We start from the raw sequence: 53,871 nt of genomic DNA, 5'->3' as shown, positions 1-53,871 counted from the left end.
AAATACAAGAAAATATTTTACACAAAAAGTCAGTGATGAAGAAATAGAGAAACAAAGATTAAAGGGAAAAAAAAAAAAGCAAAATGGCAGATGGAAATTCCATCTTGTCAGTAATTACATTAAAAGCAAATAGCAACTCAAAGAGGGTCCTCTCAGCAGGGACACTTGCATTTTAGCAGAGATCCAGTGTGAGTTGAATGAGATTTTAATGCCCCAATTGACGTGTACACACACAGACGGCAAACATACATATACATACATACGGAGAGGCACCTCCATAAGCACATTCTCGCGTATGCGTTACAGAGTAATAGGCGCACAGCGAACCTATTCATTAGTGCTGAAATCAGACCGTTCAGAGAAGTGTTTCTCAAGTGACTCCAGCTGCAAAATGCCTTCTTCAAATCAAACAACCGATAGGACTTTAATGGGCATAAAGTAATCAGGGAAGTAGCATGACTTGGTGGGTGTGGGGACCAGCAGCTGGGCTCACTTCACCTCCCCTTTGCAAGTAGACATCATGACTCGCCCCGTGCACCACCCATATGCAGTGCGTGCCGTGGCATCTCTGCTTGGCTTTCAGAAGAGCATCGGAAGGTGGCTCTTCTGAAAGAGATGCATTTGAGAAGGTGCAAATGTGAAGGTGCATTTGAGAAGTCAACACCCCTGGGGATAATCCACAGGCTGTGGAGACTGGTATCAGCCTGGAGGTCTTTTGGTCTTTTGGAAGAATAGTTCTGGGGTGTATTCCATACAGTTCTTCAGAGACTCCCTGGTGGGACTAAGCCCCAGCTACCCATAGTAATCAACTCTTTAACATACACTGTATGACAAGTTTTTCCTTCCTTCTGTTACCCTTAATGCTCCCTCATTTCCGCTTCCTTGGATCGCCTCCCAAGTCATCTATTTGCACCATTATTTTCTTAAGGTTTGCTTCCAGGGAAACTCAACCAAGACACTCCAGATCTCTGCTCCTAACACATCTGCCAAGACACCTGATAGGCTTCTCCGTGGAATGTGTGTGACAACCCCTGCCCTGAGCTCTCTTCACTCAAGCTCAAGCTCTCAATAGCCTTAGCCTTTTTGTTTCACATCCAAAAAGCCATCTGGACTCAGTATGGCCCAAAGGAAAAGCTCAATATGGTTGAGTTCATACAATATTTAGAATTCCTCAGGTAATGTTCTAACAAGACAAATGGGTGCTGGGAACTGGATGCTGGTGAGGGCAGGGGCATAGAGGAGGATCCCAGGCTTCCAGGGGGGTTCAGGGGTGGGAACTGATGCCATCAAGCAGATTGGAGACATGTGTTTTGGAACCTGAGGCTATCCTGGTATAGTTTCCAGTAGATGTCGATTATTGGTTTCTGGAACTCAGAAGATAAGAGATTGGAAGGACATCAAACTGTAAGTGACATTCAAAGTCATGGGCATGGATGAGATCACCCAAGGTCAATTTTTAGAGCAGAAAAAGAGTTTAAGAATCACTATTTTAAAACTCACACATGGTGGCTTCTGAAGACTGGGATTTCAGTGGTAATTGATCTAAGGAACTTTTAACTTCAGACACATCCAGTTTGTTGTTTTATGTATATGTATCTGTGTAGATGAAAGTGAGAGAAGGACAATCATGGGGTCCTGGAGACCCCCCACCACATTGTACCTGCTGGGCACTTCTGATATCCTCTCAGCACCTATTGGAGGGGGGCCACTCCCCCAGCACGTGGCCCAGCTCAATGGGAAGTTTTGTTCCAGACCCACCCAGCACCAGGGACATCACATGCCATGTGGTTTGTTTAAGGGCAGCAAGATGCTTATTTGCTTTATGTAGTCACCACCTACAGTTGCCATATCTGTTTGGGCTGTTCCTGAGCTCAGGTCTCCAATATTGGCATGAGCTCGCTCTCCTACTGAAGCGTGCCGCCTGCAAAACTCAGGCTGAGACACCAGTTCCGCCAGGAACTCCGAAAGGCTGAGCAGAGACCTCATGTGTGGTTCCAGTGGGGAGAAAGGGCCAGGCACAGTAATGGAGGAGACCAGGGCAGAGTGAGAATGGCGCAGAGACAAGTCCCAGTGAGGTCCTTGGCCAAAATTCCCCCTTTCTGAGCCTCAGTTTCCCTATCAACAATTAGAAATATTTTTTTGTTGTTGTTGTTTTTGTTTTGTTTTGTTTTTTGTTTTTTTGCGATACTGGAGATCGAACTCAGGGCCTTGTGCTTGCAAGGCAAGCACTCTACCAGCTGAGCTATCTCCCCAGCCCAACAATTAGAAATAATTGTACATACTTTTCAGCCTCTTTGAGCAAAAAAATTTCTTTCCAACTTTTTTATTGTGATAAAATACATGCAGCATAAAATTTACCGTTTTAACCATTTTTAAATGCACAGTTCGGTGGTATTAAATACTTTCCTATTATTGTGCACCCATCACCACCATCCGTCTCCAGACTCTTTTCATCTTGCAAAATTGAAACGCTATGTTCATTCAACAATAGCTCCCCATCACCCCTCCCCCAGTCCCTGGTGACCCCCATTCTACTTTCTGTCTCTCTGAATTTGACTTCTCAAGGTACCTCATATAAATGAAATCAATCTGTAGCTGCTTTCTTTGTGGTTACCATGGAGATTACATTTAACATCCCAAAGCTACAACACTCCAATTTAAATTTGTGCCACCTTAACTTCAATGACATACAAAAACTATGCCCCATTACAGTTCTAGCTCTGCCTTTTCAGTTGTTGATGTCACAAAATTGCATCTTTATGCATTGTGTTCGAAACAAAAGCTAATAGTGCTTTTCAATGCATTAGTCTCTTAAAATATATAGAAAACCAAATATGTGGTTACAAACTACAGTTATGCTAACTTTGTCTAAAAGTTGTTTTTTATTTAAATCATGTAGAAAATTTAAAAATCTACAGACCATTGTTATCATAACACTAGCTTTTTTATAACTGTCTATGTATTTACCTTTACAGAGGTCTGCATTTTTTATTTTTTATTTTTTTTGGTACCGGTGTTTGAACTTAGGGACTCAACTGCTGAGACACCTCCCCAGCCCTATTTTGTATTTTATTTAGAGAAGGTCTCACTGAGTTGCTTAGTGCCTCACTGTTGGTGAGGCCAGCTTTGAACTCACCATCCTCCTGCTTCGGCCTCCTGAGCCCCTGGGATTACAGGTGTGCTCCACCACCCCCCGCTGAGATCTGTATTTCTTAATAGAGCTTTGAATTACTACCTAGTATGATTTCATTTCATCTAAGGTAGGTTCTAGTGACAATGAACCTCCTTGGTTTCATTTATCTGGAAACGCGCTAATTTCTTGCTTACTTTTGAAAGAGAGTTTTGCTGGATAGAGGATTCTTGGTTTACAGTTTTCTTTTCCTTTTAGCACTTAGAATATGTCAACCTGCTGCCCTCTAGCCTCCAAAGTTTTTGATGAGAAATATGCTGGCAATGTTATAAAGAACCCCTATAGAAGCCGAGTTGTGGTCTCTTGCTGTTTTCAAGATTCTGTCTTTGACTTCTGACAGTTTGATGATAATGTATCATGATATAGATCTCTTTGAACTCCTACCTGAAGTTCATTAAGTTTCTTGGATGCGATACTTAAGTCTTTCATCAATTTGAGAAGTTTTCAACTATTAGTCTTGTGAATGTTCCCTTTCCCCTTTTCTCTTTCTTCTCTTTCTGAGACTCCCATGATGCGTATGTTGGTCAGTTAGATGGTGTCTCACAGGTCTCTTAGGCTGCATTCACTTTCATCTATCTTTTTTTTCTATTTCTTATATTTGGTAATCTCCATTGTCTTAAAGCTTGCTAATTCTTTCTTTTGTGTGTTCACATCTGCCTTTTAATCCCTCTTTAAAAATGTTTTTATTTCAGTTCTTATACTTCTCCAGAGTTTCTTGTTGGCATCTCCTTGTTTTTCATCTCTTTGATGTTTCCTTTTGTTCATATATTTTCTAGACTTTCTCCACATTTACCCTTAGTTCTTAAACATCTTAAAGACAGATATTCTATAGTATTTGCCTAAAAGGTCATTAGGACTTTGATTCAGAGATAGCTTCTATTTGCTACTGAACAAACTATTTGCCACAGTATGAATGCCCCTCAGAATTCACATGTTGAAATTCAGTCCCCACTGCAGGAGTATCAAGATGATTAAGTCACAAGAGCCTTGTCCTCATGGATGAGGTTAGGGCACTTCTAAAGGAGCTTGAGACTGAAGAAGCACTGTCTTGCCCTTCCATCCCTTCTTCCAGGTGGAGGCACGACCATTCGTCCCCTCTAGAGGATGCAGCAACAAGGTGCCATCTTGGAAATAGAAAACAGAACTCACCAGACACCAGTCCTACTGATACCTTGTTCCTGGACTCCCCAGCCTTCAAAACCATGAGAAATAAATTTCTGTTATCTCAGATACTTAGTTACAGTGGCAGAATGGACTAAGACACTCTCGATACAGGCAACACTTAGAAGGATCTCATAGAAAGTCTGCTCCATAGAAAACAAAAAGCCCATCTCAAAAGATTACCTCCTAAATATTACTATTTATATAACATTCTTGAAATGCCAAAAGTTATAGAAATGGAGAACAGTTTAGTGGTTACCAGTGGCTAGAAATGGGGGAAGGAAATTGTTATGGCTGTAAAAGAACAACACAAAAAGTCTTCTAGTGAGGGAATTGTTTTGTGTCTTGACTGGGGTGGTGGAGTCGCAAAACTACATATGATACAATTTGCATGGAATTAAATATGCACATACACACATTAATGAGTTAAAACTGGGGAAATTTGATTAAGTTTGATGGGCTGTGCCAATGTTAAGATCCTTGTTTTGATATTGTACTGTACAGTTTTTTATAAGACATTACCATTGGGGGGCTGGGGTTGTGGCTCCGTAGTAGAGCACTTGCCTGGCATGTGTGATGCCCTGGGTTCCATCTGCAGTACCACATATAAATAAATAAAATAAATAAAGGTCCATCCACAATTTTAAAAAAAATTTTTTTTAAAGTGTTTTACCATCGGAGAAAACTGAATAAAAGTTACCTGGAATTTCTCTGTGTTAATGACTTAACAACTGAATGTAAATGTGTAATAGTCTTAAAATTAAAAGTTTACTTTTAAATAGACACCTCAGGCTCTGCACTCGGGCTGTCTTACCCTGAGCTAATTTCCTCTGCCATGCCCTTCCACCGTAATATTCTGCCTCACCCTGGCCCCAGAGCTATGGAGTCAGTTGACTATGGACTGAAACTCTGAACCCATGAGTAAAATAAATTTTTCCTCCTCTAAATTGTTCCAATTATTTTGGTCACAGTGATGGAAAAGTTAACTAAAGTAACTCCATGTTTAAGCTTTTGATGAATTACCACACTGTTTTCCAAAACGGCTGTACCATTTTACGTTTCTACCAGCAGTGTATATAAAAGGGTTGGCATCTGCAGATTCAACCAGCCATGAATCAAAAACATTTGAAAAAAATTGTTTGTGTTGAACGTATAAGAAATAAAAATAAATAAAAAGACACCTCAGACAACCTGTTCATGTGCTGTTTTTACCCATCACAAATAGCTAGCTAGCACTGGTATGTTCCTCATGTCTGGAGGTATGCACTACAGTGACCAGTCCACCAACAAGAGGACTGACCCAGGTAAGAGACCTGTTCAGGATTCAAACAGAGGATCTGAGCTGTTGACCAGAGCCTTCAGTGTCAGCAGACATATCTAGATAGAAAATGGAGCCACAGTCTCTAAATGTTCATGGCCTCTTGGCCCCACAGACTTTTCACCCTGTGGTGAAAGGGTCATGGTGCCTGGCCCAGGTCTAAGGACAAGTTAAATATCTACAAAGTTTACATGAAAAACATCAATCACCCTCTGCCTTTCCCCGGTTGCCCTCTCTGCAGTGCCAACTTCTTACTCTTTGTAGGAAGAATTTTAATACAACCACTATAATGGTTAATTTTATGTGTCAACTTACCTGGGCAACAGGGTGAATCAGATATTTGCTTAAACAAATTACTATGAGTGCTTCTCCACGAGTACTTTTGAAAGTGTTTAACATGTAAATTGGTAGACTGAGCAAAGCAGATTGGCCTTCCTAATGTGGGTAGGCCTCATGCAATCTGCTGAAGGCTTGCATAGGACAAAAAGGCTAACCCTCCTCCAAATAAAAGGGAATTCCTCCTGCCTGACTACCTTTGAGCTGGGACATTGTTTTTTTCCTGCCTTTGGGTTTAAACTGATGCACCAACTCCTCCTGTGTCTGGAGCCTTCCAGCTTTGGGACTGGAACTACACCACTGGCTCTTCTGATAAGAAGGCTTTGAACCTGGAGTGGAACTAAACTTTTGGCTCTCCTAGGTCTCTAGCTTGCTGACTCAGCCTGCAGATCTCAGGACTTTTCTGTCTCCATAAGCACCAAAGTCTATTCCTTTCAATAAATAAATAAGTAAATAACAAGTCGTTTCTGTTTCTCTGGAGAAACTTAACCAACCCAACCACCAGTGATCCTAGCCTTTATAAATTCCCTTGTTCTTTGAGTGTCGTCCCATGATTATGTCATGTGATATGGCCAAAGGAGATTCTTCAGGTCAGATATCATCAGATGAGCTCTTAGAAAGCAAAGGATTTCTTTGCATGATCATAGAAGAAGAAACCAGAGAGTTTCCATTTGGACTGGAAGAAAGAGAACACCCATGCTATAAACTGCCTCCTGGGGCCAATTGTGGATCATTTCTAGGAGCTGAGAACAGTTTCTAGCTGCCAGGTAGCAAGAAAACTAGGACCTCGGTCCTACAACTCCAGGTTCTACCAACAATCTGAGTGATTTGGGAATAGGATCCCACACCTGAGCTGAGAGCAGCCCTGGTCAACATCCAGGTCTGCACTCTATGAGGCCCTCAGCAGGGGATCCCACTAAATTGAGCCTGAACCTCAGAAAATATGAAATAGTAAATGAACAGGGTGTTTTGTTTTCAGAAACAGAGTGTCGTTTCACATATACAAACTTTCTACCAGGTTAGCATGAAAAACATCAGTCACCCCAACTCCAGCTCACTAATCTTCATAATTTCTGGATATTCCCTCTCATGCTGGAGAATACAGACTTATCATATTGAGTAAATGTCTCAAGCTAAACAGGACCAGAACATTTTCAAAAGATAATAGTCACATTCCTCCCTCCAGTGTTAAAACCTTCTTAACAGGAAGTATACTACTCCATTTTTGGGAATGGAATTCAGTTGAAAGGAGTGGAAGAGTCAAAATTAACAAAAAAAAAAAAAGGAGGAAAAAGAGATGAAGAGAAAGAAGAAAAATCAGATTATAACTCTGCCATTAGTCAGGTTAATGGCAGGCTACACTCTAACCCAGAACGATACTGTACAATTAGATCATACAGCTTTTTTTATTGAGGCGAAATTCATGTAACATAAAATTAACCACTTTAAAGTGAACAATTCAATGGCATTTACCACAGCACGGTGTTTTGCAACCATTACCTCTATGTAGTTTTAAAACATTTTCATCACCCCAGATGGAAACCCCAAAGCCCATTAAGCAGTTACTCCCCAGTGCCTGTCTCAGCCCTTGGCAACCATTAGCTTTCATTCTCCACGGTTCTAACTTTTGAGGCTATTTCACATACAAGGAATCACACAGCATATGACTTTTTGTCTGGTTTCTTTAACTTAGCATAATGTTTTCAAGATTTATCCGTGTTGTGACATATGTCAGTATTTCATTCCTCTTATGGCTGAATAATATTCCAATGTCTTACAGCCCACGATTTTCTTATTCACTCATCTGCTGAAGGGCATTTGGGTTGCTTCCACCTCTTAGCTGTTGTAAATAATGTCACTCGTGAACGTGTTTGTGCGTGTGTTTGTGGGAGTCCCTTTTTTAAATTCTCTTGAGTATAAACCTAGAAGTGGACTCTCGGAGTGACATGGTGATTCTGAATCTTAACTTTCGAGAAACCATCATTTTTCTTCATGGGTGATATTTCAGCTGCTAAATTTGTGGGAATGTGTTACACGAAATGACAAGACAAATACACTGTGTTTTGCCTCATTGCTTTTAAATTGACGTACATATCTTGAAATAGAATGCTCTGAAGAATGTAATCGCTGCTTCGTGCTTTATCTGAAATATGATGACAACTATCCAGTGACTTCCCAGGACAGTAAGTGCAGGTGAGCCCTCTCACATTCCCACCACCACCATACCCAAGTCCCGCCTTGTCATCTTCCATCCTCCAGGATGCCTGTGCCTGTGTCCTAATCTCAGTTAAATAACTAATCGGTTCCTTCCTCTGTTGGTGGGGAGGGAACTGGGGATTGAATCCAGGGGCACTTTACCCCTGAGCTGTATCCCCAATCCCCCAGTCTCCTCCCTCCCTCCCTCACTTTAATTAATTAATTTTTAAATTTGAGACAAGGTCTCACTAAGTTGCCAAGGCTGTCCTTGAACTTGTGATCCTCCTGCCTCAGCCTCCCAAGCCTCTGGGATTACAGACATGCACCACTGCACCTGGCCATAGTCCTTACAGCTTTATGACTTTGTAAACACACAGTTGATCCGTGTAGTTAAATTGTGTTTATTTTTCCTTTCCTGAACAACATTTTGGTTTCCCTGGAGTTAATGATTCAAAGTCTAGACTCTATTTGCTTAATTTTCTATATCCTTAATACTATTTCAACACTAAACCCTGGCCAGTTGTTAAAATAGACTATCAAAGTGTCTAGATACACCAGCTGTTCTATCAGATTTAACAGCCTAAAGAAGTTTCTCTCAAAGTCTTCTCATCTACTCTACCCTGAACTGGTTGGTCTTTGGGCTCAATTCCCAGATGATATTCTGGAGTTTTTCTTTAGGATCACCCTGAAATCTGCAGATCTTCTATGCTGGATCTCTATCACATGTGTCTTCTTACCTGGCTCACTCTTCTAATGTTTAAAAATGTCTTTATCTTTACATTTGCCTTATAATTTGACAGGGTATGGAATCCTAAAATGGAAATTATTTTCTGTTCCAAATTTTCTGCATTTTATATTATTGTTGGGAAAACTGAAGTCCCTTGAATTCCCTGTCTTTTGTGTGTGCTTCGTTTTCCTCTGGATGTTTATAGGATCGTCTCTTTGTCTCTAGTAGTTTATAATTTCACAAGACTTGGTGAAATTATAAACTACTATTTTCATCATTACCCCTTGGCATTCAGTGAGTCCTTTTAACTTGGCAAATCTAGTCCCACCTGTAGCTGGGACTAGAGGTGGCATGCACCTGTAGTCCCAGCTACTCTGGAGGCTGAGGTGGGAGGATGGTTTCAGCCCAGGAGTTCAAGGCTGGCCTGAACAACATGGAGAGAGAGACTGGCTCAAAAAAGGAAAAAAGAAAAACCAGAAAAATCCAATCCTTTGGTTCTGAATTTTTTTCTTAAAATATTTTATTGATAGTCTTTCCCCTCTCTGCTATCTCACTCTCTTGCAGCTCATTTTATCTCTGTCTCTCATTCCTTCTATTTCTCCTCCAATTGCTCAAATATTGAACCTCGTGGATTGACCTTCTAATTGTCTTATAGTTCTCATTCCCCCTGGTTTTTCTTTTTAAGCTACTTGATGATTAATAATATTCTCTTAAATAGCTTTCTCTCAGCAAAGGAAACTATCAGCAATGCGAAGAGAGAGCCTACAGAGTGGGAGAAAATCTTTGCCACTCATACTTCAGATAGAGCGCTAATTTCCAGAATATATAAAGAACTCAAAAAACTCTACACCAAGAATACAAATAATCTAATCAACAAATGGGCTAAGGAAATGAACAGACACTTCACAGAAGAAGATGTACAAGCAATCAACAGATAGATGAAAAAATGTTCACCATCTCTAGTAATAAGAGAAATGCAAATCAAAACCACCCTAAGATTCCATCTCACCCCAATTAGAATGGCGATTATCAAGAATACAAGCAACAATAGGTGTTGGAGAGGATGTGGGGAAAAAGGTACACTCATACATTGCTGGTGGGGCTGCAAATTAGTGCAGCCACTCTGGAAAGCAGTGTGGAGATTCCTTAGAAAACTTGGAATGGACCCATCATTTGACCGAGCTATCCCACTCCTCGGTTTATACCCAAAGGACTTAAAATCAGCATACTACAGAGATACAGCCACATCAATGCTCATAGCTGCTCAATTCACAATAGCAGGACTGTGGAACCAACCTGGATGTCCTTTATTTGATGAATGGATAAAGAAACTGTGATATATATATATATATATATACACACACACACACACACACACACACACACACACACACAATGGAATATTACTCAGCTATAAAGAATAATAAAATTATGGCATTTGCAGGCAAATGGATGAAACTGGAGAATATCATGCTAAGTGAGATAAGCTAATCTCAAAGATACCAAAGGACAAATGATCTCGCTGATAAGCAGATGATGACACATAATGGGGGGTCGGAGAGGGGCAAGAATGGAGGAAGGAGGGACTGTATAGAGGGAAAAGAGGGGTGGGGGGGAAGGAAAAAATAACAGAATGAATCAAACACCATTACCCTATGTAAAGGTATGATTACGCAAATGGTATGCTGTTACTCCATGTACAAACAGAAACAATATGTATCCCATTTGACTACTATAAAAATTTAAAAATTTTTTAAAATAAAATAAAAAAATAATATTTTCTTATTAGTATATTGAGATTTTTTTTCCCACTATCATATTTGGAATTTCCAAGCTTTTTTTGGTTTGGATGTTCCTATCATCCCTGTTCTTGTTTTATAATTGCAGTGTCTTCTCACAGCTCTGAAGATATCAAGAAGAGTTTATTTTCCTCAATTGTCTTCTTCTCAAATGAACTGTTTCCTCCTGGTTTTTCATTTCAATATATGTGTTACTTCCTTTCTCTTTCATGTTAGAAGTTTTCTTTAGCTAGCCAGTGATTCTTACCCATTCATATTTAAGAGAAGGGACTACAGAGCTGACGGAAGTTCCCGAGAGAGGCTGGTATCTGAGGGTGTCCTGGTAGGGTGACTGTCTACAGCTATTTGACTGAGGATGCTCTGTGTCAATAGTTTCAAGTTTTTCTTTTTGAGCTGGTCAGACCCTGAGAGGTATTAGTGAGACACTCAGGGACAAAGACTGGGACAATGAAATAAACCGCTGAGTGCCATCAACCCTTCCCCTTTTTGCCCAGCATGTTGCTTCTTTACCCTTGGGCTCTTTTGAACAGACCTATCCTGAGAGCTTGATAAAACCACAGAAGCAGAATGTTTGCACAAGATGAAATTGTTACTGGGGGAAAAAAAACCTAAATAAACCCTCCAGCTTCACTTATTCTTAGTCAACTTCAAAATCACTCTTTTGGAAGGTAACAGCTGGCAATATATTATTAATCTCCCAGGAGCTTTGTTGTAGATAACACCTCTGACATGTGGGTTATGATGATAATGGTTGCCTAGGTTACCCTTCAGGGGCTTTCGGGCTACTTTTGCTGAAGGACAATTGATTCTTCTTCTTTTATACTGAATCTCCCGTTTCCTGGGTCACAGATATGTGGGGCCTGCAGAAGTCTGGCGAGGGACTGGAATGGGATCCCCGTCTTCACACGGTGTCTGTGCCCTTTGCAGGCTTACCTTTGAGTCCAAGTCACTCGGCTCTGCATGCAGACATGTCGACCGCCCCTTGGAGCTGGTCCATTTCCTTCTGCCCAGGCGCGTGCTTTACCAGCAGCTATAGCAGCACAAGCAGCCCGAGTCCTTCAGCCCCAGCACAAGGTCCAGATGGAGCCATGAGGCCGGGATGTTTGCACAGGATGATGGCGCCAGCTACAAGAGTAGACGTTGACCATGACCATCCAGCAGTCCAAGTCCCACTCTAAAAGAAACATCTGTAGGAAGTCAGCGCTGGCCGGTGGAAATGACCAGAGGCTACCCCACCCCAACAATCAATAAAAACCTGTGTCCCCCTTTTGTTAAGGGAGCTGCCTGGTCTCCCTGCCATTCAGTGCTGAGCCCCAGTTTAAGACTTTCCCTGTATTCGCGCTCACTTGACTTCATTTCCTTTCTATCATCACCAAGTCAGAAGCTTCTGTCCCCAGTACCATTAGCTCCCTGCTGCCAGCATCATGCCTGGGGCGTGTGGGCTGAAGACAGAGTGGGGAGGGTCAGAAACTCAGCCTGTAGACGTCCCCCCAATGCCCCATTGTCAGTGTGGCAGCCCAGCCCTCGATGGAGCTTGCTGTGCTTCAGTCAAAGACCCTCTGCTGCCAGGGGTGGTGGCGCATGCCCCTAATCCCAGCAGCTCGGGAGGCTGAGGCAGGAGGATCGTGAGTTCAAAGTCAGAACTCACAACTTAGTGAGCCACTCAGTGAGACCCTGTCTCTAAATAAAATACAAAAAAGGGCTGGGGATGTGACTCAGCAGTTAAACACTCTGGGATTCAATCTCCAGCACAAAACAAAAAACAACCACAATAACAACAACAACAACAACAACAAAACCCTCTGCTTTACTCTCCCCAATGAGTAAAGCCGCAGACTTTTGTTGGGCTGGGGAAAGTCTCTAAGCTCAGTACAGGGAGGGGAACAGATTTTTCAACCAATTCTTTTTTATTTTATTACCTTAAGTCCCTCCATTGCAGAGCTTTCAAGGGGATTTTGCAGTGAATATTGGGTCGGTTTTCATCATTGTCTGGATTTCTCGACTGTCGGGTTAGGAACGTTTTTTTCAGATCTGCTAAATTATTTGCAGCCTTCCTTCTGCTTTCCAGCTGTCAGAGTTTTGCTGCTGTTACCTTCTCCCTGGGTCCCCCATCCTGGTGCATTTGTGCTTTTTGCATAGAAACTCTTTATTTTTAAGTATTTTAGTATTTCTGGAGTTCAATGTGATATTTTGATACATGCATACAATGTGTAATGATCGAATCAGGGTAATGAACATATCCACCTCAAACATTTATCATTTCTTTGTCTTGGGACCATTCAAGGTGCTCTCTTTTAGCTCTTTCGAAAAAGACAACAAATGTCAACTACAGTCACCCTACTGTGCTACAGAGTACCAGAACTCTGGTGTTATTTTGGCAAGGTTCCAGGAAATTTCTGCAGGTGTCCACTCCAATATCTTATCTGAAAGTCCCCTTTACTGCTCTGTCCTGCAAAGCCCTCAGTGAAGTATTTTTGTGTTTTGATGGGCAACCTTCCTGCCTGGTTTTCTGGAGTGTCTGAGCTGCACTTGATCCAGTTTGCGCCAGCCTGGGTGCAGTCAGAGCTGGAAGACTCTTACTCCTAATTATTTTGTCTTTTTCTTCCTTTTTCATTTCCCTTGAGACTTCTTTGGGGGCAGGAAAGATTGGGGATTAGATTGTAAGATTATATCTTTTTTCCAACTGATTCCATTTGAGATGTAATAAAAAAGCACTTAGGATTCACAGGAAGAATATCGTTCTCCTGACAGAATTAAATTACTTTTATTCTGTTTCCTAGGAAACCTTTGCTGGAAATGTCCTCTGCCAGCTCTGAGCTAGCACAGCTCTCTGCTCATGCATCTCTCAGGAAGCACCAATTTCTACCCTGTGTTGTCATAGCCATTATGTGTGTTTGTTTTTCTTTCCTATGATATTGAGCCCCTTCAAGGCGCGGGACTGTCTTTTTCATTTCTGCTCCCCCTTCCCCTCCCCCTCCACTATCCTCTTGCAAGCAGCAGGTGTTAGTAAACATTGTATAAATGAATGAGTGAATAAATAAATAGAGAAATGCTGGGCAATGTAATGCCCAGGGTCAGGAGTGCATCTGACCCCCCGGTCTTCCACCATGTCGGCACCCGTGTATGCTTGGCGGTTAACAGGATAAAGTGCAGAATCTTGAACAAAGTAATAATTGAACCAGCAAAGCCAGAGCATGACAACCTTCTTGTTTCTGCTCTGCCTGTCCGCGCCGGCGATAGCACTAGCCATGTACTAAAGAGATGAAGGAACTGTACAAGAATCGGAGTGTGCCCTGGTTAAGGATGTAGATTGTGAACTCAGGCTGTCTGGGTTTCAATTCTGACTTCATCGATTAGCAACTTTGTGACCTTGAGGACTGTGTGTATCCTTTCTGAATTTGCCCTTATGGCAAGTAGGAACCACACTAGTGCCTAAATAATACACAAAAAAGACAATTAGAATCGCCCCTGGAAAGTAGGAAGTACACAATAAATAGCAATAAGATTTCTCCAAAAGGTAAAATATATGTGGCTTTTACTTTTTTAAATCACTGATCTAATCTCAATGAGCCCTGGGCCTGCTAAGTCTCAGGAAAAATACATTTTCAACTTGAATCGATGGCACCTTAGACCGTTCCTGTCCAAGAGGTCTTACAGAGATGATTCAGTCCCTATTGCATGATTGCCCAATCCCTTGGATGTCTTCTGGTCTTGTTCTTCTCCAGAATTGCATCTGGGGGACTTGGAATGGGGCTTCTATGATGGGGCCTGGGACCCACATGTTCTCTGATTACTGAGAGACTTATCAGGTCTGGCCCTTAACTGATGACCGTGGATGTGCCCCTGAGCCCATCTGGCCTTCGGGCATGGTGCTGGTGCTCAGGTCTGGAGGCTGCGGTCCTATGGTCCTGAGGTCCTTCCCATGTGCCTCCAGCTGAGCGATTCTTACTCCCTAAGGCTTCTGTCCCAAATCCTGCTTGTCAACAGGCTCTTTCAACATCTCCAGTTCCCCTCGCTCAGGCATGCAGAAACTTCTGGATCCCTGCCTTCGATGCCCAGGAAGCTTGTGTCAGGATACCTGGATGAGCATATTAAAAGGATAGGAGGACCCACAGAACCTTCAGGAGCACTCAGCCTCCAGGAATGCCATGCAGAACCTCAGAGGCCTGAAGAGGAAGCAGCAGCTGCTCCTGATGCTCCTGCCCCTGCTCTGCCAGTGCCTCTTCTGGGACAGGGACTCACTCTGGCACTTCCTGGGAAGCCACACCCCCCGCCCCCCATGGACATTCGTCCCTGCCATCACCTCGGTCAGCAAACACTGATGTGCAAAGAGCGGGTATCATCAGACTGCACCCTTCTGAGCTGGGGTCCTGCCTACTTGGATCTGATTTTTGACGAATGCAGGTCACAGGGCAGCGTCCTGCCTGAAAGGGAGCATGGGCTTTGAAATTCCTGTGTTCTACCTTTGGATGGCGGGGCTGTTGAGGCTGGAAATTCACAACATGTAGCAAGGGCATTCAAAAGGTGCAGGGCAGCTAGAAACAGGATACCACATAGGGCAAAAGCCCTTTTGAAAAATAGTGTTCTGAAAATTTTCAAACATACAGCAAAGTTAAAAGAATTTAATAGTGAGTACCATACACCTACCACCTAAGAGTCTACCATTAATATGTTACTATATTTGTTCTATCACCCATCCACCCATCCATCTGTCCAACCATCTCATTTTGGCGCTTTTCAAAATAAATTTCAGGCATTGGTACACCTCCGCCCAAATATTTCAATATAACTATCATTAACTAGAGTTTAAATTCAGTTTGCACCTTTTTTCTTGATGTTTAATTCACATGCAATGAAATATACACAACTTACGTGTACCTTTGCTAGATTTTAACAAAAGCCTATGCAACCAACATCCCAATTAAGATTCAGAACAACCATCACACCATTAATTTCCCTCATGTTCTTTTCCAGTTAATTTTTATCCCCACCATAACCCCAGAGATAACCGCTATTCTGGTTTTTCTTCCTACCATAAGTTAGTTGGAAAAGCCCTCTTAATTTTTACTTTCCCCATGAAACTATGTAGCTACTGAAAATTTGGTTGAGAGAGGTGATGTCAGTTGAGAATCTGTTTCTCTTCCTTGGCCTCCCTTCCCACAGATGTGGGCTGTTCATCCATCTGTCCATTTTCCAAACATTATGGGAACTTTTGGGCTTCTTTTCCATGGTGGAAAGGATGACCTTTAAATGGTATAGCCAGAAATCTCTGGACATAGCTTAGTAACCTTGATGGTCAAGTCCATTAGGCCTGACTCCTGATTGTTGATGGAAGTTTACTAGGCACTTCTTTGGCAAAGTGTAGCTTTAAAGACAACATTGTCTTATGAGAGACAAAATAGAAACCAAAAAAGCTTACCCAGGCAATCAGTTCTGGATAACAGTCCACTGCTATTGGTTCCTTCTGCCTACCCCTGAATCACTGAGACTTGAGCTTCCAGCTCAACATGATTGACAGGAAATAAAATTGCAAATATTTCAAAAACATTCTCCCCATCATAGAGTGGATGAGTCCATATGCACCAAGGAAAGGATTTAGAATCAAATGGTATCTAGACATGGACAGGAAAAGGACCACAGCCACTGACATCTCAGTAGGCTTCCCAGCAATTAGCTCTTTACAGGGCATGAGAAGTCTTTCTTAAATGGATTTCTGAATGTGAATGAATGAAAAATGGGTGAATCAGTGAATGAGGAAGGGGATCATGAGGAAGGAGACTCCTGAGCATTCAAAGCCAAAACACAGTAAGCACAGAATGCTTTGTAGCTTTACAGCAGCTTCTAGGTTCCCATAATGTTTGGAAAATGGACAGATGGATGAACAGGCAACACCCAGACACCAGGTGGGTGAAGCCACCTCTAACATCCTGGCATGCCCCATGGCTTCTCTGTCCCATGCTGAGGGGGCAAGAACAAGGAGGGGACAAGGGCATCTGCCTTCTGGCTGGGTGAGCACCTGCCTCCCGGAGCCCAAACTCTGGCTGCCCAGATCACTGACCAAGGTCGTTGCTGTGGGGATGAGGTGAGGTAGAGATGAGTTAGAGCTTCACAGTCTTTTATTAGTTGCCCAGTGACTTCACCCAGGGTGGGAGGAACCCCAGTATCATCTTCATTTTACAGCTGGGTTAACAGAGGCCCAGAAGGAGACAGGGCAGCCTGTCACCCAGCCAGTCCAGGTCTAGCTCTGATGGGTCCTTCTGACTCACTGCCTTGTGAGGATGAATCCCAAGATGACGTCAGTGACTCCCAGGTAGAGGGCACGGAAGATCCTATGTCCAGATGGCAGCTCAGACCTTGGAATGTGCCCATAGGCAGCACCAGGCCCGCAGTCACAGGAGCCGCAGGGCTTAAAATGGGGTTCCCCACCCTAGAGGGATCCGGATGCCCCTGCAGACAGAGCTCAGCTGCCTTAGGTTCTTGGGTATGTGGCCTCATGTTCAGTCTCAGGCCCCCTCCCCTGTGATTTGGTCAGTCTTCAGTTTTCTCTTAAGGGACAGAACTAGAATCCTAGAGGCGAAGAGTGTTCTATGCCAGCAGGTCTCAGACATGACGCTCTTAAAAATTATTGAGAACCCCAAAGAGAACTTGCTCGTGTGGGTTCTATCTATGGATATTTACCAATTTGGAAGTTAATGCTCAGAAGCTTAAAAATATTTATTCATTATCATTTAAAAATAATAAACCCATTGCATCTTAACACAGATAACATACACTTAAGATAAATAACTGAAGTTTCCAAAACCAAAACAAATATTAGAGTGGCATTGTTTCATATGTTTTTTAGATTTTTTTGTTGTTGTTATTCTTGTTGTTGTTTGGAATTTTATTATTGTTGTTGGTATTTGCCCATCTCTTTAAATGGAAGACTTCATAAAGAACAGCTAGATTCTCATAGGGCTTCTGCATTCAATTTTTGCAATACCACATGTCATGTGGCCTCCAGAAAATTCCACTCATGAGAGAATGAGAGTGAAATAGGCAAACAAACAAAGAAAACCTTAATCATGCCATGAAATTCCCTGAAAGTTTTGGGGACCATGACACTCCCTTTGAAGAACACTACTCTAGATTTCTGAATTTTAATGTGCACATGAATCACCCAAGAAACTGTTCAAATGCAGTTTTCTCGTTCAGGAGTTGTGTTTGACAGTTTGCTGTTACTATAACAAATTCCTGAGATAATCAGTTTGTCAAGAGAAAAAGGTTGTTTGGCTTACATTTTGAGGGAGCACATCATGGTAGGAGCATGAGGTAGAGCAAACCACTTACCTCACAACCAAGATGTGAAGACAGGAAGAGGATGGGCCTAAGTCTCAACATTCCCTCCATGGGCACAACCCCAATAACCTGAAGACCTCCCACTAGACTCTACCTCTCCACGTTTCCACCACCTCCTAATACCAAGATGAGCACCAAACCTTTAACACGTGGTTTTTGAGGGACATTTGAGATCTAAACTATAGCAGGGAGTTTGAGGTAGGGCTGAGAGTCTGTGTTTCTCTCCAGCCCCCCGAGGCATACCTGAGCTGCTGGTTCAAGAACAATGAGAGTTAGGGTTAGGGAGGGGGGCAAGTATGGAGGAAGAAAGTACTGTATAGAGGGTAAAGAGGGATGGGAGGGGTGGGGGGAAGGGGAAAAAATAACAGAATGAATCAAACAACATTATTGTATGTGGATTTATGATTACACAAATGGTATGCCTTTGTGCCATGTACAAAGAGAGAGGCAACATGTATCCCATTTGTTTACAATAAAATAAAATAAAAAAAAAAAAATTAAAAAAAAAAAAAAAAAAAAAAGAACAATGCACTGAGTTTCACAGCTATCCGAACACCTTAAGGCAGTGCTAGGTAAAGGTCCTAAGCCCTGGAAATAGCATAGGGCCCTCCCAATCGATATAACTAAAACAACAGTGACATGGAAATTAAATAAACTCAACAAAATTCTGGTTTTCCCAAGATGATTACTCTGTTTCTTCAAAATCATTTTTAAAAATTGGTTTGGTACCAATTGGTTTGGTACCAATTGGTTTGGCAGTTTGCTGATGTCTTAAGCGTGTTGAAGAAGCCCTCACTTGCAGCTTCATCAATGTTTATAACAGCTCAATTCATAACGGCTAAACTATGGAACCAGCCTAGGTGTCCTTCAACAGTTGAACAGATAAAGAAAATACGGTATATATATAAAATGGAATATTACTCAGCCTTAAAGAAGAATGAAATTATGGCATTTGCTGGTAAATGTGTAGAACTGGAGACTATCATGCTATGTGAAACAAGCCAATCCCAAAAAACCAAAGGCTGGATGCTTTCTCTGATATGTGGATACTAACACACAATAAACATGGGGAGACTGAAGTACTGTGGATTAGACAAAAAGGAATGCAGGGATGGGAAGGGAGATGGAAATAGGAAAGAGAGAATTAATGGGACATTACTTTCCTATGTTCCTATATGAATACATGACGAGTGTAATTCCATGTCAAATACAAGTGGTTACAAGAATGGGGAGTTAGACTCCATGTATGTATATTATGTCAAAATACATGCTACTGTCATGAATAGCTAAAAAGAACAAGTTAAAAAGTTTTTTAAATAGAAGCCCTCACTGTGCCAGGGTGGGGGCCACACGGACCTCTGCTGCCTGGTTCCCTGGAAAAGCCCCATTCCATCCTCCACTGTCTGAGGAATGGCCCCTGTCTCTTTCCACTTTCCCCAAAAGGACATGGGGCGTTAGCACGACTTCCGTGCCATCAGATCTAGAGTTTGGCGTGAGGAATGAGGAGGATGGGGGGCGGGAGGCCCTCCCAACAAGGAGACTGAAGTGGGAAGCACAATCGTTGCACAGGGAGGTCCACAGGTGGACAGGCAGACAGAGGGAGCTCCACGCGGGCGAGACCCTGCAGGCCCTGGTGGCCAGGCCAGGCTTCCAGAGGGGAGCGAGCCAGGCGGCAGCTTGGTCAGCATCTTCATGCCGTGGGAGGTTGGTAGGGGCTGGAGATGCTGCTGAGCCTGTGCGAGGAGACAGCATGTTCATACAGGGAAACGAAGGCCTTGGGGACAGTCGGGATGGTGTTGCAACGGGCATGGAGGGCTGCAGCAAGGGTTTTGAACTTGACCTTGCAATGAGGAGCCACAGAGCACTCAGGGCCAGGGGTACTGCAAGAAAAAGGGTGCTTTGAAAACACGTGTATACCTAGAAGGGAGCCCAGTGAACCACGCCACAGTGGTGCTGCTCTTTCAAATGGTCTTTTGGAAAAGATAGTACAGTGAAATGTTCCTAAGAGCTCAGAAACCAAGCTTCGCCCCCATTCCTGGCTTCTATCTACTCCTCTCCTTCTCCTCCTCCTCCTCTTGTCCTTCTCCTCCTCCTCCTCCTCCTCCTTCTCCTCTTCCTCCTCTTCCTTTTCTTCCCCTTCCTCCTCTTTCCCTCCCCTTCTCCTCCTCCTCCTCCTCCTCTTCCCCTTCTCCTCCTCCTCTTCCTCCTCCACCTCCTACTCCTTCTCCTTCTTCTTCTTCTACCTTACTTTTGTCTAACTTAGCAATGCATCTGAAAGACTGGCCCAACATGTATCAATCCATCCGCTCTTTCTGAATGGCTGCATTGTTATTTGATTGCATGGATATATTGTAATTTAACCCATGGATGGAGACATGAATGGCTTCACCTTCGATGTGATCGAGGTTGTAATACTTGCCCTTGCACCTTCGTCTACAGACACAAGTGTGGATCCATCTGCCAGATAAATTCCTATATGTGAAATAGCTACTGTGAAGAATAGATTCACCTTGATCATTTTACCTCTTAGAAATTGTTCCATTTAAAAAATACACCAAAATACAGGCATGAAAATATTATCCATCTCTGTAAGGACAGAAAACAGGGAGGAACTGAAGTTCCCACTGATTCAAGAGGAGTTGGCAAAAGCCTATGAATTCACAGGAGATGACACTGGTCACGACCAGTGCATGTCTCCAGGCTGCATGATATACGATTAAGCAAAAAGGGCAGATCACAAAACAGCTTCCCTGCATAATTCGATTTTCGTAAATGTATTTATATGCTTGAGCCTTTATTCCTTCTCTGTATTCCTTGAGGTTTCTACGTGAGTATGTATTATCTTTATAGACAGAACAATTAAACTGCTTTGAAAGCATTCGATTACTCCACAGGTACAGATTTTAATTTGTGGTGCATGCATACCATGCCAGGTATGGGTCCAGGTGTAGACATCAGGGTAGCTGAGTTGCCTCCAGTCTCTGGCTCCTGTCTGCCATCTCTGGCCTGATCATTTAGAATTAGAGAATGTTTGAACCCTTAAAAACTCGCCCAAGCCTTATTTCACTGATGAGGATACTGAGGCTCAGAGAAGGTAAGTGACATACCAAGGGTCACATAGCCAATTTGGCCCAGAGATAAAAGAGCCTAGGGCTCTACTGCCAGGCAACTCTGCTCTAAATCTGAATATGAATTGTTGTTTAGGGTTGGGGAGGGCAGTGATTTTGAATGCCCTGTCTTCTGGGAGACCCTGTCCCAGCAAACCTAAGATGAAACAAAAGGGCCCTCAACAAGACTATCATTAGTAGGGAGGAGCCTGATCTTGCACAGGCAGAAAAGCAGCTTTGTTAGGGCCCAGGGGTCTGGCCAGCCACTGAGGCAGCAGGCTGCAGGGCATGAGGGAAGGAGCTTCCCAGATGGCAGTAATTATAAGGCAATGTGCGCCTGCAAAGAGCCCATTAAATATGTTTGCTTTGCATCAAGCAAAACTCAACCTCTTTGCCCCTTTCTATAAGAAATCCAACCACATCAAACACTTTGGGGTTTTTATACACTTTCCTGCTTGTTTGGGTGATCCCAGGGAACGGTCACGTCACACAGCGCAGGCACACAGCCGTCTGCTCGCTCCTTCCTGGCTCCTTTATCACAGATGCTACCCCTCCCACCCTCCCTCTTCCCTTTCCTCTTGGCTCAGTGCACACCCTGCCTCTGACAGCCCCAAGCCATCCATCAAAGCGTTTCCCCAACAAAGAGGGACTTCCCAACCAGCTTCCATGAAAATAAAATTCCCTCTATTTAATTATGCAGAGGATTTTACAGGCCTTACAATGCCAGAGTCTCTGAAACCAGAATCTTAGACTTTGAGTTGGAATGCCCCGAAAGAATCACATCCCTCGGGTTTACAGCTGGAGATGCCAAGGTTCTGGGACGGGAGAGGGCTTGCCCAAAGTCAGGGGACACTCGTGGCTGCCAGGTCTCTAAGCTCCATGCTGGAGCCAGGTCTGGAGTCAGGACGGACTGTGAATCAAGAGCTTCTTGTTGATCTCCTGCAAGCGTCTAGGTCGCTCTCACCCCTGGCAGGCGGGTTGAGATAGGGAGGCCCTGAACGACGTCCCAAGGGGAGAAGACCCTGTGAGAAGTCTGGGGAGGGCCTTCTCCCAGGTTCCAGGGTGGATGAACAGGCAGAGGCAAAACAGTGTGACGTCACCATCCTCCCACCTGAACGCCCAGAGGTCCCAAATGGGAATGTTTGCATCTACCAAAGAGGTGTGGGCACGCTCTAAGGAATGGTCCAACTCTGAGCGGTAAGTGACCGCGAGAGTGTGCTGTCCTCCAGGGGAGGGACAGGTGATTCAGGCTCTGTCCTCGATGGTCTTAATCACCCCCAGTTGTCCCAGGAAGGGGACATGCTGTCTTTTCTTACTAAGGCCCTGGGAAGACTTCAGACCCAGCCAGGTCTCAGAGCTAAGGCTCTTAGAGGATGGAGGCTGCAAACCCAGGTGACCCAAGTCCAAAGTCACCCCTCCAGAGCTCAGGGCTTCTCGGTGGAAGCCCAGCCTTCCATGGGTGTGTGGTGGTGAGTGGGGAGGGTGTGGGTGCCGGGCCGTGTCCCTGCAAGAAGATCCTGGGCCTGGGCCCTGTGGATGCCTACAGAAGAAAGCGGAGCCGGGGTTCCGGAATCTTCTCACCTCACAGCCCTGGACTGGGCTCTGGTCCCGGCTCTGCAGCGTATAGCCATGTCCCTTGAGAGGCCTCTCTCTGAGGGTTGTCATGAGGGTAAGAATGGTGACCACGCTGGGCACAGTGGGCACACCTGTCATCCCAGCAGCTCAGGAGGCTGAGGCAGGAGGATCGAGAGTTCAGAGCCAGCCTCAGCAACTTAGAGAGGTCCTAAGTAACTCAGCGAGACCCCGTCTCTAACTAAAATACAAAAAAGGGCTGGGGACGTGGTTCAGTGGTTAAGGGCCCTGGGTTCAAACCCCAGTACCAAAAAAAAAAAAAAAATGACCATAAACTCTAGATCTCTCCATGCCCCCTTCCTTCCCAGTTCTGCTTCTTGTCAGCCTTGTGATCCTTCTGGGACTCGTTCCTTGCACAGTCCAGCTCTCAACTCCATGTTTGAGAGGCTCTTGGCTGGATCCACTCCCACACTGGACACCTTGTGGGTGCAAACCAAGGCAATTACTGGGTGATTATGTGTCTCCTAGGTGTCAAGGCTGGGCTGAGGAGGGCCACGCCCCCTCTTGAATTCCGACTTTCCTGCCTAGGAGTGTCCTGAGATTTTCCTTGTTAATGCAGGTCTGGCTGGCTACTCTGACGCACCATCCTGACCGGCCACACACCACCGTGAGGAGGCAAGGAGTCTGTCTGGCTGTCGCATGGCGGGTGAGTGGGCAGGGCCTGGGGACCTCGGGGCATGAGGGCCTGTGAGGGGAGTTTTCAGGAGAGTCTGTGAGATAAAAAACTTTGATCATTGCTTGTTAAGATTTTAGAGCTGGAAGACCAAAAGCTATGCCCTCGTGCTCATCAGAAGTCAGTCCTGGAGATGGAAAGCAGCAGCCCCAGACCAACCAGCATGTCCATGCAGAGGCTGGACTGGGGCCAGCCTTGCTGCACACGCTTTGATGAACTGGAGGCGGCAGGGGCAGAGGCGAGGGCAGATCTCAAATCCTCTCTCCCCCATGCACATTCTGTGGATCCACAGACAGTTCTGGGCATAGCTGGGGACCGTGGGCTGCATGGTGGGGGAGAAAGAGGCCCCATGGGTAGCATCTTCTCCAAACTCCTATCCCAACCACTTGAGGGCAAGAGCAATTCTATCTGAGGAGAAAAGAGTCGTATGACCTTGAGCAAGGGAAAGACCTTGGGTATGACCTTGGTGCCTCTGTTTTTCTCATCTGTAAAATGGGGATCATAATACAAATTATCTCAGAGGCCTGCTATGTGCTCTCCTCTGTCACACAAGACCTCAAAGTGGGGCCTTGTAAACAATAGCCTCAGAAAATGTGTCCCCACAGCTCACTTACAGAGTGAGTGACAAACTTCCCCTGCCCCCAAACTCATAGATACTGGGGCCTAGCAATGAGCCAGTAAACAGAAAGGGTCCCAAACTCACAGGTCTTTAAGGGATATTCCTAATTTTATGTCTGCTATTTTCAATTGTTCGGCATCATGTGACAATACTGTGAATCAACACTTGTTTATTTGTTGACTTTCGAAGGCCGGGATTTTTGTTTCTTTATCATATTTTAACTTCCTCTTCCATTTCCTCCTGGTAGTTGATAATATTAGTGGGCATCCAGGTCCATCTGGTTCCTGGGGTGGGTGCTTCCCTGAGGACAGCCCAGACCACCTGTCTCCAAACCTGGGTTTGCTTCTCCTATCAGACCTGGAGGACCCTGGCTTTGCTTCTACCAGGACCTGATTTTCAGGATTTCCCTATGTGTCCCCTCTTCCCTACACATTTATAAAGCATTGATCTTAAGCTCGACAGCACCAAGTTTAATTGCTGAGGAAGGAGCAAAGTTGGTGGCAGGGACAGTGCCAGTGTCAGGTCAGTCACTCACGTGGCGGGGACTGGACTCCTCTCTCTAAACCTCCACTTCTCCATCTGTAGAATGTTGGGATCAGATCCATCACGCCTAGCGTATAAATATTTATAGGATTGAATTCGATTCCCCAGGGCTTCTGGGGCCTCCTGGCTTCCTGGGAGGATCTGCTCCTCAAACCAACAGTCACAAATGACGAGGATGCCAGGTCCTGATGGAAAGGCCATCCGCCCTCCAGAGCTCCCCACTCGCTCTGTCCACGGTAGCCGTCGCCCATCGAAGCTGCGGCTCTTCCCTGCCGAGTCTGGAGGTGGTCCCGGAATTCTCCTCGGTGCAATTCCTCCACGGCCCCTGCCAGTCAATCCGTGTCAGCAAATGAATAGGGTCATTTTGACATTATTCAAAATTACAATAATCTTTCAGCTTGGCAATTTTAAGAAGCGAGTAGGATACTCTGTGAGGGATTGGTGCCGGGAGGACACTGGTTGGAGTTGATGGGTTGCTGTAGACTGGTAAGAGAGAGGACAGCAGGACCAGGAAGGAAAAGGAGACTGGGCAGTGGCCCCAAAAAGGCCCCAGGCCACTTTCCAATTAATCATTTAGCTATGGAGCTCAGGCATCCATGATGCATACTAAGGACAGAGTCATAATAGAGCCCATTAAAAACCAATTATACTGAGTCCTGGGTCTGGGAGATGTTGCTGGCTTCAGCAGAGCTTCCTGGGCCCAGACTCACTGGGTACCATGCCCAGGCTGGCACAGAGAATTGGGGAGGGCAGTATCGTTTGGATCTTTGGTGTCACCCAAGGCCATGAGGGAAGGTGGAGAGTGAGTAGACAGAGGCAGTCTTCCACACACCCTTCCCTGCAAGTCACCTCGACCTCAGGCTGATCTCTGTGAGCCAGGGAGCCAGAGAGGAGGGATGAGGCTGGCAGGGACAGGAGTCACGGCCAGGACCAAGCTGGGAGGCACCTTATGATATGGCAGCAGAGAGCGTGAGGACTGACCGATACAGAGTGGGAGAAGTGACGTGCTGACACTTGTGCACTCTGAGAGGTCCCCGCCTCCTCTCAGAGTTCTCAGTTTCTCTGTAGCAACAGGACAGATTGAATAAGATGAGCTGGCACATGTTCTGAGGCTGTCGGGCCAGGTGATGGCTTCAGCAGGAGGCAGGAAGGGGAGAAGGAGAAGAAAACCTATGTGCAGGAACTGGGGATGGGAGACCCAGTGACGGGGAAGATCTACAGGACAGAGGTGACAATATAAAACCCCCGTTTGTTAAACTCAAAGCGTGAACCCAGCACCGTGCTAAGTGCTGGATGGAGAACATCATCCTGATCGGAGCCTACTATCTATTTTGCCAATGGTTTCTCCTTCACCCTTGGAATTTCCTGGTTTAGGCGTTGCATTTTGTCAATACCCTACCTACAATTATTACTTCACTTAATCCTCCTCAAAATCATATGAGGAAGATATTAGGATTGTTTTTTTTTTTAATGTTGTTTGTTGTAGATGGACAGATACCTTATATATTTATTTTTATGTGGTGCTGAGGATCAAAACCAGTGCCTCACATATGCTAGGCAAGCCCTCTGTCACTTAGCTACAGCTACAGCAAAAGGATAATTTTGTGAGTGTGTGTGTGGGGTGCCAGGGATTGAACCCAGGACTTTGTGCATGTGAGGCAAGCACTCTACCAACTGAGCTATATCCCTGGCCCAGGATTGCTGTTTTTAGGGAAGGAAATCTGAACCTCAGAGAGGTCCAGCAATGTACCCACTGCCACACAGGCAGTAAGTAGAAGATGCAGGGTGATATTCTTTGGCAAAACATTGAAATGGCAGCCAAGAGCTCTTAAGATAGATTCAGAGAGGTTCACCCACCTGCCTCAGGTCACACAGCCAACAAGTGGGAAAGCCTGTGCTGGAACTCAATGTGTGCTTCTGAACTCAGGCTCCCACTGACTGTGCAGGGTGGAAAGGAAGGCCAAGAGAAGATGGTAAGAGAAAAAAAAGGGAAAGAGGGCCACAAAACTGGAGGGGCTGCGAACCCTGGGGTGTCTGGTAGTAGAAGAAATGCCCTTGCTATTCCTTCTTTTCCTCTGCCTGATGGGCACAGCCTCAGGCTTGAGCTCTGTGGCCTTGAGCCCAGTCCAGGGAGCTCACCCCTCATGTCCCAAGGGTGAAACCAGACCAGTGGCTCACTGAACCAGCCGAGTGTCAGATCAGATTTTGCCACTCAGCCCCTCCCTGGTGTCTACCAAGGGGCCAAATGACAACCCTAAGTGTCCTTCCGGATCATTTCACAGACAGACTAATTGAGGCCTGGAAAGAGGGAGCAGCTTACCGTGGGTCCCACCCAGAGTCTGCAGCAGCTCTGCCCCCTATATCAGAGGCCACGCCCACCCCTCCTCCCAGCCCCAGGAGTTTTAGAGAGAAGGAAGTTAAGAAGGAAGGGCAGGTTTTGGAATGTGACAACTTGAGTTAGAGGGATTATGGGGTGGGTGGGGTCTGAGCAGCTGACTGGGTGTGGGTGCCAATCCTCCAGGGCGGGCCGGGATGATGGTGAGCATCAGCTCCCTTGTCACTCCCCAGTCAAGAGACAGGAAGAGATGCTCATTTATTCATCCAAATAATGTTCACTGAGCATCTACGACACCCTGGACTCTAAGCCAGGCCCTCCTATCCAGAGAGTACGAGAGCCAGAAGTTACCTTTATGGAGATCTCAGTCCTGTGGAGGAGAGAGACAAGTAAACACAGCATCCTTGATCGTGGGTTGGGGACAGTAGCCTTAGTCTCAGACAACAGGATCTGAGCTGAGCACAGGGTGATGACATTGAGTTTATTTGACAAGAAGTCTGGAAACCATCTCTTGCCCACATTTATATCCTCCCCTTGGGCTCCCTCCTCTGTGTCCATCGATCTCATTGACCGCTTGAGGGCTGGAAAGGACACTGATTAGGACAGCAGAGCAGTTGCTTTTCCTACACACGATCCTGAAACCCCAGAGCTGACACCATCCCATAAATGGCAGGCCATGATGCTGATGGGTGTGAATGACTCAGACCACCAGAGGAGCAGATCCAGGGATGGATCACACAGGGACCAGGACAGTGGGTTATGGGGCAGAGGCAGAATTGAGGTGGAGAACCACAGGTCAGGGATTCCTAGGTCTTATCGCTGCCACATGATCAAAGGGCAAAAGCTTCAAAGAAGTTATGTTCTGTGGCGGTGACAGAGAAGTAGAGTGGAGACAAATGGCGAGAAGTTGCGAGATCAAAAGACCTTCATTTGGCAGAAGGAAGGACTTTCTAACATTTGAGCGCTGGACGAGTGGCCTCTTCCAGGTTGCAAGCTGGGACCATGGTCAAGTAACCACCAAGAATTTGGCTGTGGAAATTTGATCTTAGGCAGGAAGCTGAGAGAGAGATGGTCTCTGAGATTCTGGGATAATAATGATAATGACAGTTCTGACTCATTCCGCCCCCTCTTGCCCATTCATGATAAGGATACAGATATGCAAGGTGACCAGAACTGGTTTGCACTGTGGCAGGGAAAGAGGAAACCAACACAGATGCCTCAGGGCTTCAACCCAGATCCGGGAGCTCAGGAACTCTCATCAAATCCCAAACACCCCTTGTATCCAGCCTGGGGGCTTGCCAAGTGGAGCTAATTACCACCCAAAACCTCACCCCCTGCTCCTGACTCATCCCCTAAAAAGGAACACTAGCATTCTCTTCTGGCTTATACCCAGACCCTGTGCTTGGGAAGCAGCAACACAGATTCATGGGCCACAGATCAAAACTGTCTGCAGGCAAGAAGCCCCTTTCTTCCTGCCCACCCTTCTTGCTTTTAGTTTGTTGATTTTTTGTTTTGTTTTGTTTTTGTCTTTGTTTGTTTTTGTACTGGGGATGGAACCCAAGGTTACCAACTGAGCCACATCACCAGCACTTTTTTAGTTTTTTTTTTTTTTTTTTTTCTTGTTTGTTTGTTTTTTGAGACAGGGTCTCACTGAGTTGCTTAGGATTTCACTAAGTGGCTGAGGCTGGCTTTGAACTTGGGATCCTCCTGCCTCAGCCTCTTGAGCCTGGGATTACAGGCGTACGCCACCGGGACCAACTCACGTTTGGTTTTCCATGTAGTTAAACCTGGACTGGTAAAGGCTGCTCCAGTTCTGTTGATATTAGACCTCATAATCCCATGTACAAGATACATGGGGTAACTAACTGTGTTTATAGACTAAACAGAGGCCACCTAAATTCAAAGTTCTGGGACTTCGGAGACCTGTGCCTACCCAAGAATTGTTGGAGCCAACCAGACATGAAGGTTCTACTTCCCAGTGTGAGATGCCGCAAGGCAGCAGGAAGTGTTGTTCCGGCTCCTGCCACACAGGGTCGCTGTTGAACACTGGTCCTGTGCAGGCATGTTCACTCGTCACAGCAGTGGCCTCCTGGGACACATATGTCACTCACATGAGTTTCTACAAACCTGCTCAGTCGTTCTCCCCAAGTGACAATGCCAGACTGGCACTTTCAGCCTAATCCAAGCTTAAACTAGTCTTTTCCATGCATCTTCCATGGCACCAGGCCAACCAACTCACAAGTAAGACCAATTAGGAGGTTGTTGCAGATTAGGTAAAAGACACAGCTCCCCCTATGCTTCTGTTAGCTATTGCTGTGCAGCAAACCATGCCAACTTGAGGCTTAAGACGACAACAGTAATTTTCTTGCTTAGGAACCTGCAATTTGGGCAGAGCTCAGCAGGGACAGCTTGTCTATGCTCCATTTGGTTTTAGTTGGGGCAGCTTGACTGGGGGCTGAGGATCTGCCTGCAAGATGGCTCAGTCTCATGGCTGCCAAGCCAGAGCTGGTGGTCAGCTGGGAGCTCAGCAGGCTGGAGGCTGGAAGCCTTGGTTCCTCTCTGCGTGGGCATCTCCACAGGCCATTTGGTTTTCCAAGAACAGGCAACTCAAGGGAGCCAGAAAGAAGCTGTATCAACATTTATGATCTAGCCTTGGAAGTTACAGAGTGTCATTCTGTTTAACTCACAAGTCTTCCAGATTGGAGGGATAGAACTATATACTTATTTCTCAGTGAGAGACATGTCAACATCATATTGTAAGAGCATGTAGAATGGGAGCTATTATCATAACCATCTTTAGAAAATACAATCTGCCACACTCCCTTAACTAAAAGATTATATGAAGGTGCTGAGGTCTTTAAAAATACGAGCATGTTGGCCGACCCTCTCCAGACTTTGGCCTACATATGGTGAAAAATTGAGACGCCTAGCATGTATATTCCCAGCTGAAGTCAAATAGGCAATCCTCTGCCTTCTCGATTCAGCTTCCATTCTACAAACAAATGTTCCATTAAATGTCCACTTAAAATCTTGGGTTTTGGCATTTTTTGTGTTTTTGTGTGATTATTGTTTATTTGTTGGGAGTGGGGTGATTTTACCATTTAAAATGGTCCTCAAGCATAGTGCTGAAGTGCTTTGTAGTGTCCCTAAGTGCAAGAAGGCCGTGATGGGCCCTGCGGAGAAAATAGATGCTAGACTTATTGAATTATAGTGCTAGTGGCAAAATGAGTTCAATATTAAGGAACCAACAATGAATATTAACTAAGGTGCCTTTAAATAAAAACACAGGTATAGATTGATGGATTGATGAATAAGGAGTGACCAGAAGCTCCCAGGAACCTAACCCTATACTTTCCATACCTGCAACAGTTCAGTGCTCACTAATTCAGTGTCCACAGGGACTTTAGAAAATGTAACTACAGTGAATAACAAGAATCAGCCATGTGTGTGATGAACTGGAGGAGTCAGGCGTGGTGGCACAGGCCTATAGTCCCAATCACTTGGGTGGCTGAGGCAGGAGGGTCACTTGAGCCCATGAGTTACAAACCAATCTGGGCAACATGGTGAAACCCTGTCTCAAAAGATAAATAAACAAAAATAGTGACTGGATGAACGCACGACTGGCATCATGAAGAGGACGGGAAGATGGGCCAGACCTGGATGAAAAGGTGCCAAAGGCTTGGCCTGGTCTCCCTGCCCTCTGCCTACGCAGGGGTCAGAGTCACGAGCGTGGACTGGCAGCGGTCGAGGAATGGTGCTGCCCACCACACTCAGGAGTACCCATGCCCTGAGCTGGTGGTTCGCAGGGGTCAGTCGTTCAGCCTCACCCTGGATCTGAGCGGAGACCTGGACAGCGAGGAGACCCTCATCTTCACGGTGGAGACAGGTAACTGGGCTCACCAGCGCCCCCACTGGTCTACAGCTGAATAGCAGTGTCCTGTGACCAGTGAAAGGAGACTGCAGTGGGCAGCCCCAGGTTTAGGCGGGGAAGCAAGTCCCTGTAAGTGGGCTTAACCTTGAATTCTGTAGACTTCTGGGGACAGCTGGAAGGTGCTGCCTGCAGACAGCAGGGTGGGTGAGATGACCTCTCTGGAATCCTATGCATGCCAAGGAATTCAGCATTCTGGAAGGATATGGAAATGGCAGGGGAGGTGGGACATTCTTGGAATCCAAGTTTTCTTTCCTTTCATGGTCAGATATACAGCAGATTTGAGCTCCCAAGGCTGCCATCACTTTCCCCTTGGTTCAGGAAGTGGCTGGGAGTCGGGGCAGCTGAGGCGTCCCACTCTGTCCTCCTTAGGCTTGGTCAGCTCCCTCTCTTCAGCAGTCTCCCAGCATTTCAAGGGGTTAAGTCCAAGTTGTAGCTTTTCCACATCTCCAAAGCCGGGTTTCCCAGAGGCAGGATCTCCTGATTCCCTCTCCTATCCGCCAGGGCCCAAGGCTTCCGAGGCCCTCCACACCAAAGCTGTGTTCCAGACAGCGGAGCTGGAGGTGGACGATGCCTGGACAGCAGTGAAGGAGGCGCAGACAGGGAACTCCATGACCATCAGCCTCGCCAGCCCTCCCGATGCTGTCATCGGCCGCTACCTGCTGAGCGCCAGGGCTTCCTCTCGCCGGAAGCACAGTGACCGAAAGCTGGGAGAGTTTGTTCTCCTTTTCAATCCGTGGTGTCCAGGTAGGTGCTGCCAAGTCCAAGACGCAGGTTTTCCTGGAAGCCCTCCTCAGAAGTGGGCCTGCTCTTGATGGGGCCTGGGAGGCAGGTTCAGGGACAGGGAGGTGCATACCAAGAGCTGGGCAAGAGCTTGCCCTTAGCAGAAGTGGGCAGGGGCAGAGGAATCCAGTGGTTCCTGGAGTCAGGGAGGGCAGGAGTGGGGCCTGATAGGCAGGTGAGGCCCCAGTGCAGGTGAGGCCAGGGCTGGGGAGTCAGACAGCCTTGGGGTATCCCAGCTCTGCTAAATTGCTTCCTTCCATGAGCCTCACTTTCCACATCTGTAATATAAGAATGATAAAAGCACCTATCTCTGGGGGCTGTGGTTGGGAAATCATGCAGCTAATGGCGTGAAGCACAAAATACATTATAAGCCTCAGTAAGGGTAGCTGGGATCAGTCTTCTTGTCAATATTTAAGAAATATGAGGTTGCAATTGGCATCAAAAAGGACTACCCGAAGGTATCGGGAGTCCCAAGACCCTTCTGTCTTGGGCTGGGTTCCTGCTTGGGGAAAGACTGCTCGGGAGGGAGGAGGCTTAGTGGCAGCACGGGAGCCTGCCAGCCCCTCTTGCTCCTCCTGCCCTGGTCAGCCTCCAGGCACCATCCTGCTGCTGGCCCTGATGCAGCCCCTTCCCCAGGCCGGCAGGGCCAGAGCCCCAGCCCACGCTGGGCCTGATGACTGCTTTTCAGAGGACGATGTATTTCTGGCCTCAGAGGAGGAGAGACAGGAGTACGTGCTCAACGACAGTGGCATCATATTCCGAGGCGTGGAGAAGCACATCCGAGCCCAGGGCTGGAACTACGGGCAGGTCTCCAGGGGCGCAGCCAGTCGGGGATGTGGGCTGGGGTATGGGAAAGCCAGCCCAGGAGACCATCTGTCTGCTCCTTTCTAGGAGGGTCAAGTGGGGCCGACTCTTTACAGCCTGTAAAGCAAAGGGGCAAATCAATGAGGCAGCTGTGGCTCAAAAGCAAATAGTTTTTGTGACTTCGCTGTGCATAGTGGGGAGTTATAGCAGGTTGTTGAAAGGGGGGCATGATTAAGGTTGAGCGTCCTGTTCCAGGGAACTCTTTAAGGAAGGGTTTCTGATACTTGAGGAAGCCCTGTGATGTCCTGGGGAGACAGGGCGTGAGATTAGGCAAAACTCCCCTGCACAGACACAAGTGACTGATCAGGTGGAATTGTGGAAGGGCCTGGGATATGGGTGAGGCTCCAGCCTCTAAACACAGCTTTCTGGGGAGCAGTTTGAGGAGGACATACTGGATATCTGCCTCTCCATCCTGGACCGGAGCCCCAGTCACCAAGATGACCCAGCCACTGACGTGTCCCACCGTCACGACCCCATCTATGTCACCAGAATCATCAGCGCCATGGTGAGGAATCCCCTGCCATCCCTCTGTGTTAGACTCCTTCAAGGGTCCCCAGGCCAAACCAGGGCCGCAGCCTAGGGGTTCCCAACTCATCCCTTGTTTTAATTCTCTTCTGCTACATAACCACGCCCCCAACACACACACATACACTCAATGGTATGAGACACTGTATGTTTAAAATTGTGTAGGTCAGGCATTTGAGCAGGGCACCATGTGAATGACTTTTCTCTGCTTCAAGATGCTTCAGCTGGGGGTTTCTGAATGGCTGCAGACGTCTGGGATAGTTTGATGGGACTATATCTCTGGGACCTTGGTTCTGGTGCTCAGCAGTTCCTTAGTTTCTGCCCGCATGTATCTGTTGGAACTAGAATGTCCAAAATGGCTTCCTCACTCTCCCGCCAGGGCCCTGGGCTGTGGTGGCTGAACAGCAGAGGCTGGCCAGTCATCACGGCCTCTCATCACACAGCCTCTCCCCGTGGTTACCTTGGGTTTCCTCACAGTGTGGCAATCTCATATATGGCAGCTGGCTTCACGCTCAGTTCCAAAAAAACAGGAAGTGGACACTGCCAGTCTTCAAGGACTAGGCCCAAAAACTGGTCCAATGTCATTTCCACAAGTCAGTGATCAAAGCAGTCTGAGGCCAGCTCAGACTCAAGAGCAGCAGGCATAGACCTCACATCTCTATGGGAGGACTGCCAACTTTAAGTGACCACGTGCCTCAGGCCACAGAGTCCCTTCACAGAAGGTGGGGGTAAGAGGACCTACTAGTGCTTTCTATCCCCTGCAGGTGTTCAGGCCAGTGGATGGGAATCTGAGATCCTCAAAGTGGACAAAGCTATATCTCTCATAATTGATGCTCTCAATTCCTTAAGACCTCAGACAGATGATGAAGCACAGAGAACCAACATCAATGACCAATCCCAAACAGTAGAGTATTACAGCCAGTGACAGCAGCGCAGGCACCACACCTGGTCCTGAACTCATGGTTCACCCCTTTAACTTGCCATGTGATTTCAGCAAGTCCCTGAACTTCTCTGAACTTTAGTTTTCTCATCAATAAACAATAAAACCTGAGGAGGAAAATAGAACCATAAACTTCAAAGGTTAACCTCGTGTGCACAAAATCCTTAGAATAGACAGGTGCAGTGGTGCATGCCTATAATCCTAGCAGCTCTGAAGGCTGAGACAGGAGGACCACAAGTTCAAAGCCAGTCGCAGAAATTTAGCAAGGCCCTAAGTAATTTAGCACAACCCTTTCTCAAAATAAAAATAAAAAGGGCTCGCGGTGTTGCTCAGTGGTTAAGCACCCCTGAGTTCAATCCTTGGTAACAACAACAACAACAACAAAATCCTTAGAATAGTGCCTGGCATTCAATAAATGTCAGCTATCTCTATAATTATCATACCACAAACAGTCCCCAAATATAAATAATTTAAGATCAGGAAAGGCTCTGAAATTGTAGATGATTTTTAACTAGAGTACCCAAATGGAAGATAATTAAGTTATAAGTAGTTCCAAAAAGTAGGGTTTTTGTTTGTTTGGGTTTGGTTTTTGTGGTCCTGGGAATCAATCCCTGGGCTTCATAGATGCTTAGCACATACTCTACCACTGAGCTACACTCTCAGACCTGCACAAAAGTAGGTACTTTAAGGCTCCGGAGGCTGAGGCAGGAGGATTGTGAATTCAAAGCCTCAGCAACAGCGAGTTGCTAAGCAACTCAGTGAGACCCTGTCTCTAAATAAAATACGAAATAGGGCTGGAGAGGTGGCTCAGTGGTCAAGTGCCCCTGAGTTCAATCCCCAGTACTCCCCTGCAGGAAAAAAGTAGGTACTTTAAGAGAGCAAAGGCCCCCGCTTATCAGGCAATTTAAAAGCAAGAAGTGACACTTATTGACTAGGCAGCCCAAGCTGGAGATGATTGTATACTGGCGGTTCCTGCAGTGGGAAGCCCTGCCTGTGGTGGAACTATGCTTCCTCTGCTCAGGTGAACAGCAACAACGACCGGGGCGTGGTGCAAGGTCAGTGGCAGGGCAAATACGGCGGAGGTACCAGCCCACTGCACTGGCGCGGCAGCGTGGCCATCCTGCAGAAATGGTTCAAGGGCAGGTACAAACCAGTCAAGTACGGCCAGTGCTGGGTCTTCGCTGGAGTCATGTGCACAGGTAGCTGAAAGAAGCACCCCTCTCATCCGCCTGCTCCCTATTTGCATGTATTTACATATATTTGCATGGCTATAGTCTGTCTTCGCTGGTGAGGAGGTGATGACTAGGAGATCAGTTCATTTACTTTTGGTTTTTATTTGGCAGAAAGTCCTCCCTTTACCTCTAGCTCCTTGAGTGTCCTGGGAGAGCCCTGTGGCCCCTTAGACCTTGGGTCCCCTCAGAAAAGTTAATGGTCACTCTTAGGTGGCTTCCAAGATTTTGCCAGCCTTGGAGCCTGCTCACAGTGGCATCTCCAGAAGTCCCTGAGACAGTGCACAGGAGATGGCATTTTTGAGGGAGTGGAAGTCTCAGCCCTGCCACCTGCCAAAGTAGAAAAAGGCTGTAGGGACTGTGGCCAGAAATGGGGCGGAGCAACCTGCTGGGGGCGGAGCCTGCTCCTGAGCCTCCCAGCTCTCTGTTCCGCAGTCCTCAGGTGCTTGGGGATCGCCACACGGGTGGTGTCCAACTTCAACTCAGCCCACGACACTGACAAAAACTTGAGTGTGGACAAATATGTGGACTCCTTCGGGCGGACTCTGGAGGACCTGACAGAAGACAGCATGTGGTGGGTCCCGGGCTACTGTCTGAGGGTCAAGGCCAGGGTCTAACCAGTCCGGCCCCAAATGCCCTCCTCCCTCCTTTCCTCATACAAACTTTTCTTTCTGATGTTGGTTCCTCTGTCACCACCGGGTTGTCAGGGTCTCCCTTCTTACCCCCAAATTTTTTTCAAGCTATTTTTCCAAAGACAATGACCTCCCTAAAAGGTGTTCTGAGGCCAGCTGTAAAGATGCCAAGTCAAGTAAACCAGGAATCAGGCTTCTGTCTGCTACTTCCTTCCTGTGTGACCTTGTGCAAGTGATGTCACTTTTTCTAGACTTGTATTCTCACCTTAAGACACGAAGTTGAAGATAAATTGGGGACTTCTTACCAGGGCCTGGAGAGCTCTCCATAATCTAAATCCTGCCTACCCCAGGGGTATGGACCTGCTTTCTGCTTCTCGAACACACTGCACTTTCTCCTGTCTCCAGACCTCTGCACATGCTGTCCCTTCTGCCTGGATGACTGTTCTCTTTACTCTTCCTCTGGCGAATTCTTTGCATTTAGGTCTGACCTCAGATGTCACTTACCTAGAGTAGATCTCCTGCAGTTCCTCTCTAGTTCAACCCCTCCCTTCTGCACAGCTTTTATTGCCACTTGCACTTGTTTTATTTATCTGCTAACTTAATGCTGCCTGTCTCCCCATGCATCCCCTTTGTTAAAATGTAATTTTCAGGAGCACAAGGACCCTGTGTTCTACTTGCAGCTATATTTCTGTATCTTGAAGAACAAGCTCTTGGTCTATACATACCTACAAACACATATATGTGAGTGATATGTGTTCATCCATAAAGTTGAATGAATGATTGACAAGAGGGGGGCCGTAGCACTCATGAGCTGGTCTCCAGCAGGGACTTCCCTCCCATGGACTTCAGAGCTCATTCAGGGCTACCTACCCATCCTCTCTCCATGGCAGGAATTTCCACGTCTGGAACGAGAGCTGGTTTGCCCGGCAGGACCTGGGTCCCTCTTACAATGGCTGGCAGGTTCTGGATGCCACCCCCCAGGAGGAGAGTGAAGGTAGGGCTCAGTAGAACAGGTCCAAGACCCCTGCTTTTCCTCCCCCTTGCTGCTCACGTCCACCCCTCCTGCCCAGGTGTGTTCCAGTGCGGCCCGGCCTCAGTCACTGCCATCCGCGAGGGTGACGTGCACCTGGCCCATGATGGCCCCTTCGTGTTTGCGGAGGTCAACGCGGACTATATCACCTGGCTGTGGAATGAGGATGAGAGCCGGGAGCGTGTGTACTCGGACACCAAGAAGATAGGAAGATGCATCAGCACCAAGGCGGTGGGCAGTGACTCCCGCGTGGACATCACAGGCCTCTACAAGTATCCAGAAGGTAAGGGCCACATGCTGGCTTTTATTAGATTCCCCAGGATGGCCCCTGGGCTACGGAGGGCTGGTGGCCAGTAGCCTAGGGCCAGATCCTTTCCCAAATGTCTTGGTGGTGATCACAGCTTCCATTTGACATCATCCTGGGGTTCTGGGCCAGGGCCTTTATTTAGGTTAAATTAATAGCTTCCCCTGATTGCTAAGTACCCGTCCATGTTACATTTTCCCTATGTATTAACAGCTACATATCCTTGACTCTTCACCGTAGGCCAGACACTGTATTTGGAATGTTTACATATGATAACAATAATTACTACTAGTAATAATGATGATGATAGTATCCAGTATTTCATATTGAACTCCCAGGAAACATGGCACTAGACAGAGTTCCAAATAACTGACAGCAGCTCTTGATTGTCATCTGCCAGGGCCTCTACCAGGGCCATTAATTTACAGTCACTGTTTGTGAAAAAGCCTATACTTATTGGGGTGCAAAAATAAGACAGTTGTACTTTTTTCTCATAGCTGTTTTCAACTGTGTACTTGGACAGTCTTCCTTTCCCACAGAGGGACAGGTGATCTGATCCATCTGTGTCCAGCTACATCTGCTTGTTTAAAAAAATAAATGTTACTAAGTAAAATGAATTTGGGTTCAAATAGGAATCAGAGCTTGTCTCCTCCTCCCACCAAAGCAGTGACCCAGGAAGGTTGCTGTGCAGGAGGGGATGGGGTCTGCTCTGGACCCTCCGCTGGGGGTGGGGCTGACTGCTCCACCGAGGCTCACCCTTCAGGTCTCTTCTGCTCTGCTCAGGTAACAAGCAGCTCAGATAGTGAGGCAGGTAAGCAGACCTCCCACAGAGAACAGAATGCCAGCTTCCCTTTCAGGTAGACACCGGCAGTCTTTACCAGCAGGCCCCTTCTATTGCAGACACCCCCCAAATCTTAAGGAGGATTCTTTTCAACACCACCATATCCTCGCACGCACGTGTGCACATACACACCACCACCATTTGCTGAGTTCCCGTCTCCAGGAACATGGCGCTTACTGGACGTCAGGGTGGGGCTGGGTGTGAGGCCTCTTCTGCACTGGCACCTGTCCCTCAAGTCCTACAGGTGGATGGCTGGTCCCACCTGCCGGATCTTCTGGAGCTTAGAACAGGGGATCTTTTGTCCCAAGCTTTAGCCATGGCTTCAGGAGACATCAATATCTTGTTAAGATGACAATAATGAATTCTTTCCCAGTTGTCAGAGAAGCTGGAAATCTGCATTTTTATGCGACATCTCCTGCTCTGAAGTTATTGGCACAGATTATAAATTTATTTAAATAGAGAACCACACACAGGCATATGGCTGAGGTCTGCATATGGCTCTCAAGCTGCCAGTTTGAGCCCTCTTAGAGTCGTGGGAATTTGAAGTGGTGGTAGTGACGGTCTTGCCTGGGGAAGCAGGGCCCGGGTTGGCGGAGGAAGAAGGTGCCTGCGGCTGATCTGTCCCATGCCCGGCAGGGTCCCGGAAGGAGAGGCAGGTGTACCGCAAGGCGGTGAAGAAGCTGTTTAGCGTGGAATCCTGGGGCCGGAGGACTTGGATCCGCAGGGCGGGCGGGCGTGGTCTCTGGCGAGACGACCTCCTGGAGCCCGCCACCAAGCCCAGCATCGCCGGCAAGTTCAAGATGCTGGAGCCGCCGGTGCTGGGCCACGACCTGCAGCTGGCTCTGTGCTTGACCAACCTCACCTCCCGCGCCCAGCGAGTCCAGGTGAATCTGAGCGGCGCCACCATCCTCTACACCCGCAGGCCGGTGGCAGAGATCCTGCACGAGTCCCACGCAGTGAGGTTGGGTCCACAAGAAGGTGAGATCACCCCGGCTTGTTGGGACCTGGTCAAGCCATGCCTTTTGCAGAAATTGAGGGTGCTGTGGGCTTCCCTGGTTCTACCCCCATTCCCAAGAAGGAAGAGGACATTCCTGAGCTTTGTGCTAAGTGCCTTTCCTCTTGGCCCCACTTTGCAGATGAGAAAACCGAAGCTCAGAGGGGTGAATGATAATAATAGTAATGAAAGTCCACAATCATCTGGTGGCAAACTGATCTGGTGATGAGGCAATTTATAGTCTCTGTATCATCCCAGGTAGTGTGAATGTTTACACACTCTGGAGCCAGTCAAAATGCATGGAGTAGGCCTTGTGTGACTTTTCTCAAATCCAAAAACTTCTGGAGCCTGTCTGACTCCATATATTCTGTGTGAGAGAAGTGGACCAGTGAACCTCAGTTCACCGTTAGGTACTTCTTTTTTTTTATTTTTTTTTTTTAGTGGTGGGGATTGAACCTAGGGTCTTGTGCAAGCAAGGCAAGCACTCTACCAACTGATCTATATCCCCAGCCCCAACATTAGGTATTTCTATGTGCCAGGCCATCCTGAGAATTCTGATGCAAAGACAGAGACCGGCATCTTGGGCACAGGCACTAATGGGAGCTCGGTCACTCCAAGGACAAAACTCACTCCCAGAGTCCAAAGTCACACAGTCTGTGCATGTAGTAGAAGGACCCAAACCCAGGCAACCCGGCCTTGGAGCCCCACTCCTGATCAAGGGCAGGGAAGGGACAAAGCCAGGATTACAAGCCAGCCATGCTAGATCCCCAGCATCCGCCGCCTCAGCCATTCAGTCCCGTGACTACAGGACGTGCAGTGGGCCACACAGTCCATGGCCAAGGACACATCACATGCCTGATGGTCCATTTTAAATTCATCCTTGATATTTCACCACAAAATAGAATAGCTTCAGTCCTTTGGAAGGTTTTTGTATAAATTTATCTGACTTTATTGCTTTTTAAAAATATATCAAGGACTTTTTTCATGGACATATATGATTTACTAAAAGTATTCTATTTGATTATGTTTGATTATTACTTCCCCTCACTCTTCCCCCCCCCTTTCCTATCTCTTTGTCCTTTTCTCTCCCTCTCATTTCTTCTGTCTCCTTTCTTTCTCTCCCTTTCTCCTCCTCCCCCCTTTCCCCTTTCACAAACTGTCTGCACTCGAAAGATTCAATTAAATTTTGTTTAATTGAAGCTGTTTCTCTGGACCAGCTTCTGAGAAGTGAACCTTTGAATTTTGACAGGGCATGAAAACATAGGAGGGAGGTGTTGCACAGTTTTTAGCTCTTTTTGTCACAAAAGCTGAATCACAAAATAACACTTCATAATGAAATATTAATTAACCTACACTTTCTCCTGGCTTTTAGCAGTTTTTTTTCATGTTGAAAGTAATCCATATTCATTAAAGATTTCAAGAGTAAAAGAGAAAAATCGCCTATGATCTTACCACCCACCCACAAACTGTTAACAGGTTTTTCCTTCCAAATTGGTAATGCTTGTTTGCTTTTTGAAAAAAAAAAAAAAAAAAAGTAGTTCTAATTAAATATTGCAAATACCCATTAGTGCCCTGATTTTCATATTACAAAGTAGTTTAAATATTTTTATAAGCTCTTCATAAACATCATTTTAATAGATGTATAATATTTAAATAAATATATGATGATTTATCTCTCTTCTTCTTTGAGGTAATTACCAGCTTATTGCTATTAAAAATAGCACTAAGTACAAACATACTAGTGCAAAAAAAATTCCACTTTTTCTTCTGGATTTTTGAACTATTTTGTTAGAACGATTCACAAAAGTAATGTTCTTAAGCCAAGTGGTAGGACTACTAAGTCATTTAATTAATTAAAACACATAACTCATTTTGAAATAAATAGACTCTATCTTTTAGCAGTTTTATGTTTACAGAAGAGTAGAGCAGAAAGTACAGAGTTCCCACCTACCTGCTCTTCTCCTAACATCCTGCATGGGTATAGTCTCTTTGTTACCATGGACGAGCCAATATTGATGCTTTATTTTTAACTAAAGCCCATAGTTTACATTAGGGTTTGTTCTTAATGTTATACGTTCTATGGGTTTTGACAAATGTATAACAGCCTGAATCCACTTCTAGAGAAACATACAAAATAGTTTCACTACTCTAAAAATTCACTGTGCTTCACCTGTTGATCCCTCTGTCCTTACCCCCTGCATCACAGGCAACCACTGATCTTTTAACTGTCGCCATAGTTTTGTTTATCCAGAATATCATATGGCAGGAATCATACCCTTTCAACCTTTACAGACTGCATTATTTTCCCTAGCAATATTTATTTATATGTGTTTTGTTAGGTTTGTCTCTTGGTCTCTTGATATCTTATTTCCTGAATAAGAATACTGAATAGTCTTCCATTATACAGATATACAGGTTTTATCCATTCATGTACTGAAGAACATCTTGGTTGCCTCCAATTTGGGGCATTTATGAATAAATCTGCTGTACATATCTATATTAGTCTGTCTTGCATTACCACAATGAAATGCTTGAGGTTGCTAACTTTATAAAGAAAAGAGATTTAAGGCTAGAGGTGTAGTTCAATGGTAGAGCACTTGCCTGAGATGGAAGAAAGAAAGAAAGAAAGAAAGAAAGAAAGAAAGAAAGAAAGAAAGAAAGAAAGAAAGAAAGAAAGAAAGAAAGAAAGAAAGAAAGAAAGAAAGAGAGAGAAAGAAAGAGGGGGGGAGAGAGAGAGAGAGAGAGAGGAAGGAAGGAAGGGAGAGAAGGAGGGAGGGAGGGAGGGAGGGAGGGAGGGAGGAAGGAAGGGAAGGAGGGAGGGAGGGAGGGAGGGAGGAAGGAAGGAAGGAAGGAAGGAAGGAAGGAAGGAAGGAAGGAAGGAAGGAAGGAAGGAAGGAAGGAAGGAAGGGAGGGAGGGAGGGAGGGAGGAAGGAAGGGAGGGAGGAAGGGAGGGAGGGAGGAAGGAAAGAGATTTATCTAGTTTATAGTTCTGCAGGCTGAAAATCCAGATAACATAGTGCAAGCTCTGGTAATAGCCCCATGACAAATGGCAGAACCACACAGGAGGAGAGAGTGTGTCCCAAAACAGAAAGCAAGAAAGACTGGGGTCTCACAATCCTCTGCAAGAACGCACTCCCTCTGGTGGAAGGGTCTCCCACTAGACCCCACCTCTTGAAGGCCTCACCACCTCCCAATACTGCCACCTGGGACCAAGCCTCCAATACATGAACCTTAGCGGGGACACACTTAAACCATATCCAAACCACAGAAATATCCATGTGCAGGTTTTTGTGTGGACATAAGTTTTCCATTGATTTGAATAAATTCCAAGGACCTCAATCTCTGGATCATCTGGTAAGTGTATGTTTAGTTATGTAAGAAACTGCCAATGTGTGCCACCGTGGCTGTGCCACTATGCATTCCCACCAGCAATGAATGAGTTTCCCAGCATGTGATGTGGTGGACTGGGGAGCGTCACCTCTAGTGTCTGTAAAATAGAATCTCATTATTTTAATTATAATTCCCTAATGACATATGAACTTGCATATCTTGTCATATATTTATTTGGTATCCATATGTCTTCTAGACTTTTGCTCATTTCTTATTGGGGTTGTTTGTTTTCTTATTGTTGGGTTTTAAATCCTTGTGTATTTTGAGTAATAGTCTTTCATCAGGCATGTCTTTTGCAAATATTTGCTCCAAGTCTGTGGATCGTCTTCTTAACCTCCTGACAGTACATTTTACTAGGCAGAGTTTTTAGTTTTAATAAAATCCAACCTGCCAATGTTTTCTTTCATGAATTAGACCTTTAGTGCCATCTGTAAAAGGTCACCACCAAACACAAGGTCACCCAGCTTTTCTCCTGTTATCTTTAGGAGTTTTGTAATTTCCCATTTTACCTTCAAATTTATGGCCCATTTTGAGAAAATTTTGTGAAAAATGTAAAGTCTATATCTAGATCCTTTTTTCCCTCCCCCTCTCCCCCCATTCCACTCCCTCCACAGGTGGCTGTCCAGTTGGAAAGACTTTTCTTTCTTCCTTATATTTTCTTTGCTTGTTTGTCAAAGATGGGTTGATTATATTGGTGCAGGTTTATTTCTGGACTCTGCTTTGTTCCATTGATCTATTTGTTCTTTCACCAACCACTCTGCCTTGATTACCGAAGCTTTATAGTAACTCTTCAAGTGGGGTAGGGCCAGTCCTCCAACTTAGTTCCTCCCCTTTAGTACTACATCTAGTAATATGGTCTTTTGCCTCTCCACAATATTTATCTTATCACAATAGCTAGGACTTCTATTATGATGTTGAAAAGAAATGGCAAGAGGGAATATTCTTGTCTTGTTTCTGATCTTAGAGGGAAAGTTTCTTATTTCTTACCATTGAGTTTGCTGTGTGCCGTAGATTTTTCATAGATGTTCTTTAACAAGTTGAGGAAGTTCACCTCTGTTCCTTGTTTGCTGAGAGGTTTTTATCATGATCAGGTGTTGGGTTTTCTCAAATTCTTTTCCTGCATCTGTTGTTACAAACGTGATTTTTCTTCTGTGGATTTGGTAGGTAGGTTACATTAATTGACTTTTGATATTGAACTAGCTTTGCATGCCTGGACTAAACCTCACTTGGTTGTGATGTGTAATTCTTTTTATACATTGTTGAATTTGATTGGTTAATAATTTGTTGAGGGATTTTACATCTGTTCATAAAAAATATTGGTCTTTGGTTTTCTTTTTTGTAATGTCTTAGCTGGATTTTGATATTAGGGTTATGCTGGCCTCATAGAATGAGGTAGGAAGTATTCCTCTCCTTCCATCTTCTGAAAGAGATTGAATTAGTATAATTTCTTCCTTGAATACTTGGTAGAATTCACCAGTAAAGTCATCAGGGCTTGGTACTTTCTGTTTTGGAAAGATATTAATTACTGATTCAATTCCTCTTATTTATGGTACTGGGAATTGAACCCAGGGGTGCTTTACCTCTGAACCACATCCCCAGCCCTATTTTTTGTTTTGAGACAGGGTCTCACTAAGTAGCTGAGACTGGCCTTGAACATGTATTCCTCCTTCCTCGGTCTCCCAAATTGCTGGAATTACAGGCATGTGCCACCATACCTAGCTTGATTTAATTTCTTTATAGATACAGGTCCATTCTAAATATCCATTTCTCTTTGTATGAGTTTTGACAGATTATTGGAATTTTCAAAGAAATTTTCCAATTTTGGTAATCAAATGCATACAGTTGTCCACAAAATTCCTTAACAATTCTTTTAATGTCTGTGGGATCAGTAGTAGTGTCCCTTCTGATATTAGTAACTTGTGTCTTTTTTTTCTTTTCTTTATTTCTTTTTTTTTTTTTTTTTTTTTTTTTTAGCCTGGCTAGAAACTCATTGCTTTTGTTGATCTTGTCAAAAGAACCAGCTGTAGGTTTTGTTGGTTTTCTCTATTGATTTCCTGCTTTTAATTTCAATTTCATTGATTTCTGCTCTGATTTTTATTATTCCTTTTCTTCTGCTTATGTGGGATTTAGTTTTTCTACTTTCCTAGTGAAGGCTGAGGTTATTGATTTTAACTCTTCCTTCTTTTCTACTACATGCTTTGAATGATAGAAATTTCCTTCTAACTTTTGCTTTCACCACATCCCACAAACTTTGAAGTTCTACTTTTATTTTCATTTAGTTTAAAATATTTTTAATTTTATCTTGAGCTGGGCTGGAGTTGTAGCTCAGTGGTGGAGCACTTGCCTGGCATATGTGAGGCACTGGGTTCAATTCTCAGCACCACATATAAATAAATAAATAAAGGTCCATCAACAACTAAAAAAATATTTTTAAAATTTTTTATCTTGAGCTTTCCTCTTTGGCTCATGTTCTTTGAAAAATGTATTGTTTAATCTCAAAGTGTTTGGTATACTCCAGCTATCTTTCTGTTATTGATTTCTAGTTTGATTCCACTGCGGTCTGAGAGCAATACATTATATGATTTCTGTTCATTTTCTTGAAGGGGTTATTATCCACATTTTACTAGTTTATTAAGTAAATATTTATTGAATGCTCATTACATATCAAGGCAATAGAAATAAAGATAAAATGAAGAATTTGTGTTTCGCCCAGGAGATTATGGAGAAATAGGAAGACAACAGAGAATCTCAGGATGATGTGCTTGCTGCTGCTCTGTGGTGGGGAACCCTGGGGATGGAATACCATCCTGCAGAGACAGGACAGGAAAGGAAGTCATCACAGAAGGCTGCTGGATGTGGAGGGGGACCTAGGGGCAGGTTCCTGGAGTGGGGAGGAGACCTGCATGGCAAAAATGCAAAGATATGAGAAGGCGTGGTGGTTCCAGGGAGGAGCATTTCAAACGGAGAAGGCAGAAGCTGCCCCTCTCTTAAATTCCAATCTTGGAACGTGTACAGTACCACTTCCCAATCATCTGTTGGTTCACACAGGCCACTAGGTCAGTCCAGATTCAACAGAAGGGGTGTACACTTACCTCTTGATGGGAGAGTGGTAAGGCCCACAGACAAAAGTGCATTTGGAAGGGGAGACAGGTGGCCCTCTGGAATCACAGCTGCTGCAGGTCACCCCAGTTTATGGAAAAGACCCACAAGAATGGGGAGGACTCAGTGGTCTCCCAACCATAGAGGAAGCTCAATACCCTGCTTGCCAAGGAATAGATTATTTATTCCTCATCACACCACTAGTACACCCACTCACAGGTGAGAAGTGGCAGTCATGGAGAAGTTATGCAAATTTTTGTAGGTCTCCCAGCTGTTCAGAAGTGGGCTCAGGATTCCTGGGTTGTCAGCCTGGCTCTTGACTCTGAACCTCCACTGCAGTTGGTACTAGTGAAGTCCCTGATTCTTCCGCACATACTTCCCCGTAGCTCTTAATTGGGGTAGTCAAGATGAAACATACAAACTGCAAAGCCATCTTCTCTTATTGTATTTGGAGAAGGTGGTAAGGACTTTATTTCTGTGAGGTCTAGTTTCCATGGCACTGAAATTTCCAGGCATCTCCTGCTCCCTCTCATGTGAACTGCTTTATCCTCATCATTTAAAAGCATATTGAAGCTGGATGCAGTGGTGTGCACCTGTAATCCCAGGGGCTCGGGAAACTGAGGCAGGAGGATTGCAAGTTCAAAGCCAGCCTCCACAATTTACCAAGACCCTAAGCAACTCAGCAAGACCCTATCTCTAAAGAAGATATTAAAAAGGGCTGAGGATGTGGCTCAGTGGCTAAGTGCCCCTGGGTTCAATCCTCAGTACTATAAATAAATCATATTTTAAATTAAAAAAAAATAAAATAAAAGCATGTTGATGCTGGATTCTTCAAGCCCTCCATCCGGGACCTTCACCTGCTTGTCAGAACACAGGTATTTGTATACAGAACTAACTTCCAGCCTTGGCAGAGTAGCTTCTGGCAACACACAGGGCTGATTTTGATTCTTTTAAAAGTTGTTAATGTGTAATTTACGGCACAGATTGTGATATATCTTGGTGAGTGTTCCATGTGATCTTGAGAAGAATGTGTGTTCTGCTGTTGTTGGATGAACTATTCAGTACATGTCCACGTATCAGATTGATTGATGGTGCTGTTGAGAATCCCTGTCCTAGGGAAAATGTCTCAGCTTTCCCTGGGTTGTTAATGGAGTCCATATCTTAGAGGACTTCAGGAAGCTCTGGTCTGAACATTGTAATAGTTCACCTTTCTCTTCCTTTCTCCCAGAGTCTGAACTGGTGCTCTGCCCATCATATCATTGGTGGCATATGGTGACTTTTTATTCTGGAGCCTGGGAATTTGCATTTCTAACATCCCAGATGATGCTGGTGTGTCTGGTCCTGGGACCATACTTGAGGAATCCTGGTCTACCACCTTGCAAGGAATAAATGATATAATGTATACAAAGCATTTGGCATAACTCCTAACATCTAATGAACATATAATTTGGGTGATGTTTGTCAGTATTTTTATATTTCTATAAGATGGGGATGATATTAATCATACTTGCTCATGACATTGCTATTAAATTAGTTAATCCATGAAAGTACTTCAAAGTACCCAGCATGCTTTAATCCATTAGTGAAAGTTTGCTTTTATAATCATAAATTATTGCTATTATTGTTGTAAAGGCTTTTCCAGTAATAACTTACTGGACTAAAGGAGCCCAGAAAACACTTTAACATTGGTATTCAAGAGCAGCTGCTGTCTACAAAGCCCTAAGCAAACAGAGAGTATGCACTAAGTTCAAGTCCTTTAAGCATCTTTCCATAAGTTCAAAACTCAGATGTCTTTGAGGTCAGGAAGAAAAGAGGGGTAGAGAAAGCAGTGGCAGAACATAGAGGATGGAGCAAACCAGAAAGGACACATCACACCTAAAAGAAAAGAAATGTAATGTTCCAAAAAACACAAATATAAGGGTGAGATATGGTTTGTGGCAATTCATACTCCTAAGAAGAGAATACATAGACAGGGAGTTTGTGCCTGGTGAGAAGGAGACAGAGGTGCCTGGGAGCTCAGAAAAACAAGAATACTGGGGCCAGGTGTGGTGGCACATGCCTGTAATCCCAGCAGATTAGGAGACTGAGACAGGAGGATCATGAGTTCAAAGCCACCAAAGTGAGGCACTTAGCAATTCAGTGAGACCCTATCTCTAAATCAAATACAAAAAAGGTTTGGGGATGTGGCTTAGTGGTTGAGTGCCCCTGAGTTCAATCCCTGGTACCACCCCCCAACAAAAGAGTACTGGAAAAGTGTGTCAGTGAAGCCTCCCCACAGTTAGTAGGGCTGACTAGGACTAGCCCTTCACGGAGAAGGGAGTTTCTGAGAGTTTAAGGGAGTTTGTGAGGAAGTGGATCTCATTGGGTTGGAAACGTGAAGCAATCCTTTAGTTTCCTTCTTCTCTGTGCCTGGCACATAGTAGGCTGTCAATAAGCAGTGAATGGAGTCCTAATGGAATGGTTGAAAAGCTGAGAGATTGCCATCCTGAATAATTAGAGAAAGTTCAGATACATCTCTGGATGCTCTTAGACAGACAGTCTGGTGTCACAGTAGCTTACAGGCCTGGATTTGAATCTCACCTCATCTTGGCTTCTTGATAAACTTTCTGAGGCTTTGAACAAAAAAATCACCCTCTCTGAGCCTCAGGTTTCTTCATCTATGAATTGAAGAGAATAATGCCTTTCTGGGGATGATCGGAAGGACCTGAGAAGGTATTGCTATTGCTGAGCATTCCTTCCCCTTCAGAGAACCACTGAAGAAAAACACCAAGCCCTCAACTCCACCTCTGCTTTCCCTTCCAGAGAAGAAGATTCCAATAGCGATATCTTACTCTCAGTATAAAGAAGACCTGACGGAAGATAAGAAGATACTTCTGGCTGCCATGTGCCTGGTCTCCAAAGGAGAGAAGCTCCTGGTGGAGAAGGACATTACTCTGGAGGACTTCATCACCATCAAGGTGACTCTTGTCACATCCACCAGCCTGTTCCCAGTAGGCCCACTTCAAATCTGGGGGAAGGCATCAAAAACTAGGGAGCTTATACCGTTAGCACCCACTCCAGCTCCCAGGGTGAGGAGGAGAGGGGGGGGGGCGCAGGGGATGGGTTGGTGGCACCAGTGAGGAGTAAGTGCAGGCAGGGATGGGCAACGCCCCATCTTCTGACCCAACCAGGACCATGGGCTTCCTGGAGGGGCGGTGAGGAGAAGGGATGGCTCATGGGTGTTGCCCTTCCAGGTGCTGGGCCCAGCCGTGGTGGGGGTGGCGGTTGCGGTGGAAGTGATGGTGGTCAACCCGCTCCTGGAGAAAGTGGAGGACTGTGTGCTGATGGTGGAGGGCAGTGGCCTTCTCCAAGGACAGCTCAGCATAGAGTAAGTGCCACCCTGGACTCGGGAGCCCAGAAGACAAGGTAGTACTTTCACACTGGCATTCAGGAGCAGCCTCTATATGCAAAGCCCTAGGTGAACAGAGTATGCGCCAAGTTCAAGTCCCTTAAGCATCTTTCCACAAGTTCAGAACTCAGATTGAGGGTTGCTAGGGAGAAGGGTTGCTAGGGAGAGGGGCTGCTGTCCTCTTAGGATGGGCCAGAGGGAAACAACTGGGAGGGGAACGAGAGAGAATCTGAACCCCCAGAGCAAGCTCACTGCCTATGCACATCAGCTTTTGTCCATTTAATCATTAGTTTGCTCAGCCATGGGCTCACCTGCTCGCTCAGCCTCGCTCTTCTATCCGTTGACCTCATCCTTCACCACCCGCTCACTCGATCACTTGCTGTGTCACTCATTTGTCAAGTCACTTTCATTCACACTTTCACTCACTCCTTCCATTGTTCACTCATCTCGGTTGTGATTGGTTCAGTCGCCCACTCATTCATTCATTTCTGCATAATTCCTTCACTCACGCAAGTTCTGCTGACTCACGGACTCACTTGTTCATTCGTTGTCAACCATTCCCTCATTCATTCGCTCTGTACTGCTTCCCGATCAGACTGACCGGTGCTCCAAGCTCTGTGTAAACTGTCAGGATCACCAAGATGAACGCAGGGGGTCCTGCCTGGAGTCAAATGGGGACAAATGGCCTTTCCCGTGAGAAGAGTGATTTATGCAAACAGAGGGGTGGCCCCCCAAGGTCCCAGGGTCAGAGGCAGCCCTGAGTGAGGATGTGTTGGGGTCGGGGAGAAGTACCAGTAAATGTCTGAGCTGGGCTTTAAGTGGTGAAAAGAGGAGCTTTTCTGGTGCCAAGAAGTTAGGAGGGCTTCCAGGCAGAGGTGCCTGTGGCTGGTGCAGTCAGGGAGGTCTCCTGGAGAAAGGAAACTGACCTGGGCCGTGGGGTGGTGGGGAGGGGGAGGGCTCGGTGGGAGGAACACTAGAAAGCCCAGGGGAGGCCTATTCAGGGCACCAGGAGATTAGCCCAGCTGGGGGGCACCTGGTGGAAAGGAAGGGAAACATGTTAGTGGGGCTTGAGTGTTAAGCCACAAGGTGAAACTGATCCTGAAGGCCCTGGACTGGCAGGCCAGACCCGGATGGAGAGGTGCTGATGGTCTGCCTTTCCTGCTTCCCTGTCCTCCAGCGTGCCCAGCCTGCAGCCCCAGGAGAAGGCCTTGGTCCAGTTCAACATCACCCCATCCAAGAGTGGCCCAAGACAGCTGCAGGTGGACCTTGTCAGTCACCACTTCCCGGACATCAAGGGCTTTGTGATTGTTGACGTGGCCACAGCCAAGTGACGGACCTCCGGTGATTGCAGGGCAGGATTCGGCCCGTCTTGCTTCTCTGCACCTTTCTGTGGAGCCGAGAGGCCTGCGTTAGTCCCGCTTCAGTCTCTGCCCTACTCTGTGAATTGAGGCAAGCCCCTTCCCTTGCAGGTTAATCCTTAAACTTTTGGACAAATGGATGAAATAAGAACCTACGGGTCCCTACCCTTTCTCATCACCCTCCTGACTGGGCGATTGACACTCCAAAAGTCCTGGTCACCCTGGCCCATTCAGCTCTGGTCTCTGTGCCCAGACAGCTCATCTCTCCTGTGTCTCTCTCAACTCTTCAAATGCCCTAGCCACGTCCAGACCCCAGAGTCCTCTCCCAGTCCCCCAGGACTGACAGAGAACCAGAATGTTAGAGCTGGAAGCTAAGCATCCCTCAGCACTCCCCTACAGAAGGGAGGAGACAGCCGAGGCCGGCAAGCTGAGGGCAGAGTCGCCCTGCGCATGCTATTTGCCTCACATCATTTTACCCAAAGTCACGTTCCTGAGAAGCATTCGATTTTAAGCAGAGGAGAGTTTCCCTCAGGGGAGATGCAGGCTCTGGATTCGAGGGGCAGAATCTGGAAAGCAACTGAAAAAAATGAAGCAGAGTCCATCCAATGAACTGTATGCCCCTAAATTCTGCAGCCCCAGATCTGACCCGGTTACGACCAAGGAGCGCATACCACCACCCCAGCTGCGCCCCATGTTTCTTTCTTTGGCACCAGTCCAGCAAAACATCTGCCCAGCAGCCTGCACTATGCACACAGTGTGCTTGGAACCAAAACAGGACACCAGCCCTTGGAATAAGGACCAGAGCAGACACCGTCAGGCCCTGGCATGTGAACTTGGATAGGAAATTCAGCTCTGAAATTTTCTAGGAAGTCCAAGAAATCAAAATTAAGGATAGAATTTAAGTCATCTGAACCACAACAAAACGGATTCATCTGCAGCAAGACGTCTCCTGGATACAAATGCTACTGAGAATAATTGATGTAGGGGACTTTGCGCAAAGCGGGTGGGGCGAGCCCACAGAGAGCGATTGTCAGGTGACCCTTGGGGCCCCGCCCGGCAGGCACTTCTCTGATGGGTCTACAGAACATGAACCTGGAGGACCAGGAGAACGGATGTGCTTAAGGAGTCAGGCTCTGGGGCTGCTCCGTTCCAAGACCCCCCTTCCAAACCTAGGTTTTGGTTGCTGGTTCCATACAGGAAGGTTAGCGGGAGGCGCAGAGCAGGCAGCCACTTCTTTGAGATTGAAGTCAACATGCATCACTCCCAGGAAAAGGGCTGCTCCTGCAGGTCGGTCAAGAGGGCCTCCCAGGGGTGCTCCAGACTCTTCGATCTTCCAGCTCATGCCAACTGCTCGTCTTTCTCGAGCCCAGCAGCTTCAGGGGGAGATTCCCAGGAAGCTGGTCCTGAGGTGGAGTTTAGGGTGCAGGATGCCAATTCAGAGGGACCCAGGGATCAACAGCCAGGGAAGGGAGTTGGGGAAAGCAGGAGGGGGCGGGGGGGTTGGACCATGATGCTGCCCCATGACAGCCTCGGAGACCCCACAGGCAGCCCTGGAGCTGCAGTGGCCTGTCAGAGTTGTCTGGGCCACGATGGTTGGACATCAGGTACTGATTCGCCCAGGAGGGGATGTGACTTTGGACGAGACCTCTCTGTACAGCTGGAACTGTCCCTGATCAGGCTCCAGCTGAGGAACAGCTGCTGAGAGCATTTGTACTGGTTGGGGCAATGGAGTCCTCCAAGAAGGGGATCTGGGCTGTGTGTCTACATGTCCTCACCCTGCACTCCGTTCCATCCCAAGGACAGGGTGGTGACATAAGTTCCCCATGCTCATGTTCACAGGGGTTACCCTCTAGCTGCTGGAGACAGGTGGTTAAATCATGACCTTTTAAGAGGTATGAAAAGCAAAGAGAAAGAAAAGTAAATGTCAACAAATGTTTAATAAATAAGCTTATTAAATTTGGTGATAAATGCCAAAAAGAAAAGAAAAGTGACAACCTTCTCTTCAAGTGGTGGAGTTAGAAGAGCCCTACTTGAGAAAGAGGAATCAGAGAAAGTCTCTCTCTTGAGAAGGCTAAAGTTTTAATATCAATAAAAAGTGATTAAAAAATAAAAAGTGATTAAAATCTAAAGTAGTGTGTGTGCTAGGAACTGTTTCAGGTGCTTTGCACACATTAATTTCCTTAATCTTCATATAACTCTATGAAATAGCTACTATTATTCTTTCCTCTTTCAGAATAAGGAAACTTGAGCACAGAGAGGTTAAATCACTTGCACATGACTACACAGCACTTAAGTGGCTAATGTAGTGTTTGAAGTTAAACCATCAAAGAATGCACTCTTAGCCACTGTGTTTATCGCATGTAAAGAGACAGCTATGCAGAAGTCTGAGAAACTGTTACAGGCAGACAAAACAGACATGTAAGTTTGGGGGTTATGTTTGCTTTCGGTTTCTATAACAAAATGCCTGAGATAATCAACTTATAAAGAAGAAAGACTGATTTTTTGCCTCACAATTTCACAGGTTTCAGTCCACGATCAATTGGCTTGTTGTTCTTGGGCCTGTGGTGAGGCAGCCCGTCATGACAAGGAGCACGTGTTGAAACAAAGTCGCTTGCTTTGTGGCAGCCAGGAAGTGAAAGAAAGAGGAAAAGGAAGGGCTGGAGTCCTGATATCCCCTTCAAAGGCATACCCTACGTGACCACAAAACCTCCAACTAGGCCCCACCTCTTAGAGGTTCCGCTGCCCCCCATAAATGTCCCAGACACCCAAACCATAGCGAGGCTCTCCCAGTGGCACTGTAGGAAGTCACTTTCCCATGAAGTCTTGTCAGGGGGCAACTCTTGGCTCCTGCCTCCCACAGCCCCTTCCTGTTCCTCAGGCTGAAAAACGTTAAGTCTTGTTAAACCTGATCCCAGGGAGTCTGAGCTGAGCACCTTGACCCAGTCACGTGCTGCCTCCTGGGGCTTTGACTTTTAGGAGGTCAAGATAGAGGGAAGGTCAGAGGACACTGGGGTGGTGGTGGTGGTCACGGTACTGCCCCAGGCAGCGTCCCAGCAGGTGACTTCTGCTGTGTTCCCATTACTACGTGACAAACCAACCAATAACTACAACTTGAGATAGGGACAACTATTTTGCTCAGGAATCTGCAGTCTGGGTGGGCGCGGTGGGGACCACTCCTCTCTGTGACTTCTGGGACTGCTCAAAGATGCTGGAACCGGCGTCCGACTCAATTCCTCCCATTGCTGGTGGCTGACGCTGGCCGTTGGCTGACCCCCACTCTGGGGCTGGCGGCTGGAACACATGCCCACCAACCCTCCCCCGTGGCCTGGGCAGCCTCCCAACATGGCAGCTGGTTGCCAAGGTGAGCACCCAAGAGAGTGGGTGCCAGAGAAGCGGTCACCTCCCTGGCCTGGTGTTGGGAGTCGCCCAGTGTCCTTTCTGCCACACTCCATTCATCAAGGCAGTTTACAGAGTTCTTCCCAGTTTCAAGAGAAGGAAAAACAGACTCCAGTTCAAAGACTCCAGTGGAAAGATTCTGGAGGTGTTTGTGGGACAGGAAATACTGGGACTGGCTATTTCTGGAAATAAACAA

At 46.0% G+C, this 53,871-nt stretch overlaps 1 protein-coding gene across 1 annotated transcript; it reads left to right on the top strand.

The window, feature by feature from the left end:
- Positions 1 to 31,363: 31,363 nt before the first annotated feature.
- TGM6 (transglutaminase 6) lies at positions 31,364 to 52,231 on the top strand. Its single transcript, XM_079124641.1, has 11 exons — positions 31,364 to 31,649; positions 32,374 to 32,492; positions 32,926 to 33,054; positions 35,036 to 35,213; positions 35,679 to 35,817; positions 36,766 to 36,869; positions 36,946 to 37,188; positions 38,687 to 39,028; positions 48,336 to 48,490; positions 48,767 to 48,900; positions 50,099 to 52,231. Exons 1-11 carry the CDS (start codon positions 31,514 to 31,516, stop codon positions 50,250 to 50,252), a joined length of 1,833 nt encoding a protein of 610 aa, XP_078980767.1. The 5' UTR covers positions 31,364 to 31,513; the 3' UTR covers positions 50,253 to 52,231.
- The last annotated feature ends 1,640 nt before the right edge of the window (positions 52,232 to 53,871 follow it).

Source organism: Sciurus vulgaris, assembly GCF_902686455.1.
Source record: "Sciurus vulgaris genome assembly, chromosome: 2".
NCBI classification, from domain to species: Eukaryota; Metazoa; Chordata; class Mammalia; order Rodentia; family Sciuridae; genus Sciurus; species Sciurus vulgaris.
The sequence above is the reverse complement of the archived record's forward strand: the minus strand, read 5'-3'. Positions and strand labels throughout refer to the sequence as shown.

Bases quoted from the DNA above. Each gene is read 5' to 3' on its own strand.
- TGM6 (XM_079124641.1), top strand. From the start codon at position 31,514: ATGACCATCAGCCTCGCCAGCCCTCCCGATGCTGTCATCGGCCGCTAC. The intron at 36,870-36,945 runs GTAGGGCTCAGT...CCTCCTGCCCAG, and splicing joins CCCCCAGGAGGAGAGTGAAG to GTGTGTTCCAGTGCGGCCCG. The intron at 37,189-38,686 runs GTAAGGGCCACA...CATGCCCGGCAG, and splicing joins CCTCTACAAGTATCCAGAAG to GGTCCCGGAAGGAGAGGCAG.